This window comes from Capricornis sumatraensis, chromosome 4, assembly GCF_032405125.1.
Source record: "Capricornis sumatraensis isolate serow.1 chromosome 4, serow.2, whole genome shotgun sequence".
Lineage (NCBI taxonomy): Eukaryota > Metazoa > Chordata > Mammalia > Artiodactyla > Bovidae > Capricornis > Capricornis sumatraensis.
The window spans coordinates 157405728-157475639 of NC_091072.1; the positions used below are offsets into that span (position 1 = coordinate 157405728).

Consider the following 69912-nt stretch of genomic DNA (forward strand, 5'->3'; position numbering starts at 1 on the left):
GCCGGGTTCAATCCCTGGCTCGGGAAGATCCCTGGAGAAGGAAACGGCAACCCACTCCAGGATTCTCGCTTGGAGAATCCCATGGATGGAGGAGCCTGGCGGGCTACAGTCCGTGGGGTCGCCCAGAGTCAGACACAACGGAGCGAATCACAGTTGCACTGTCCCTGCTTCTGTTTACTGACACGAGCCTCTGTCCACTGAATGAGGGTATGCAATCAATCAACCAGGAGGTCACCAGGTCTCATTGGCCCCCTCCCCCATGCCACAAAGTGGCTCTCGAGTCTGGTTCCCTGTCCCAATCTGTATCTCCTTGGTCTCAATCCCAACCCCAAAGCTTTTACCCATCTCAGCAGCCTCCAAATGGAACAGGCCACCCTCCCCAAAGTCACTCAGTCGAACAAAGTCACCTAAAGAGCAATGTGGGGGATTTTGCCCTCCTGTTCCCCAACCTCTGTGGCCTCCTCAGGCTTCAGCCTGATACCCAAGGCCCTTCACGACCTGGGGCTGGCATCGTTTCTCCAGGTTCCTCTCAGCGCTTCACCCTTCCTGCTATATCACTCCTTCCATCTTCAGACTTTGCTCTTGATATTCTCTGCCTGGAGCACCCTCATCCTTCAAGGGCACCTCTTCCAGGAAGCCTTCCTTAGTTTGCTCAAAATCTCATAGCTCTTTCCGTAATGTGTTTTCCCTGGAGTTCCGTTGTCTGCCTGCCTTGTCACTCATTCAGGGACATTTACTGAGTGTCCACCAGGTGAGGAGTTGTTGGGAGCACCAGTTGTGTTATCAGACAGGCCCAAATTCAAATCTGGCTTTGCCCCTTGCCAGCTGTGTGACCTCGGGCATGCACTGACCTTCAATGAGTCTGAGTTTCCTCCTCTGCCATGCCCTAGAGCTGGGGCCTGTCCTTGGGCAACTGGAGGATGATGCCACCCTGGCAAAGTCAGTGCTGGGAGTGAGAGGAGAGGCTCAGGCTGGGGTGAGCAGAGAGGCAGTGGCTGCAGCAACCTCCAGGATCAAAGCCTTGAGGAGTCATCACAGGGAACACAGAGCTGGCATGAGCACCCGACTGGGGGCCTGGGAGGCTGAATCGGCTCTTCCAGGAGGGAAAGGGCATCCGACTCCTACGGTTGCCATAACCAATTGCCCCAGACTTGGTGGCTCAAAGCAGTACATACTTCTCCTCTTATACTTCTGGAATCCAGAAATCCAAAATCGGCTTCAGTAGGCTGAAACCAAGGCGTCCGCAGGGCCATGCCCCTTTCAGAGGCTTTGAAGAGAATCTATTTTATTGCCCTTTCCAGCTTCTAGGGCTGCATTCCTTGGCTCATGGCACCTGCATCCATCTTCGAAGCCAGGAAGGTACCATCGCTAAATCTCTGTCTCTCCTTCCATCATCACATTGCCTCCTGCCTTCTATCTGTAAGCTCCTTCTGCATCTCTCTTATAAAGACACTTGTGAGTGTAATAATCCAGGATAATCTCACCATTTGAAAATCCTTAATCACAAGCACAAAGTCTTTTCCATGTTAATATTCATGGATTCCAGGGATTCGGAAGTGGACGTTTTAGGGGGAGCCATTATTCAGCCTACTATCCAAGGCAACTGAGCAAAAGGTTGCGATCACAGGCTCTGAAGCTACTTCTGGGGGCTTGAACTCAGCGCCACTGTGTGCCAGCTGTCTGGCTTTGGGCAAGTTGCTACAGCTCTCTGATGCTCAGTTTCCTCATCTATAAAATGGGAACAGTGCCTGAAAGAAAAGTGAAAGTGTTTGCCACTCAGTCGTGTCCAACTCTTTGTGACTCCGTGGACTGCAGCCCGCCAGGCTTCTCTGTCCATGGGATTCTCCAGGCAAGAATACTGGAGTAGGTTGCCATTCCCTTCTCCAGGGGATCTTCCGAGCCCAGGAATTGAACCTGGGTCTCCCACATTGCAGGCAGATTCTTTACCTTCTGAGCGATCAGGGAAGCCCAGTGCCTAGCTCCAGGCAAGAATTCAGTAGGTGTTTCAGGAACATCTGTTGGGTTGAGGGAACTGCATGTGCCAGGGCCTGGAGGTTAAGAGAGACCCCAGAGGACTTCCCTGGGGGTCCAGTGGCTAAAACTCCATGCCCCCAGTGCAGGGGGGCCCAGGTTCAATCCCTGATCAGGGAACAAGATCCCAGATGCTGCAGCTAAAGATCCTGCATACTGCGACGAAGATCAAAGACCCTGCATGCCGCAACTAAGACCTGATGTAGCCAAATAAATGAATAAATACTTTAAGGAAGAGAGAGAGAAAGACCCCAGAAGGACCCTACTATGGAAAGATGGGAAGATGAGCAGGAAAGTGGACAAGACAGGGCAGGCTAGGGCAGAGGGGTGAGTGTGGAGCCGGACCAGGTCCCAGGGAGGAGTGTGTGAACGTGTGTGCCTGCAGGGCAGTTTTAGGATGGAGCATCGTAAAGCTCTCTTTCATCTCCCACTCTGGGCTCGAACCCAGGGAGAAGGCACCAGCATCCTGAAGCACTGAGACGTCGGGTATGAGCACTGGCCGAGGGGCCAGACCAACCTGGGGTCAACTCCTCAGCCCCTGCAAGCGTCCTCACCTGATCCAGGGAGGCTGGGACGACCCACAGTACAGGCTGAGGCGGGGGAGCTCGGGGCTTGCTTTGCATCACCGCGGTTACCAGTTTTATTTCTGGACCTGGTCACCTGTCTCCAGAGTCTCCTTCCCCTGGGGAGTCAACTGCACAGACTTGTCCTAACAGACCCGGGGAGCCAGAAGCAATCTTGCCCCACCCCACACACACAAAGCAACCCCTGTCCATAGGAAGTGGGAGACTGTGGGGCTGCTGGAGCAAGTGAGGGGCATTTGAGGCTGGATCCTGACTCGTTCCCAGGAAGCCAGAGTAGGGGGTCTTGAAAGGCCTGAGCCCCCAGAGCCTTTCTTACCCACCCAGACACTAAGAGGGTGGCTGTGAGCAAACCCAGACACTAGTGTTCCCACCCTTCTCTCCCCACTGGGCTCAGTCCCTGCCCACTGCTTGGAAGGTCCTGGGCCCCGCATGGTCAGAGCTGTCTGGCCTAGACTCGAGGCAACAGAGGAAGGGCATCGCTGAGCCGGCCGAGGCATCCCCTGGTGGTGATAGAGCCTTCTGGGATGAATTATCAGAACCACCCTACCAGGGCTCATGGCCCCTGCTGCGCGCTCCACAGGCCCGCATCAGCATCATCGATTGATTAGAGCTTCTGACAGCCTCCACAGTCGGGAGGTGGGGTGCAAGGCCGCTGCTGGCCCATCTGATGCGTCCAGGCTTCACCTCCAGCAGCCCAGCTCGGAGATTGCCTCTTTCCATCAGACAAAAGTGGGGTGTTTTTCCAACAGCTGCACTTCCATTGTCCTGCCCTTCCTGGGTGTGGAGGCAGCTACCTGTCTTTCCCAGTTTTTACCTATGTAACATGGGTCACGTACTAATTACAGGTGCTGGAAATTGGAGGGAAAAAAATCATTCTCCCTTTTCCAGCAAGAACCAGCCCTGGGGCTTCCCTGGTGACTCAGTGCATAAGAATCCACCTGCCCACGTGGGAGGCAGTTTCTGTCCCTGGTCTGGGAAGTTCCTACATGCTGCGAGGCAACTAAGCCTGTGCTCCACAGGTCAGAAGCCACAAACTACGGCAGCCTACCTGCTCCAGAGGCCACGCTCCCCAACAGGAGAATGAGAAGCCCGTGGGCCACAGCTGGAGAGCTGCCCCTGCTCCTTGCAACTAGAGAAAAGCCTGCAGTGAAGACCCAGCACAGCCAAAAAAAATAAACAATTTTTTTTTTTTAAGACGAGCCAGCTCTAAATCACCAGCAGAGAAAAATTTGCATTTATTCTTTAAACAAATTGCTCTTAGGCTCTTGAGTCAGACAGAAAGAGAGACAAGTAAAGTGAAAGTCGCTTAGTTGGGTCCAACTCTTTGCAACCCCATGGACTGTCCATGGAATTCTCCAGGCCAGAATACTGGAGTGGGTAGCCTTTCCCTTCTCCAGGGGATCTTCCCAACCCAGGGATCGAGCCCAGCAAGGGATTTGCCATATTCAGAAAGCTCAAGCCTCCTGGGGATGTGTGTGAACCGATTCAATACAAGGAGGTCAGAGCAGTCAGAGAGATGAAGAAACTGCTTGGCAGGGGAGGGAGTGTTCCTGAAGGCTTCTTGGAAGAGGTGGCATTTGAGCAGGAACTCCAGCTCAGGATCAGAGGTGGGGAGTTTGGCACTAGGGGTAGCAGCAGCTGTGATTGAAGCATGGAAAGGACTTGGGGTGACTTTGGGCCAGTGGGAGCTGGTCAGAAAGAAGGCAGATGGACTCTATGAGGACAGAACTGTCTGTCTCTTATTCCAACCCCAGGATGGGGCCTGGCACATAGTCAGAGCTGGACAAATGTTGGAAGAATGAAGGAGTCGTAAGAGCTGAGGGGTCAAGCCCCCCACCTGTGGACAGCGGAAGGCACTATGAGGTTTTTCCAGGTTGTAAGGCAGGGCTCCAACTTCATCCTTTCTCATGTGGATGTCCATTTCTCCCAGCACTGTTGATTGAAAAAGCTGTTCTTCCCATTGAATTATCTTAGCCTGTTTATTGAAATGAATTGACCATAAATGTTAAGTACTGCAGGGTTTTTGAGAGGGGAGGCACATGTTCAGATCCGTGCTATAGGAAGATCAATTTGACGGCAGAGACCGGGATGGGCTGGAAAGAGGAGGGATGGAGACTCTACAGGTGGGCTTGAGGGAGGGAGAGAGGGGGAACTGGGGAGAAAAGCAGTTCCCAGATCAGCTGGGGTGGGTTGGGGGGACTTTGGTGGGGGACCTTGGTGGGGAGCCAGGTACAGAGATCTGCCGGAATGTAGCATACACTAGGGAATTGGGATGGGGGTGAGGGGATGACGGAGGAAAAAGACTGGGCTCCTCAGCCTCTTGAGATCCACAAAGTGCTAAAATTAAACCCTCTCCAGATATAGCCACTGTGAGTGAGTTTTCAGGTAACGAGAGGATTGCAAGTGCAAAACAATGCCAATTACAGCAGCATTACCCCAGATTATAAGGCTTCCAAGAGGCGGCTCATACCTTCAGGCAGGCTGTGCCTGGAAATTTCCAGGGGAGGTTTGGGATCCAAGCATGCAGGCTACCTGAAAACCAGGCCCCACATTGGGTACCGGCTGCTAGACAGGCCCGGCTTCTCCCCATACTGACCTGCCTTCATTTCCCCAAGGAAATAGAGCAGGAAGGGACAGAAGGACCCCTGTATCCCCACAGTCCTGAGCAATATTCTTAAGGAAATTTGTCCCTTCATGGGCACCCCCCGCCCAGCCCTGGGGGCCAGAGTCCCTCCTTGGCTCTTTTCTGCTTCCCCTGCTGCCCACTTCCCTGCACACAGCTGGAGCCAGCCCAGCACTGCCCTTCTGCGCTAAGTGACCTTTAGCCGGGCAGCTGCTCTGAATCCTAGCTTCTGCTTCTGTAAAATGGGGAGACAAGCCCTCTCCCTTTTCGGCATGTTTTCAGGATTAAACGAGATATTGTAGATAAAGAGCCTGAGCAGTAGAAGTCAGGACAACCTCCACGCATGGCGATTTGGCAGTGTCTGTTAAAACAGTTAGTGTCCACGCCCTGGGCCCCAGCAATTTCTTCCCAACATTTCCCGTGGAGAAAGTTTTGCAGATACGTCTGAGGGTGTTTCCTGCAATACCTCCTGTGAGATTGGAAAATCATAAACAACTGGAAAGGTCATTAATCGGGGCCTGATTGAATTAGGATCCATCAGTCCTGCAGACCCCTTCGCTGTAATTAAAGAGGCTGGCAGTTCCTACGTGCTATCACGTAGGACAGATCCCTGCCACGTGGGGCTGCACAAACGAAGCAGGAGCAAACAACACCTACAGCTGATTCCGTTTCAGCTTCTGGGAATCCCACACAAGCGCCATATGTTTTATGTTCGTATGTACGCACCTGTGCGTGTGGATGCCATAAACACACCCTGGAAGAAGAGAATATCACCAAACGACCCAGTGGTTACTTCCAGGGAGGGGACTGGCTTGGAGGTCTGGGAGGTGGCAAGAACAACAAAGAGAATTTCACTTTGCGGGAGTGTTAAGTGTTTCACTGTAGGATATGCCTGTGTCCCCTGCGGAGATACACTCATACAAAATACCCTCCGGCACCAAGTGCGGACAGTCGGGATGGCTAGCCTGACCCACGCTAACCTTGGGCTTCCCAGGTGGCTCAGTGCTAAAAGAATCCCCTACCAAAGCAGGGGCCACCAGAGGTTCAGGTTCGATTCCTGGGTTGGGAAGACCCCCCTGGAGGAGGAAATGGCAACCCATTCTAGTACTCTTGCCTGGAAAAATCCCTTGGACAGAGGAGGAGCTCGGTGGACTACAGTCCATGGGGTCGCAAAAGAGCCAGACAGGGCTGAGCACATAACCAAAAAGGGCTGACCCGTGTGCCATCAAGGCTCAGAGGCCACAATTCTGAATGTAGGTCAAGGCAGGCACCCTGGGAAGGAAGGCGTCTCAGTGCCTCCCGCCAACATCCCCAGCTCTCAGAGTCTGGGTTCTGACTGCGGAAGCCCCTCAGGTGGGCAAATGATATCCCCTGGCGGGTTGGAGAGAGGATGCTGTCAGCCTAGCTGGACCAAGGCCACAGCCCACCCCTCCCTGCTGAGCGGTCTGCCAAGAAAACTAGTGAACGACATAAAAATCCATCCTGGAAATCCCAGAGGCATCCTTGGAACAGAGTGTGGCCTTTAAATTAGAATGTAGGGGGGTGGGGGAAGGCAGATTTGCCTGTAGCTTGATTTCAGGTGAGTGAGGGCTGGTGGCTAAAAGGCAACAGCTGTGCCTGGTTGCAGCCCCCACACCAAGGTCCCGCCCCCCACACCGGGGTCTTGCCCCCCTACACCAGTGTCCTGCCGCTTGCTGTGAAGGAAACCCCAGCCCCACCAAGGCTTCCAGTGTAAACAGCAAGGGTTCCCATGGAAACTCTGCTTTGCAGAATCCTTTGGAAATCATTCCCCAGGAGGGGAAAGCACTTCTCACACCCACTTTGTGTTCCTGGGCTTGGTTTCCAGGAACGCTTGTTTTTAAGTGCTGCGAGGAACAGGAGCCGAAGGAGGACTGGAGGCTGAAAGCTGCCCAAAGCGGCCCAAAGGAGCTGAACGGACCGTTTCAAAGCCACTACCCTGGACAGGCCATGGAGGCTGAGGGTGTGGGCTGTACTGAGAGGTTTCAAACGCCCAGAGGTGCCAAAGAGGGTGACGGGGCTGTGACCTAGAGTTGGCAGGAAACCCTGGGTCGGAGCCGGGCGGGTCAGGCAGAGAGAGGGCCAGTAGCTGAGGCCCTGGCACACGTCTGCCCACCGTCTGTGCGGGGGCTCAGGGTACCATCCGGGCAGCAGGAGGCAGTGCCCGCGGCTGCCATCAGGGGCTGCCAGGGGCTTCTCCTACCGGCTCTAGGCCCCGGGGTCCGCCCTCAGGGTGGCTGCCACCCACCCTTCTGCTCTAAGGCTCCCCTTCAGGTGGGCTCACTGTGGCTCCTCAGCACCTCCCCTCGGGCATCTTCCTTGCTGATTAAGAGCCTCTCTCCCTCTTTGGCCCCTCTCAAGCCCTCTCCAGGGCCCGGCACACACACACACGTCTCCTTTGCCTTGTCCCCATTCCCAGGTCCTCCCTGTGGGGGAACCAAAGAGGGGGTCCCCACCCCCAGGGAGGCCCGCCCCTCATTTTACAGCCCCCCCACCACCACCCCGCTGCACTGCACAGTGGCAGCCGGTTTTTCCTGAAGGCTGAGAGAAGGAAACAAACACCCGCTGAGCCTCCGCAGAGCAGGGAGTTCCCCATCTGTCCTCTCCGAGCAGCGCCCGACGTCCTGATTGTCACTGAAGCCGGGGCTCAGGTGGATGTGGCTGCTCAGAGCTGGAGCTGGGGTTCAAGAGAAGTCGGAGGCCACCCAGCCCCAGGCTACCTCCGAAGGCGGCCCCTCCCTCCTCTTCTCCATGCACTCAGCGTCCACTCAAGCCTGCCCTCCAGGAGCTCAGTTCCAGGCCCCTCTGCCCCTCCTCCCCGCCACGGCCCCCTGCACCCCCCGCCCTGCAGTCATCTGCTGCCCCTTACCCCTGCCCGGCCTGTCTCCGCAGTCCTGGCTCAGTCCTGGGGGCCGGAGGACGGGGGGCTTGGTCCTCCTGGCCCCAAGTAGGGGGTCTCAGAACATTCTCTTCTGAGCGTGCCCCCTTCCCCTCCCTGCCTCTCTCCTTGCTCACTGAGGACCCCAGCGAGCACCCAGCTCGGCCGCCACTGACAACATGTGTGTCCACAAGAAGGGTGACGGGAGACTGCCCTGGTGGTCCAGTGGCTAAGACTCTGATCTCTCAATGCTGGGGCCCTGGGTTTGATCCCTGGTTGGGGAACTAGATCCCACATGCCACAACTAAGGCCCTGTGCAGCCAAATAAATAAATAAAAATTAATATTAAAAAAAGGTGACAGGTCGGTCCCTGAGGGCCTCACGGGCTACCCGGAAGAGCTGGCATTTTGTTCCAGGTGAGGTGGGGACCGTGGAAGGTTTTGAGCCCGAGGAAGTTCAAGGTCCCATGTACCTCTCACCAGGATCCTTCAGCTGCCTCGTGGACAGGGGACTGCGGGACCTGGGCCAGGGCGGGAGGTCGCCGTCCCTCCTGGCTCCCCGCATTATGCCCGAGGCCATGTGGAAAAGGCTGGTTGCCAGCCTGTGGGTCTGGGGGCCAGGGGCTGCGGATGCCTCGGGCCTGGCCAGGCACAAAGCCTCCTGCTCTCACAGGCTTTGGCTTTTCCTGGAGCGGCTCCGCAGCCCCGTGGACAGTGTGTCTGCCTCACCCCGACCCTAGCTCCGGCCTCTGCTTCAGGCCGTGGGAGTCAGGAGACTGGAGGGTAGCTTTGCTCGAGGCAGTTTTCCTCCTTAAACAGTTCATTAAACTGCCTTCTGGGGGGCAGGGGCCTCTGCGTCCCCAACCCCACTCCAGCCCCATAATCCAGTTCAGAGCTCTCATTGCTGTGCTCAGAGGCTGGGAGCCGAGCTAGGAGGCTGTGGACTGTCCTGTGAGCCCGGCAGGGCCCATGAACCCAGTGGGCCCTGTGAGCCCAGGGAGGTTCCATGAGCCCGGGGGGGTCCTGTGAGCCCAGAGGGTCCCATGAGCCCGGCGGGGGGTAGTCCTGTGAGCCCAGCAGGGCCCGTGAACCCAGCAGGCCCTGTGAGCCCAGGGGTGGGTTCCTGTGAGCCCAGAGGGTCCCGTGAGCCTGGGGGTGGGGTTCTTGTGAGCCCAAGGAGGCCCCATGAGTCCGGGGGGGAGGGTCCCATGAGTCTGAGGGGATCCTGTGAACCCAGGGGGGTTCCTGTGAGTCCAGGGGGTCCCATGAGCCTGGCGGAGGGGAGTCCTGTGAGCCCAGCAGGGTCTGTGAACCCAGCAGGCCCTGTGAGCCCAGGGGGTGTTCCATGAGCCTGGGGGGATCCTGTGAACCCAGGGGGGCTCCTGTGAGTCCAGGGGGTCCCATGAGCCTGGCAGAGAGTCCTGTGAGCCCAGCAAGTCCCGTGAACCCAGCGGGCCCTTTGAGCCCGGGGGTGGGTTCCTGTGAGCCCAGGGGGTCCCGTGAGCCTGGGGGGATCCCATGAGCCTGGGGGCGGGGCTCCTGTGAGCCCAGGGAGGCCCCATGAGTCTGGGGGGAGGGTCCCATGAGTCCCGGGGGGGTTCCTGCGAACCCAGGGAGGTCCCATGAGCCCAGGAGGGGGTTCCTGTGAGCCCAGGGGGTTCCTGTGAGTCCATGGGGGTCCTGTGAGCCCAGGGAGGTGCTATGAGCCCAGGGGGAGGGTCCCATGAGCCCAGAGGGGGGTTCCTATGAACCCAAGGGGTGTCCTGTGAGCTCAGGGAGGCACTATGAGCCTGGGGAGAGGGTCCTGTGAGCCCAGAGGGGGTTCTTGTGAGCCCATGGGGTTCCTGTGAGCCCAGATGGGGGGTCCTGTGAGCACGTGGGGTTCCTGTGAGCCCAGATGGGGGGTCCTGTGAGCACATGGGGTTCCTGTGAGCCCAGGGGGTATCCTGTGAGCCCAGGGGGTTCCTGTGAGCCCAGGGGGTGTCCTGTGAGCCTGGGAGGCCCCATGAGCCCAGGGGGAGGGTCCTGTGAGCCCAGAGGGGGTTCTTGTGAGCCCATGGGGCTCCTGTGAGCCCAGATGGGGGGTCCTGTGAGCACATTGGGTTCCTGTGAGCCCAGGGGGTGTCCTATGAGCTCGGGGAGGCACTATGAGCCTGGAGAGAGGGTCCAGTGAGCCCAGAGGGTTCCTGTGAGCCTGGGAGGCCCCATGAGCCCGGGCGGGAGGGTCCCATGAGCCCAGAACGGGGGTCCTGTGAGCCTGGGGTGGGGGCCCCTGCTGCCCTAGCAGAGGGGCTGGGGCTTCTTCTGGACGTCTATCCCTGCAGGGCCTGGGCCGGGGTGAGTACTGGCCTGCTGAGCAGTCGGTGTTGCCCACAACCACCCTCGCAGGCAGGCTGGGGTTTGGGCACCCCTGGGGCAGCCCTGGGTGCGGGGAGGGAGGATGAGCAAGCAGGGGAGGTCAGGAGAGGATTGGGGGAGCAGGGAGGAGGGCGCCGAGCCTGGCAGCCTGGTGCTCCCCAGCCTCAGCCCTGGTCTGCCCGCGAGACGGGGTGCCGCGGGCAGTGCTGAAGGTGAAATGAGGGGTCACAGGAACACACGCTAGGGCAGCAGAAAGGGCTCAGGATCAGACACTGAGGAGCCGCGGGCCTGAGCTTCTGCCGCACAAAGGGACCCCTCTGTGCTCCCCAGGGACAGCTCCAGGAACCAAGCCATGCAGCTAGGCAGCGATGGACAGGGGTGGCCTCGGGCGGCTGGGCAAGCAGGGAAGGGACTGGTCTGCCCCAATCCGCAGGGGGCAGGGCTGGAGCCTAAGGCAGCTGAAGAGGAGGAGGAGGGTGGGGTGGGGACAGGCCAGGCGGAGGGGGGCTCCGGGGAACAGGGCTGCAGGGTGGACGGAGGCACCACTGAGGCCCTGGGGGTGGGGAGCTTTGAGGAGGGGGGCGTTGGGAGGCAGCAGTTGGCACGCTGAGTGTCGGGGGCAGGCTGAAGGGTAAATAACCCTGGGGTCCTCGTGGGGGGAGGCAGAGAGCGTCAGTCTGTCCGGCCCCTGTCTTGCCAGCACCCTCCTCCCTGCCCCCTGATGCCCAGATCTCCTTCCTCACTTGCATGTGCCCTGACCCTCCCAGCCCCAGGCCCCCAGACCGATGACCACATCCTGGGCCTCCAGCTCGGTCTCCCAGCCCAGCCTCCGCATGGTTCCTTCTTGCTCACACCCCGGACCTCCCGCGCTGGCCGCCGGTTCCACCTTGCACAGCTGCTCTGTCTTTGGCCCAACAGGGCAGCGGGTAAGGGGTGGGGGCCTTTTGTACAGTTGCTCTTTTATTCATCTACTCTGCGTGTGCACACAGTACTGGGTCCCCGCTGGAACCTCCTGGTGGCTCAGGCTGGTGCAAGAGAGCCCGAGCGTCCCTAGAGGGTGAGGAGGGCCCCAGGGATGGGAGGTGTCCGAGAGAGCCCTTGGAGATGGAGGGAGTGCCCACCTGCAGAGGGAACAGCTTGGGCAAAAGCCTGGAGACGTGGCGCACTTGAGGGGCATGACTGGGCTGCGGAACAGGCGTGGGGGCCAGCCTCGTAAATGTGGGGGTGAGGTGATGGGGTAGGTACCCTGCAGCCGCACTTCCGATACAGATCAAGTTCCCTGGAGGGAGAGGCTTCCCCAGGGCCTCTGATCCAGGGCAAGACCTGTGGGCAGGCAGAGCTCGTCCTAGAGATTTTCATAGACCAGGTTAAATTCACCATCGCCCTCAAATTTATGCTGTTTCTCCTGGAAAGGAAAAAAGAAAGAAATGAACAGTAGGGAGGGGAAAGATAAATTTGCACTAATTTAGTTTTGGGCAAAGGCAGACAAATAGATGGCTTTCTAAGTAGCTTTGACCGGGAGCCCTATTCTTGTCCCCAGGCCCACCTCACCAGCCTCCTCTCCTGTCCTCCCACCCCACGCCTGCTCTCTGCCTTCCAGCCCCACAGGCCTCTTCTTTCCTGCCTTACGCCTCTCCAGATGGTCATCTCTCCTCTTGGGGTGCTCCCAGGACCCTATCTGTTCCCCGATGACCTCCTCCTCACTCTACAGAGCTCAGCTCAGCACGCCAAGAGCCCCCTCCTCAACTCTGGGCTAGTCCCTCCCCAGAGCCCACTGTTCACAGATGTTTCTGTGTGTCTGTAAGAATCCATGATCCTGTTCCTGCAGACCCGAGGATGCTGCGGAACTGGAACAGCGTCTAGTTGTCCTGGTCAGGACCTCAGGGCCTGTCATACAGTGGTCACTCCCTGGGATGGCCCAGACAACCTTGGGGGTCCCAGGGTGGGGAAGCCTTGCCTCCAGTCACAGCCTAGTTCAGAGATGACCGTAGAAAGACCTTTGAGAATAGGAGATTCAACAGAGTTAGCCTCTGCTAGGGGGCCCAAGCACCTGCCCCCCTCACTTCCTGATGGTTCTTCCAAGGTGCCCAGCCACGGTCCTTGAGACCCTTGTACTTGATGGTGTCCAGAGCTCTGGTATAGATGCTACTTAACTTGGAACTCATTTGAATTCATGGGCAGTTGGTTTTGCAGGAAACTGTCATGCACCCACTTGACAGATGAGCAGACTGAGGTTTAAGAGAGACTCATGATCGAGGGATGTGCCTTAGTCCCCTTCATGATAACAATAAAGCCCTGTCCAGGCTTGCCCCGGCTGCTGCCAGCACAGTCCCCAGCCACCTTCAGCCTGGGGACAGCAAGAAGCCTCACACCCCTGCCTGACTGACGGGCGTAGACACTCCACTGTGCCCAGTGGCAGTTACGCTTGCTCCCTTGCATGGCGCCTACTGGGTCGCAGCACCATCTGTGATCCTCATGGCAAGTCTAGGAGGTGAATGCTCTTAGGGTCCTCAGTTTACAGATGTGGGCACAGAGGTTAGCCCCTTGGCCAGGGTGGCAGAGCTGGAAAGGGGTGGTGCCGGGGTGGGGGGTAAACCCACCAGGCCTCCTAAGTACCAGGTCAGCCGCCTCGGGGGAGGGCTCTGCTTCAGCAGCGGGTGGCTCACGCCCCACCCCCGGCACATGGCGGGCACTTCCCAGAGGAGGGGAAGTGGAAGGACACGTGGAAGGAGAGGAGGAGCCAGGCTCGCTGCCCCGACCCTGCATACCTGGGAGAGCAGGCCCTGGGAGGTGGGCGGGCTGCTGGCTTCACCCTGGATGCAGTCGTAGACCTCGGACTCGCGGCGCTGTAGGTCCTGCAGGAGACCCGTGAGGTCAGGGGACGCCCACGGCGCCCAGTCTCACTCCTCTCGGTCACACAGCCACAACTTTGCACCCACCGTTCCCTCTTGGAGCCATCTCACCCCTCCCCCGTTTGCGCAGTGCCACGCCTCTGGGTGCTCCCTGCCACACCCTCCCACCACCTCAAGCCTCTCGTGGAGCCTGTGCTCAGCCCGGAGGACTCTCCAGGCCTCCAGCTCGCTGGCAAGAGGAAGGGCCCAGACCCACACCAACTGTCCCTGCCTGTCCTTAGGGCCTCGGGCACCTGGCAGCCAGCAGTCCCCCAACGTGACTCCCACGGCCAAGGCTGCAACAGGAGCTCTGCGAACATCCCCCCTCACTCCCTGGACCAAAGCCCCTGGGAGGGTCCCACTCACCCCTCCACCCCTCTAGGTCTCCCTTGACCCCTCCTGCCAGCCTGTGCTCACAGAGGACCTAGGCTCACACCGGAATCACACTCCTCTCCCGCAGAGGGGCTTGATCTGTCTCTAGGTCACCGTGGCCGTGGTTGGGACCCTTGGAGAACAGCCCTGAATGAGCTGTGGTGAGGGGCTCCTCGCTCACCCGGGTGTGTGTCTTAGGGCCCCATTGACTCTTGGTCCAGCTATGAACAGCCTGACCAGAGGCCTCAGGATGGTATTAATAAAAAGAAACGATTTCTTGTTTGAAATCAGGCAAGACTAGGCTCAACTCTCAGCTCTGACATCTGCCAGCCACAGGCAACCGGGAGCCTTCCTGTGCCTCAGTTTCCTCATCTGTAAAATGGGGATAACTGTCCATCTTGCAGGCTCAGTGGATGATTATATGAGATATTGTGCACAAAGGGCCCAGCACAGGGTCTAGTGAGTCACATGTGCTTAATAACGATTGAATGATCATCAAGGGGGGCTTGGTGCCTCCCTGCCCTCTCTGCAGTCACAGCCTAGACCCTTGCTCAGACCCTGATGGGCACCAGGGTGGATGCCACTCCTTGGGGGTTGTTGGAGCAGAGCCACCAACAGCCTAAGCAAGAGGCAGGAACCTTTCCTTCCCACGTGTACATGTCATATGGATGCCGGCTCGTTGCCAAGGAGGTGGTTTCCCTGGCAACAGGCAAGCAGGGGTTGCTGAGGAAGGCTGGAGAGACAGGTGGTACTCTGAGCCAAGAGAAGGGAGGGGAGGTAAAGAGGGGTGGGAGGAGGCTCCAAAGCAGCAGGGCATGAAAACCTGTGTAATAAACCATTTGGCACTTGGGAGACCCTCACTTCAAGGGCATCACACACAGGGATGGCAAGGCTGCCCAGAGACCTCCAAGTCAGAAAGAGGGAGGGTCTTAGAAGAGGGGCTTCTGACCTGCCTGTGGGAGCAGGGAGGCCCCAGGGAGGAGCCCCAGTTTCAGTGAAAGGCATCTTCTGAAACCTGCTCTGGCCTGTTGGGCTCTCATGCCTGCCCAAAGCACCAGCCACCGCCGGCAAGCCTGACACACGGGGTGTGGGTCTCCCCAGTGGCCCTGGGCCCCCAGCCTCCATCCACCCAGTCTTGGATCTCTGAAGATCTGACAGCCGCCCTCCCACCAAGCTGGATGTTCCTGGTCACAGAGAGAAGCAAGAAAAAGGACCTCTCTGCCGATATGCTGGCAGAAGACCAGATCTCGGGCCCCTCAGAGGGTCCCCTTCTCCTTCAGGTCCAGTGCCCATGGGCCGCCCGCCACATATCAGCCCAGAGACGCCCGGAGCTGTCTGAGGTCTCATAGCTCCTCCTGCCCTCTGTGACGTGTGCTCCCACTGGCCTGGGCACGCGGCTAAGTGATTTCCAAGCCAGAGAAGAGCATCCTGACCCGGGGCCCTGCAGGCCTCTGACCCACCCTGGCGGTGGTCAGGCTGTGGGCGGGAGCAGCTGCGGGGCTGGGGAAAGGGTGGCTGCAGGAGCTGCTGCCAATTAGCAGCTGCTGAGAGAAGCCTTCGACAAGCCCTGACCTGCTGGGCGGCATCTGCATGCCGGCTGTGACCTGCATCAGCAGGCTGTGAAATGCAGGCCACCTTGTCAACAGGACTCCTTCTTGGCCTTCCAGGGAGGGGTGATGGGGGCCGCCTCTGTCCGCGGGGAGAGGGCAAGGCCTCTGAACCGGCTGCCGGGCCGGGCTAGGCTGACACTGTGCTGCCACGGCTGGCCTGGACAGCGCTGGGGTGGGCCACGCTGCTGTGTTGTGCTTTGGGCTGAGGCTGGGCCGGGCTGAGCCACCTGTCTGGGATCCAGGCCCCCCGAGTCCTTTGTCTCCTGCCGCCCTCTATGGACAGTGGTGCTGAGCTGAGTGGTCATCAGCCCTGGCAGAGGGGTGAAGTCAGCGCCGAGGCCTTTGTCCGGGTGGGCTGAGGTCTGCAGTCAGCGGCCCTGGGCCAAGACCTAATCTGAGGGTCCTGGACATTGATTCCCCTAGTAATACCCACACCTGTCATCAAGGAAACACAAGAGCTATGTCTCATGGACACCTGAGAGTTGCCTGATGCCCTCTGGGGGCTTCCCTTGTGGCTCAGCTGGTAGAGAATCCTCCTGCAATGCGGGAGGCCTGGGTTCGATTCCTGGGTTGGGAAAAACCCTTGGAAGGGAAAGGCTACCCACTCCTGTATTCTGGCCTGGAGAATTCCATGGACTGTAAAGTCCATGGGGTTGCAAAGAGTCGGACATGACTGAGCGACTTTCACTCACTTCACTCTTGGGGCAGATCTGGGAGCCCTGTTCAGCAAGAAGGGATACTCAGGAGAGACGGAGCACTTCTGCTCTAGGTCAGGATCCTGGCATGTCTGAAGCGAACGGCCCATGGTGCTAACCGGAGTCTGGGAAGGCAGGGCTGGGCTAGGCCTCCAGTGAAGGCCTCACGTGCCAGCTGAGGAGCTGGCAGTGGGGCGTCACTGGAAGTTTCTGGGTGGGAAGCGACGGCATCAGGGGTGTGCTGGAAAGGCCCCTCTTCCTGCCAGGAGGAGCGGGAGGGCTGGAGGCTGAGCGCGAGAATGAGGGCGCTGGGCCAGACGGAAGATGGAGCAGAGCTGAGGGGAGGCATCCAGATGCTCCTGGGACATGTGAAACTACAACGCTGACGCCCCACGTTCACCATGGAGTGCCCATTCTGCCCAGCACGGAGCCCCCAGGGAACCCCAGGCACCCGGGAGCTAAGAGCGGGCCTCCACTCAACTGACTGCTGAGCGCCTGCTATGTGCTGGGCCCTGGGGTCCCAGACAGACCACAGTTAGAAAGCAAACAGTGGCCATAAGGGCCACGGAGAGACCTGGAGAAGGAAAGGAAGGAGGCTGGGTCACGGCGGGGATAGGTGGGGGGGTTGGGGTGGGGGTGAGGAGGTCAGAAAGGCCTCCCTGCAAAGGTGCCCCCTGAGCAGGGAGATGGGAGCGAGGGAGGGGCCCCACAACAGTTCCAGACAGAACCCCAGAGCGGGGGAGGGGGGGCACACACAGCCAACACCAAGGCCCCACCACAGGGTGGAGCAGGGCAAGCCTGGTATGTCTGCAGAAAAGCATGGAGACCAGTGTGCCGGAGCAAGTGAGTGCCCCGGCGGGAGGGCCTGTGGGCAGAGCTCTCAGAGAAGAGTCAGGGCTCCAGTGCCCACTCTGAGTAAGACAGGAATCCACCTCACTAGACGGTCGTGAGTGTGATCCGCAGACCTCCAGCTCCAGGGAGCAAAAGCACTGACCCAGGGCCCGGCTGCTGGGCTCTGAGACCCAGCGTTCGTGTGCACAGAGGCCACACCCCCGTGGGCTGCCCCATCCAGTGGCTGAGCCCGGCAGGGATGCCATCTCTGTCTCTCCCACCCTGGGAGACCCCCGGGCCCCTCTGACCGGGCTCTCAGGGGCCTTGCTGAAGCGTCCGTAGACTGCGCGCAGGTCAGCACGTCCTCTCTGCCTTCCTTCGCCCTTTCCTTTACCCAGAACCAGACCTACATCAGCTCTCCCAGTCATTTCCATTTGCTCTCACAGGTGGTCCCCGAATACCACTATCACACATTTACTCCTGCCCTGGTGTCTGCTTCTCAGAGGCCCGAGGCTCACCAAGGGCTCAGAGCAGAGAGGGATGGGACCTATGTTTGGAGGGGGTGACTCCGCTGCTGCTGATCGGAGCACAGACAGTGGGGCTAGGGTAATAACGGGCCAGCTGATCAGAAACCAAGTGCAGGGCTTCCAGGGTTCCAATTCCCTGGTGGTCCAGTGGTTAAGACTCCATGTTCCCAACACAGGGGCCCGGGTTCAGTCCCTGGTCAGGGCACTAGATGCCACAGCTAAGACCCGACAAAGCCAAATACAAGAAAGAAAGAGAGAGAGAGAAAGGAAGGGAGAAAGAAGGAGAACCCAAATGGAGGGCTCCAGGCAAGAAATGGTGGTGGTTCCCACCAGCGTCAGGCCTGGAGGGGTGGGAAGATTCAGATTCCAGATATGTCTGGAGTTAAGTTGTGCTGATGGACCTGACGGGAGCAGTGGTCCAGGGAGAGAAGGAAAGGACAGCTCCCGAATGTTTAGCCTGAGCAACAGGAAGGGTGGCGCGGTCATCCTCTGCATCAGGAGGACTGCGGGAAGAGGCAGTTCCACGGGTGAGGAACCGGAGACTGGTCTGAGAGAGCTGATGAGGGGTCCAAATAGAGCTGGTTCCAGTGTTCAGAGGAGGTGTCTGGGCTGAACATAGCTGTCAGAGTGTAGATGGTCTCAAAAGGTTGAGGCTGCATGAAATCACCCAGGGAGGGGAGAGAAGCTCAAAGAGAAAGGGCTCCAGGCCTGGATTCCAACGTTTAGAGGTCAGGATTCCTGGTTTCTAAGAAGGAACCAGTGAAGGAGGCTGAGGATGTATGGCCGTGAGTCAGAGAGGCATCACGGGAGGGTGGAATGTTCTGGAAGCAAGTAGAGAAAGTGTGTCCAGGAGGAGGGAGCGCTTGCTGGCCTCAGACACTGCAGCTCACCAAGGAAGAGGAGGACCCAGCGGGCCACTGGATTTAATATCTGGAGGCCAACAGCGACCTTGAGAAGGAAGGCTTTGGTGGGCAGAGAGAACAGGTGGGCAGAAAGCCTGACTAAGTGGATCAGAAAGGAGAGAGAGAGAGAAACTGAAGACAGAATTTTGACAGTCCTGTTAACAGGAGTCGTGGAAAAAGAGCAGGGTCAATGGAGGGGCTGTGGGCTCAAAATGAGAAATTGAAGATAGAAGAAATCGTAACATGTTTGCAAACTGTAAACAGAAAACTACATCAGCCCTGTGTCACAGCTTATGGAACCAAGGCTTAGAAAGTTTAAGTCGCAGAACTCATGAGCAAAAAAGCTAAGCTTTGCAGCCCAGTCTCTCTGGCTAAATCTAAATCCATGCTCCTTAATTGGTCAATTTTCACAGACAAACACACACACACACGAATTGGAGCAGGATAGCCTTTTTTTTTTTTTTGGTCACAATATATCATGAGCATTTTTTCACATGAATAAAAAGTAAAAATTGACATAATTAGAAGGAGAAATATACAATCTATAATCATATGGGCAGATTTTAACTTGATTCACTTAACATCTAATAGACAAAAAGCCCATAAAGAAATGGCATACTTTAACAACACAATCAATAAGCTTGACCTCTCTATCACATAGAACACTCACTCACTCAGCCATGCACAATGCAAGTTCTTTTCAAATGCATTTGAAATGTAAGCTGACCTAAAGCAGATCTCTAAAGACCTCAAAGGATTGAAATCATACAGAAGGTATTCTCTGATCACAATAGAATTAGTAACGAATAAAAAACAATGAAACTAGAAAATAATTAAACATTTGAAAATCAAGCAAAACATTTCTAAATAACTCATGGGGGAGGAAGGAAATCTCAGTGGGAAATTTAAACTGAACAATAACGAAAATATGGCATATCAAAATTTGTGGGATGCAGCTAAAGCCACTTTAAAGGAAAGTTCATAGCTTTAAGTGCATGAATTAGGAAAGAAGGAAGATTGAAAATCAGTGATCAAAGTATCCAAACAAAATAGAGTAGAGGGACTTTCCTGGTGATCCTGTGGCTAAGACTCCACGCTCCCAGTCCTGGGGGTTGAGTTCAATCCCTGGTCAGGGAATAGATCCTACCTGCTGCAACTAAGGGTTCGAGCGCCACAACTAAGGATCCTGCATGTCACAGCTAAGACCCAGTGCAGCCAGATAAATAAATACAACAAAAGAGAGAAAGAAAGTAGAGAGGGGACGTACACACAGGTCTCTCCCTGTCCACCACTCCTGTTCACCATCACTGTCTGAGGCAGTGAAGTAAGACAAGAAAATAAGAAATGCAAGGTCTGAAGGTTAAAAAGAAAGAAATGAAACTTCCATCATTCATAGATGGCATGGCTGGGTCCACAAAAAACACAAAGGAAAGTACAGAGAAAGGATTAGAGTTAATTAGTGAGTTCAGCAAGGTTACTCTTTATATAGTCAACATACAAAAATAAATCATATAAAAAATAGCCAATCATATCTCAACTTACCAGCAATAGACAATTAGAAAATAAAGTGGGAACAACACGCCCGGAGCCCCATTATGAGTGTTAATGAGATGACAGGTGTACCACAGCTCCAGGCATGCAGTGAGTACTCACCAAACGACCCTTGACCTCATCGTCATGCTTGTCCATGTCATTCTTACCCGCCCAGGTCCAACCCTAGCCACTAGGGACAGGTCTCAAGGGCTAGCAGAGTCTGTGGACCCTCTCCCCAGCTCCTTTCCAGCCTTAAAGCCTCTTGAACCACCCAGCAACCTGGCAGGGCCATCAGACCTCTTCCCCACACTCCAGCAAAGTTAGCCTGCGTCTCAAAGAAGTCTAAACACAGGCAAGAAAGATGCTCCATGCAAAAGTGATTCTCTTCCATTAAAAATAACCTTGGAGAAGGATATTTATTCATGTGAAAAGATGTTCATGAGATATTGTAACATGAACAAAAGTAGCGGTACTACTCCAATTTTCTCTAAAAAAATGTGTGTGTGTGAGTGTGTGTATGGGTCTCTCAGTATGTGTTTACAGAAAAGACTGCAAGGTATAGAAGTCAAAGTTAGTAGTATTTATCCTGGAAGAAGATAGGTTTCGGATGATGGTTATTTTCTTCTATTTGATATATATAGAAAGATCGTGTGTGTGTGTGTGTGTGTGTGTGTGTGTGTATGGAGAGAAAGAAATGTTTTTATTTAACAGCTGATATCAGAATTCCTCCTAGGGAAAATACCATGATAAGTTGCCGGGAGAAAAGAGACTACGGGGAAGTCTGGGGCCCCGTGGGAAGCAGTGGCTGCTGGAAATCCCCTGCAGTGGGAGTGGGGGCAAGGCCGTGGGAAAGCTGGCAGTGTGGTGTCCCCTTTGGGGCCATCGGTGCTGCCCTGAAGGAACCCTGTCTTCGCCTCGTCCCCATCTACCTCATCCTTGATAATCAGGGTCATATTCTGAACACCCTCTGTGTGGGGATTTTTGGACATTGAGGAAAGATCCGTGTTTCATGCACGGGTCAGGGTGGTGGGTACAGGAACAGCTGGAGCTCGTACAGGCAGAGTCCCAGAACATGCCCTGGGGGACCCTGCAGGACCCCTGGCATGGCTGTGCACCTCCTAGGTGTGGAGCCAAGACCCGCACCTGGCGGGACTTGAAGGTCCCGTAGAGTTGAGACCGCAGCTGACATTGGGTAGCCTTTATTCTTTGCTTTCTCGACAATGAGCATATGTTCCTCATTCAGCTAAAATAGACGCAACTGAAAAGGAATGTCTGTTGGCATCCCAGCCCCCGGGCAGAGTGGCCACGTGTTGACCAGGTGGGCAGGCCCTGCTGGGCAGCAAACAGCACCCGGCTATGCCTCTGCTTGGCTGTAAGGACATAAAACAATGTGCGTGCATGTGTGCCTGTGTATGTGTGTGTGCGTGGTGTGTGTGTGTGGTGGGGAAGGGGATGGTGAAGAATTGAAACTCCTTGCTCTATTTAGGGTGTGGGACACTGCCCGACCTTTTCCTCTTTTTGTGATTCTTCTTGTTGCTCCAATGTTGTTTGTGCAATAAAAACAGGAAGGAGTTGGTGAGCTGGTCATTGTCATTTGGTCAGACGGAGGAAATTTCTTCACTCCTCACCACTGTGCTCTGGCCGCCCCCTTGTTCCAGAAGTGGAGGGGCGTGCCAAGGAGGGCACCCCAGCGGCACCTCCCATCTACGTGTCTGCCAGGGGCCAGGGCCACAAACCCGTAACCCCGGTTCACCTTCACAGAAATCCCACAGGGCAGGAATATTGGTCTCCAGTTCACAGATGAGGAAGCGGAGGCTCGGACTTCACAGAGAAGTCACGTAGCTGGAACTCTCACTGAGCCAGGGAACCAGACCCCGAGTCAGGCCTCAGGGGGTGGAGGACTCACCGTGTAGACGGAGTCTGATGGAGGCTGCCCCGGGCTGCTGGTGGCACTGGGGCCCGGGCACTTCTTGGCAACGTGCTTCCACAGAGCCCACATCTGTCTCTGGGGGAAAGGAATCAGGGTCGTCAAGCTGGGCGGGGACCAGCAGCTCCCCTTCTCCCCAGACCCCACCAGACCCCACAGAGGAAAGGATGGCAGATACCCATGAGGCCACTTGGAAACTGATCACTCAGCGCCTTCCACCTACCTTCTCCCGAGAAGCATGGCAAATACCCTTAATGCGTGCATGCATGCTAAGTCACTTCGGTCGTGTCTGACTCTTTGCGACCCTGTGGACTGCAGCCTCCCCAGGCTCCTCTGTCCATGGGATTTTCCAGGAAAGAATACTGGAGTGGGTTGCCACGCTCTTCTCCAGGGGATCTTCCAGACCCAGGGATCGAACCTCCATCTCTTATGATTCCTGCATTGGCAGGCGTTCTTTTTTTTTAACCACTTGTGCCAACTGGGACACCCAAACACCTTCAAGACCTACATCAAATCACTCACCTGCCCAAGGATACTGGAAACGATAAAGACTCCGTCGAGGCACCCTGCCCACCACACAGGGCCTGGTTCTGGGGAGGTGGGTGCTGCAGGGCACAGGGCCAGCAGGGATACAGGGTCCCCGGCTACAGGGCCGACTACTGAAGAGGGCTGCTGAGTGAGCACCAGCCACACCAGGTGTCCAGTCCTCCGTCCCTCATGGGCTCTGCCTTCACCCCCAGTCTGGACATCACTTTCTCCAGCAGTCACCCTCCTTTGATAGAATGTTGCACAGATTCAGGGAACTGACGAGGAAGTAAGTGCTTGTCATGTGGGTGTCGCTTAGGTGGCCCTTGGGCAATATCACACACTCGCCAGGCACCTCTAGTGAACCAGGCAGCGTGGACACGGGGGCCCCATCCCTGCCCTCCAGAGCTTAGGACCCAGTGGAGAGGTGGACGATGAACCAGCAGTTTTCCCAAGTGTGGTTCCTGCGCTGACCGACAGAGACAGAGCCTCTGGCTCATGAGAGGAAACAAGTGCCTCGCCCGGCAGAAAGGGCTGTTAGAGACCTGAAGGCTGGGGCTTCCATGGTGGTCCAGGAGTTGAGAATCCACCTGCCAATGCAGGGGACGCGGGAAGAACCCACATGATGCACACGCCGTTGAACCTAGAGCCTGCTCTCGGCAGCTAGAGAAAGCCCAAGCACGGCAACGAAATCCCAGCACAGCCAAAGATTTTTTTTTTAAGTCCTCTTAGATTGGAAGAGAGGAAGGAGAGGAAGAGGCAGCAGCAGGTGCCGGGGCCTGAAGGTCTCAAGAAATGAAAAGATGGTCAGCGTGGTCAGAGACGCAAACCTGCCTGGGATGGATCAGGGCGGCTGTGCTGGGCTGCGAGCAGAGGGTGGATGGTGGAAGAGGTCTGAAGGCTGCAAGCAGGACACACTAGGATCAGAAGGTGGTTTCAGAAAGCTTGTGCTGGGTGCTGCAAGAAACTCTAGTGGTCGAGGATGCGGGGGCGGTGTGGTGGGTGGGGGCCTTCCGGGAGGCGGGGCTCTGGGAGCCGGAGGCCGTCAGAGGCAGAAGGAGGCTGTCCACACGCCCCCCTCTCATCGCAGGCACCGTGCTGCCAACAGTGGAGCAACAACAGCCTCATCTCGGGGCAGGAGCTAATTAAAAACCCTGGCCGCCTGCCAGTCCCCAGCCCATTTACTTGGGATTAGCTCTCGAGAGCTACTTAACTCTCAGGCAGAAGCCAGCGCCATCCCCAGTCTCAGCATAATAATGGCTCAGGACTAGGACGGAGCCTCACTGGGTGCCAGGTGGGGCTCTAAATGCGTGACCTGCCTGCCCTCCTGCGCCCCTCGACAAATCTGCAAGACCAGTCTTCACACGGCATCCCTGTTCCACACAGGAGGCTGTGAAGGCTCAGAGAGGGCTGGCAACTTGCCCGAGGCCACAGAGCCAGAAGCGGCAGGGGCAGGATTTGAACCCAGGTCTGTGTGACTGACCAAGATGCTGCCCTGACAATACCTGGGGTTTTGGCTCTTCTGGGATGTGTAGCTCTCCCAGACAGACAGGGGCAGACATTCAGGCAGCACTTTACAGTTTACAAAGAATTCTAGGAGTTATTCTTGCTAAGTCTCTAAGTAAGTCACATCCAACTCCTTGCAGTCTCATCGACTGCAGCATGCCAGGCTTCCCTGTCCTTCTCTGTCTCCCGGAGTTTGCTCAGATTCATGTCCATTGGGTCAGTGATGGTGTCTAGGCATCTCTCATTGTTACTTAATTCTCATAATTGCCTGAGGAAGTGGGCATGGAGTTCCTGCTTTCCAGAGGGGGAAACTGAGGTTTGTCCAGCTTGTCGGTGACTGCTTGGATCAAACCCAGGTGCCCTGTTCTCAAATCAAGTGCCCCTCCTCTGTACCACCTGCTTCACTGCCAAAGCCGGTGGGTGTGGGCTCATGGGCAGGGGCTCTCCCGGACTTCTTGGTGACAAGACCCAGGTAGGCCTGGCCTCGTGGTGCTCCACTGAGGCTGGGGGTGGGGGAGGGCGGCGAGGCCACTAGGAAGGTAAGAGACATTGTGGGGTCACGAGAAGGAGTCCAAGTCTGCCAGGGGCAGGGACGGACTTCTCAGAGCTTGCTTGTCTGTCCAAAGACAGGAGTGGAGGTGAGAAAGAATCCAGGTCCTGGAGACAGTGCCTTGTGTTATGGAGGAAGTGACGCTCCCTGGAGCCAGCCTTGCCCCATTCGGGTGCCCCGTCCCGGTGCCCCATCCCAGACCGTCAGCATGTACCCTCCTGACTGTGATTTTCAAATGAGTAAACCGTTCAGCTGCTCAGGAAATCTGTAAAGCCTCCGTTTCCCGCTCTGTAAGGTGGGAGCAATACTGTCACCTTGCCCACCTCTCAGCCTGGCCACCGCGGACTCATCTTTCAGGTCTCAGCGCTCACTCACTCCATCATCCCTTTCACGAACACTGTGAGTCAGGCTCCCCCAGACACCAAGTCTGGGGCTTCTTTCTGGGGCTTCCACTCTGGTAGGGGGAGAGGCGGTGACACAGAAACAAGGCTGTGTGGGGCAGAGTGAGAAGAAGCAAGCAGAAAACAGGGAGACGCGTATTCTGGGCGAGGGGTGATGGAGGCCTGGGCTGGGGGTTGCGGGACGGGCCCAGGGATCAGCCGTGGGGGCGGCGGGGAGACAGGCACAGCACCAGGGCTTCCGGTCTGAACATCTGGGGCGTGGTGCTACTTGCTGGGATGATGCTAGCTGCTGGGGACTAAGGAGCGCTGTTCCCGACAAGGTGGGTGCGGATGCCCGTGGGCACTTGCAGGGAGAAGACGTGATCTGGAGCGCGGGGAGGGCTCAGGGCAGCCACACTAGGTGGGGCTGTAATCCCTAGGGCGTAGCAGTCATGGAAGAGTATAGACAGATGAGGGGAGCTCTGAGGAAGGGGCCTGGGACGTGCCGACATACAGAGGCCACAGAAATGAGGGTGACCTAGCACACGACTCCCCTGGGGAGTCCAGAACCAAGGATGGAGTACGCCATGGAGGAGAGAGACCTGCTGTGTCTGAAGCCCCGCAACGATGAGGACTGGCCAACATCGGAGGCTGCCTGCTCCGGGAAGCCCACCTCGCCCTCACGCTGAGTGCGAGCCCTTGAACCCGCTTTCAGGACAGGACTTATCTACCTCTTCTGAGTCGGTAGCTCCCAGCTTTGATGCGTTTATCAGATGTGCTCCTGGGGTCCTCTGTCCCTTTTCCTCCTCGGCCTCCGAGGCGGGGCGGCTGGCCTGTATCTGGTGGGGGACCCTGCTGCGTGCTTTGTTCCTGTACTCAGCTCAGGGTTCAAACTGTGCGGGCCATCCAGTTCTGGGGCAGCGTCTACAGGGTCCACATCCGGATTTAGACGCAGCTCCAGGGAACTCTGGGGAATTCTTCGGCGGCACAAACCCCGCGGCAGCTCCCGGCCCTCCGAGTCCTCTCCCCTTCAAGGCTGGGCTCTCACCCCAGCACCCCAAGTGCACGGACGACAGCAGGAGGTGCCCTGCACTGTGCTCCCACGGGGCCAGGCACCCACTGGCATCTGGCCAATGAGGTCTCGCCCACCTTCTCAGATGGAGGAGGGGGTCTGTCCTTAACCCCATTTCTGGAGGAGAAAACTGAGGCTCAGAGAGGGTGGAAACTTGACAAGAGGGCAGGGGGTGCCTCTGTCTTGCTTTCCACAAGGTCTGGCACTCAGGCCAGAGCCTGGCACACGCTAGACACTCAGCAGCTATTCCTGGGAAGGAGGGGAGGGAAGGCGGAGGGCGCGGGGGAGGAGGTAGTGACCTTCTTAGTGACCTTCTACTCTGCACCATGGCCTCCCTGGCTTCGCTGGACACTGAGATCCAATCATTAAAATCCTTTTTTTTTTTTTTTTCTGCAGAGCAAAGGCTGAAGTAGGTCAAGTTCTTGCCCGGACACAGCTCGGGCCTCATCCTGCCCGTGGAAGACACCTGCGTGCTCACACAGCTGTGCCTGGGCTGGGGGTCCACAGGCGGGGGTGAGTCCCTTGGCACTCTTGCCTCAGATTACTGTGTCCAGCACCCAGGCTGCCCGCCGGGGGCTGCTCCTGAGGACAGATTCAGAGCCTTCCCACCTGTCCCTGTCCTGGGAAGAGCCACAGCGGGGAAGAACCTCACTGTTCAGAGCTGTAGAGCGGGAAGAAGTGACGGAGGGCAACTGACCAGAGCACGGAGGGGAGGATGCCCAGCACCCAGCGGCCCTGAGGAAACGTTCCTTCCTTCCTTCGGGGTTGCCGGGGACCCAGAGAATATGGGTTTCCCAGTGGTGCTAGTGGAAAAGGAAGCTGCCTGCCAACACACGAGACATAAGAGATGCAGGTTTGATCCCTGGGTCGAATCTGGTCAGAAAGATCCCCTGGAGGAAGGCATGGCAACCCACTCCAGTGTTCTTGCCTGGAGAATCCCCATGGACAGAGCAGCCTGGTGGGCCACAGTCCATAGGGTCGCACAGAGTTGAACATGAGATGGAAACGCCTTACCACGCACACACAGAAAATATGAGATAAGGTTTTGGAAACTTAGAGAGCTAGAAATGGTACAAATGCAGGCCTGCAGCTTCCATCAGACACTCGAAGGAACCTGAGCCCCGGAAAAGACTCAAGAGTCCTGACCTCCCGCAACAAGATCAAAAAGGATCTGGCGGCCGTGGGGGTGGAGGTGGGGCGAGGCAGGGGTCCCGGGGGCAAATGGCCCCAAGAAGCACCTATTCCAAGCACCCTGCTTGGGAGGGGCTGTCCCTAAGCCACGGTGAGTGGGGTGGGGGCGGGGTTGCCGTGGGTCCTCATCCCCTACCTTCTTCCAGAGAAGCAGGGCCGTGGCCAGGATGCTCAGGACGGCCAGGATGCCGACGAAGCAGAAGAGCAGGAGCTTCTGGGGGCTCTGGGGGGGCTCCTGGTACCCTGTGTCTGGGTGAGGGCAGGGAAGCAGAGGTCAGCTGTCTGGAGAGGCACACCCCACCTCCAGCCCTCCCTACAACTCTCCCCGACTAGGACCCCCGGACCCCACCTATGCTGAGGTCCTCCACCGCCCCACACTCGCCTTGGCCGAGCCCCTTAATGTGTTTGCTGCCTTGGTTTTTGGCAAGGGCAAGGACCACATCCTTTGTTCCTTAGGTGCCCCTGCCTCAAGGCCTGGCTCCACCAAAAGGCGCTTCCGGGGCCTGGGCGAGCCACGTCCCCTCCTGGGGTCTCCTCCTTTCCACCCGTGATGTCGTGCTCACACGGGCAGGAGCAGTGAGGTGAAGCAGGGCTTGGGCAGAGTCTGTGCCAGGCCTGGCAGGTGCTGCCCTGCGCCAGGGGTGGGCGAGGGCACAGTCCAGCCGTTTCCCTTGAGCCACCCGTCCCTTCGTCCACCTCTTTCTCCCTCCATCCCTCCATCCATATGGTGGGCCAAAAAACGGCAGAGCGCCAACCACATGGCAGGAGTGGCTGGAGTTCACCCAGAACATCCTGCCACCAGGCTCCAGCCCTTGCATTCAGGATCCCTCTCATCCCAAGAAAAGCCTCTGACAGGCAGGGTGTTGCCATGAAGAGCAAGTCCAAGGCCACATCCTGGCAAACCGCAGGACGGGGGTGCCAAGCCCAGGTCCATGGCCTTCTGAAACCCTGGCACGACCAGTGGGAATGGCAGAGTTGGGTCAGAGGGTCATGACTTCGGTGATGGGCTCTTCTTATTAACTTCTGGGAGTCATTACTCACTCCTCTGAGAATGTGATGAAAACTAGGAATCTGACCCCAGAAAGATGTCCACGAGCCACGTGCATGCTCACAGGTCTCCACAAACACACACGGGCCCCGGGCTCCGTTCCGCACTCACATGACCCATGGTGCGAAAGGGACCCCGAGGACAAGGGCCTGCCAGAGGTGGCCAGAGCCGATCCATACCCCAGACTCTGCCCTTTCCACATGAAGGTGGGCATCTCGGCACACCTGTGTGGCCAGGGGCTTCCGGAGGTGGCTCAGCTCTGTTGTGCCAAAGCTGAGCGGGGAGGGAAATATTCCCCGTTTTTGGTCCTGTGCCCCCAAGGCCTGCCAGACCCTGTGCCCAGAGAAGAGCTGCAGAGGAAGCTCACCTCTGACCAGGATGAATGTGCCCTTGCCTGTCATCCTGGTGTCCGACCAGTACACGGAGCAGTAGTAGGTACCAGTGGCAGACGCGTTACGCGGCTTGAGGGTGATGGGACAGACAGTGGTGTGGGTCTGGTTCTCACTGCCTGTACCAGGTTGGCAGCTGATCTTCTCCATGGAGCTGGTCTGGCCCTGGAGGTCCACGTAGAAGTAGCTGACTATGAAGTACTTGAACTGGGGGGTGTAGGGGTAGGTGATGCTGCAGCTGAAGGAGACGGCCCTGTTGGCCAGAGAGACCAGGATGGGGAGGCCGGTGTGGGTCACAGACAGCTCTTCTGCCGGGGAAGGAAAGGGACAGAGTGATAGCGTCAGTGCCCCCATGTCCCCACGAGGACCAGGGCTCACGCTCGCCACGTACTCCATGGATGAATGGATGCAGGTGGCATGCCGAGTGCTTTTCACACATGACTCTACACTTCCCAACACACCCAAAGCCGAGTGCGTGAGGGCTCCGTTTAGCAGGAAGAGTCTGGGCTCAGGGGGTCCAGCTGCTAACTCTCAGTTTCTCAGCAGGTGTGGAGGGAAGCTGCAACTCCTCCCCAGGGGCTGGAAGACGCCAGACTCCACACTACCAACTACCCTCCTTCCCAAAGGTCAAGAAGCCACATTGAATTAAAAGCACAGGCCTGAGATGACCCAAAGCTGGAGAAGGAGGAGAAGCAAAGAGGAAGGAGGCAAGAAACCAAGTGAAGAAATGCTTCCTGGCAGGAAGAAGCCCTTCCGGGCATAGGCACGCTCTCTCCAGCCTGGAGGAGGCATCAGTGAGGAGAGACAAAACTTTCCCTGAATCTGAGCTTAGAGAAGAGCTTGTAGAGTGTTTATAAAATATAGCAAGTGAAAGCGAAAATCGCTCAGTCGTATCCAGCTCTTTGCGACCCCATGGACTATACAGTCCATGAAATTCTCTAGGCCAGAATACTGGAGTGGGTAGCAAACTGCACCCCTAAAAGCAGTTCTCGGACAATGCAGAGGAGTTCCATGGGCTGCCGCATGGCCGTGACCATGACTGAGGCAGTTCTGGGGGAGCTGTCTTCTCCCTTCCCCCACCTAGCACCCCTTTCATCAGAAAAGTAAAGTGAAAGTGAAGCCGCTCAGTCGTGTCCAACTCTTTGCGACACCAGGGACTGTAGCCCACCAGGGTCCTCTGTCCGTGGGATTTTCCAGGCAAGAGGACTGGAGTGGGTTGCCATTTCCTTCTCCAGGGCCTTTCATCAGAGGCACCTAGGAAAACAGTCTGAAAGCTCCCCCGAGGCAGGAGTCTGCCTGGCTGGGGTTCCCACCCTCCTGCAGGCTCTGAGGTGCCCGTCAGATTCTGGGCTGGGTCAGTGGCCACCTCCCCTACCCCAGGCTTCAGCTGCCCAAGCCCCCCAGCTTCAGTGCGCCCTGTCCCCCGCCCGCCCCGCATCTTCCTTCTCTCGCAGCCGACCAGCAGACAGTTCTAAATTGAGGTCGGCGGCAAGCCACCGAGAACATGCTGGCCGGGTTGTTAATCGGGAGAAGATCATTCATTGGAGCCACTTGGAGCGAGCAGCAGGATTTATTTGGTTGCGGAAGTGAGGCGTGGGCCCCCCATCCGCCTGGTTTCTTCTGGGGGCTCCAGCTCAGCCCTGGGCCGGGTCCCCAGGGGAGTGAGGTCAGGTTCCCTGGGGGACCCCAGGACAGGGACAACGGCCCTCCACACCGGATAATTCCTCCAAGCTCGGGCCACACTGATATTTGGAGCTCCAGGGAAGAAGCTACACACCCTCTCCTCTGAAGGACTCAGGCTAGTCCCAGGGGATCGACTGGCACATCTGGATGTCACAGTGGGTTGGCTTTGTCACACGTGATGCTCATGGAGACCCCGCTGAGCTGGCCCCAGGGATTCCCCCTCCAGAGAGGGGGAGGGGAGAGGACGTGGGGAGAGGACGTCACACTGCACTTTATATCTCTGGGCTGCTGGTGGTGACTGTTTAACTATAACAATAGTTTAATTTTGTCATAAAACAAGGAGCCTGAGTCAGGGCTGAGTTTTAAGTCACAGCAGGGACAGGTGTTGGGTGCAGAGGCTGAAGGAAGGGGTGGTCAGTGATCCCCCAGGGTCCCAGCTGGGCCGGGAAGGACAGGAGGTGAGATGAACGGTGCTCACCGCCCCCAGCGAGCCCACCCCGTGTGCTTCCTGCACACACAGGCCACTGCCCAGCTCTGCCCAGACCACCATCCCCGCACCCGGCCAATGCCTCCCTAGTCCCCAGATCTCAGCTCAGGAACCACTTGCAACGTTGACGCATCTCCTCCCGTTTGGGTCTCACAATGAAGCTTCAAGGCAGCCTGGCAAGCACAGTGATGGCCTGGTGTTTCCTCATGGGGGTCTGGAGGTTGGAACCCGACCAAAAGTGAAGTGGAAGTGATAATAGCTCAGTGGTGTCCGACTCTTTGCTGCGCTGTGGACTGTAGTCCTCCAGGCTTCTCTGTCCATGGGATTCTCCAGGCAAGAATACTCGAGTGGGTAGCCAATCCCTTCCCTTCTCCTGGGTGGGATCTCCCCGACCCAGGGCTCAAACCCAGGTCTCTCCCATTGCAGGCAGATTCTTTACCATCTGTACCACCAGGGAAGCCCGGAACCCAACCAAAACCACCAGGAAAGTGGCCGCACCGAGGCCTCTCCCCCTCCCCCAGCACCTCCTCCGGTCCCGTATCCAAGAGGCCATGCCAGGCCCGGGGAGGCTGGCCACGCTGTCATCAAGTCGGGGCCACCTTCCTGTTTGTCCCAGCAGGAAGACATCCATCCAGGTGTCTTAAAAATGATCCCCATTTGAAGGATGCCTCTAGAAAATGATGAAATCTGCTAGTGCAATTAAGCCTGACTTTACAATTCTGGGGAAATCTATAAAAATAGATGACCATTGTTCTGTATTCTTCTGGGATTCGTTATTTTAAGGTGAGAGGGATGGGATTGTGGAAGGGGATGGCTTTGGCTCAGGTCTGCTGCAGAAAGAACCTCAGATCTGGGGTGGATCTGTCTCCAAAAATGTGGAAGGATGAGGCCGTCTCTGTGGACCAGTGAGGGCGGCCAGTCAGGAGATGGTGGGCCAAGAACAGGGAGGAGGAGAGCCTGCTGTTGGAGGAAGGCAACAGGGTTCTGACCCGACGATGGCGCTAACTGCCTCCAGTGTCCCTTCTTTTTACTTGGGTGTCAGCACCCCGAAGCCTGGACCATAGCAACCCAGCTCCCCTCACTTCTCCTGGACCTGTGCCTCCAAGCAGCCCCTCTAGGGTCCAGGCTGCTCCAGCTGGCAGCCACCTGAAGCATTCCACAGTTCAGGCTCAGAGCCACAGTCAGGTTCAGAGTGATTTCCGAGTCCACGACGGCTTTTCAGCTACCATCTGTTTACACCTCCAACAAACATTTAGGAGTACCTAAGGAGATGGCAACCCACTCCAGGCCTCTTGCCTGGAAAATCCCACAGTCGGAGGAGCCTGGCAGGCTATACAATCCATGGGGTCGCAAAGAGTCGGACGCGACTGAGCGACTTCAGTTTCTTTCTTCCTTTCACTTAGGGACTTCCCTAGTGGTCCAGTGGCTAAGACTGTGCTTCCCCAATGCAGTGGGCCCTGGGGTCAATCCCTGGTCAGGAAACTAGAGCCCACGTGCCACAGTTAGGCGTTCGCATGCCGCAGCTAAAGATCCCGCCTGTGTCATGAATCTCGAAGATCCCACGCGCCGCAGCTGAGACTCAGAGCAGCCAAATAGATGAATTAATATTAAAAATTAAAAAGAGTGCCTTAAGGCCTGGAGGAGCTCCCTGCCCTCGCAACGTTCCCAGTCTAACAGGGCAGCAGACGGAGCCAGGGGAGGGAACCACTAATTGAGACTGGGGAGGACAGGAAGGGGTAGTGATATCCCCCAGAGTGTGGGAACAGAAACACACACATACAGTGAGGCCAGAACTGCCCCGAGGACAGAGGGGAAAGAAAGGTGTAGAAAATGTCCTCTGGCTGGGTGTGACCCAGGCCCCACGTCAACTAAACATCATGGCAGTCCTATGAGGCAACTAACCCAACCCTAATTTGCAGACGAAAAGAAAACAGAGGGTCTTAGAAGTCCAAAGCCCCATAGTTCCTAAGCGGTAGCATTGGGATTTGAACCCAGGTTTGTGTGACCGTGCTAAGGAAGAAAAGCCAGCTGCCAGGTTAGGAGGGGAGGTCAGACCCAGCCAAGTGTGACGGATGCTGGGCTGTGAGTGCTATCAGATGATAGAGTGGGGGGGTTGCTGGCAGGAGGCCTACATTTTCACAGCTGGAGGCTAACAAGGGGCTGCAAGGCTGCAAGGTTACATGGAAATCACGGGCCAGAAAGCACGGGTGAAATGGGGCTTGAACAGAGCTGCCCAGGGCACCCAGCCTGCCCTGTGGGGCCCTGCTTCTCACCCTAGATGCCGTGCGCGAGGCAGGGGGGTGGTCCTGGGGACCCTCACTGAGCTTGAGGCGTGACACTGAGTGCCGCAGGGATGGCATACTGGCTGCTGTCTGTTCTGTCTCAAGCCTGGTGTCAGCTGCTTCCCGCTTTGCCTTTAACTCAGCAAAGGGAGTGTGTCTCCCAGCAAAGTGGGCCGGGGCCGCATGAGCCAGCCTGGGGTTCCCTTAGATTCACAGGCGGACAAGAGGGGCAAAGGGCCCAGAGAGGAGGATGGGGGTGGACCTTGGATTCCTGAGGCCGTGGCAGGAGGGAGAGCTGCGAGAGCCCAACTGGGGGCCCCTGAGTGGCCACAGAAGTGCCCACGGGCGTCCATTGCACACCCCTGCAAGTGCCCAGAGACAGGGCCCCATGTCTGCAGCACCCGACGGGCAGGGCTTCTCTGCTTCTTCCTGCTCCTCCAGGCTGCTGCCTCCAGCTGGCAGACCCTGGAGCAGAGGTGGGGGAGGTTGGAGAGGGGGATTGAGGAGAGAGAGCGAGCCAGCAGGGCCCTCACCCCTTACGCTCACCCCAGATGGCACCAGGGATGAGTTCAGTGGGAACCGGCTCTGAATCTTGGCTGGGACTCGAAGAACTAGGACTCATTTGCGGCTGTAAATGACCGCAGCGCTCCGACTCGCTCAGAACGGCTGGCGCAGCTCCAGGACCATCTCCGCACACCAAGAGGTCTGGGCTGCAGGAGCATCCCAGCGTAGATTTTGGATTATTCTGTGCATCCCCAGTGCAGCCTAGGCTGGGACAGGCACCAGGAGGGAAGTGCTTTAAGGAATCTGGCGTTTTCTGCAGGGGGGACAGCTTGGTGGCAGAAGGGAAGAGGGGCTGGAGGCGACTGCTCTTTCCAGAGCAGACCTGAAATGTGGGAGCAGGAGGCGCAGGGAGAATTTGCAGGTCGGGTCCAGGGGGAGTTTTTCTGGAGGGAGAGTTGTGAGCCTGTGTCAGTGTGGATGGTGCAGGGCCGGAGGAGGGGCACCCCTGCTGGGTGAGGTCCACGGTGAGTGGGAGCCGGCTGGGAGCAGGGTCAGCGAGGGAGGGACTGGAAACAGTTGCAGTGGGGTGTCTGGGAGGGCCCTGATCCCCAGAGCCACCACCCCAGTCCAGCTCTGCTGGAGAGCTTGGCTGCTTATGACAAATCCCGGAGTCCTCCTCTCCCCAGCCCCACACAACCGCATGGACAGAAGCTTGCTCTGGGGAGCACAAGCTACCCCCACGAAGCCCACCCACTCCTGCTTTGCGGGAGACGGTGTTTTCAGGGATGGTACCTCCACCATCGGATTTCCCCGGTGGCTCAGTGGTAAAGAACGCACCTGTCCATGCAGGAGATGTGGGTTCAATCCCTGGGTCAGGAAGATCCCCTGGAGAAGGGAATAGCAACTCACTTCAGTATTCTTGGGAAATCCCATGGAGAGAGGAGCCTGGGCTACAGTCCCTCGGGTCACAAATTGTCGCACAGGACTTGGCGGCTCAACAACAACCACCACCTCCTCCTCCCTCACTTATTGGCAGCTCCAAGGACTGCTAGAAAGCCAGGGGCCTGGCCAGAAATGAGGGGGCAGGAGGTGTTTGGGAGAAGACCAGTCTCTGGAGGCAGCCAGCCTCGGTTCAGATCCTGGCTCTGCCATTGGAAGCTGTGCAAGCTTGGGACGTCCCCTGCTGGTTGGGTGGCTAAGATTCCATGCTCCCCTTGCAAGGGGACTGAGTTCGACCCCTGGTCAGGGAACTAGAACCTGCACATCACAACTAAAAGATTCCACACACCCCACCAAAGATCAAAGATCTTATGCGCCGCAACTAAGATCCAGCGCAGCCAAATAAATAAATATATTTTTAAAAAGCTGTGCAAACTTAGGCAAGTGCCTTTACCTCTCTGAACCTCAGTGTCTTCCCTGAAACAAGGGGAGAAGAACAAGGCCAAGCTCACAGGGTTGTCATGTGATAAAATGGGTCCAAGAACACAGCATGCCTGCCATAGAGCCGGGCTGCCTCTCCCCAGTGACAGCAGGCAGGGAAGCCAGACCAGTCCTAAGTCCTCGCTGGGAACCTGGAAGAGCAAATGCCAGCCTGACTCTTCTGCCCATGTAAGTGACAGGCCCTCAGCACGGAGCACCGCAGCACGGGGTGGTCTCCAGGCATGATGGGATCCCCTAAGAGGCCCTGCGCCTCCTGCCCCAAGCCTCTCTGACACCTCAGGCCCTGTGCTGGGCTGGACATGGGGGTAGACACCTTGGGGCGTGGATCCTGGGCTTGGCTGTAGAGGCTGTCCCGTGGGCTGAGCAGTGTGTGCCCAAGAGCCCTCCCCGCCAGGAGCCTCCTGCTGCTCTTCCCCCATCCTGCCCGTGTGTCTGCTGCCCTGGTTGGGAAAGACTTTATCTACCACCCGCTGGTGCCTGATTCCTTCCTTTTCTGGTTCTTCTTTTGAATCTGTGGGCGCTTGAACTGTGGGTTTGAGAGCTGGTTGGCAGTCGGCGCCTCACTCCCACCTCTGGCCCAGGGACTCCAAGCTGAGTCCTCTGGGGGTGTGTGGGGGGTGCAGATTTGCCATCAAGGAACTTGACTGGGGGTGAGAGGGGTGCCCACCCCATCAGACCTCCCGCTCCCAGCACATCCTCCTCTGACAGCTCCAGCATCCAGCCTTCTCTCCTCCCCTGCCCGGCCAGCCTGGCACTGCCCCCAAGGGAGCCACCTGCCATCTTGCTCCTGCCCTGCCTGACCCTGTCTGAATGCCCACCCTCCCCAACCAACCATAGGAGGCCCAGGAATAAGTCTGAAATCAATTTACAGGGTCAAGACACACAATTAAAAAAAAAGAAATAGAACAGAGAGCATCTCATTTGTAGTAAGGTCGCTGTTTATGACCTTCTGGCTTGTTACATTGGTACAACTGGGTTCAGACAGGGTCACACTATAACCATGTATCCCTTAACTTGGGGCCACTGTTAAGGAATTTTTTTTTTTTAAGTTCCCTAGCCTGGAGGATCCAGCCTATTCCTCCAGGCGCTGTGCAGCCCAACTCAGCTATCCTCGGTTCTCACTTGTTCGCTCCCCAACATATGCCAAGCTTGCCAGGCTCTTGAGCCTTTGCCCACACTGTTCCCGCTGCCCAGCACATCCTCCTGTGCCCTTCTCCTCCACAGACTGTGCAGCCAGCCTCTAGGTGGACAGGACTCACTCAGCCCCTCCCTGAGCTGCTCCTGTGCGCACACACTCTGTTTATACAGCACAGACCCTCAGGCTTCGCAGTCAAGCCTGTGTTAAGAACCAACCTCCACTAGGCCTGTTCCCTTTCACAGATGAAACAACTGAGGCTCAGAGAGTGGAGAGGTTTGTCCAATCAGCAAAGGGCTTAATAGTGGTGGAAAGGGTTAGTCACTCAGTCATGTCCAACTCTTTGCAAACCCCTGGACTATATAGCCCTCCAGGCTCCTCTGTCCATGGGATTCTCCAGGCAGAATACTGGAGTGGGTAGCCATTTCCTTCTCCAGGGGATCTTCCTCCCAACCCAGGGATCGAACCCAGGTCACCTGCATGGCAGGCAGACTCTTTACTGTCTGCGCCACCAGAGGAGCCTGGTGGTGAACGTGGGATTTTAGGCTGAGTCTCTTTGAGTCAATAACCCTACTCTCTCTATTTTTGTCTTTCTTTTTAACTGGTCGCACTGCAACATGTGAGATCTTAGTTCCCCAACCAAGGAAGGAACCTGTCCCCCACTGCAGTGAAAGAAAGCTCAGAGTCTTAGCCACTGGGCCGCCAGGGAATTCCCTAACCCCCCAACTCTGTCTCTCTCATTTTGACTTAGTGAATCTATTTATTTACTTTTGGCTGTGCTGGGTCTTCGCTGCTGCTCGGGCTTTGCCCTGGTTGCAGTGCGTAGGGGCTGCTCTTCTTTGCAGCCTGCGGGCTGCTCAGGGCAGTGGCTTCTCCTGTGGCCGAGCACGGGCTCCAGGGCACCTGCGTGTCTGTGGCACACGGGCTCAGTAGCGCAGCCCCTGGGCTCCAGGGCACAGGTTCAATAGTTGTGGCGCTCAGGCTCAGCTGCTCCTTGGCTTGTGGGATCTGCCTGGACCAGGGATCAGACCCACGTCTCCTGCACCGGCTGTGCTCAGTCGCTCAGTCATGTCCGACTCTTTGTGACCCCATGGTCTGTAGCCCACCAGGCTCCTCTGTCCATGGGATTCTCCAGGCAAGACTACAGGAGTGGGTTGCCGTGCCCTTCTCCAGGCCAATTCTTCACCACTGAGCTACCAGCAAAGCCCTAACCCCTTAACCACTACTTGAGGCAAGCATTTTAAAACCTCAGAGCAAGCAAAACAGAAAACACTTTTCGCATAAAAGAACTGCCCCCTTTTAAAGGGAGATAAAAATTCAGAGGCCCTTCCCCTAAATTTGGGTCATCTAACAGGCAGACCATTCTAATGAAAAACAGTCCCAGGTGTTCATTGGAAGGACGGATGCTAAAGCTGAAACTCCAGAACTTTGGCCACCTCATGCGAAGAGTTGACTCATTGGAAAAGACCCTGATGCTGGGAGGGATTGGGAGCAGGAGGAAGAAGGGACGACAGAGGATGAGATGGCTGGATGGCATCACGGACTCGATGGACGTGAATCTGAGTGAACTCCTGGAGTTGGTGATGGAATGGGAGGCCTGGCATGCTGCGATTCATGGGGTCGCAAAGAGTCAGACACGACTGAGCGACTGCAGGAGACCCAGCTTCAGTCCCTGGGTCAGGAAGATCCCCCTGGAGAAGGAAATGGAAACCAGCGGGCCCCATGAGCCCTGCATAGCTGGTCCTGTGGCAAGGCCAGCCAGAGCCAGCTTCCCCCCCACCAACTGCAGTAGTGACATCCCCTCCCCCCCAGGATCTGACACGCTCCCCAGCACCACCCGTGCCCCAGCTGCCCTGGCCCACTCTCTGCGCCTCTCCCCCACCAACCCTGAGCCAAGCCCTGGCCCCAGCTTCCCCCTCTGCCCGGAACGCCATCCTTTCTAGGGCACCGAGCCAAGGCTCTGTAGCCCAGAGGTGGTGATCAAAGGTAGCCATTCCAACTTAGGTCGATTTTAAATGAAAACACTTTGATTCTCCGGCTACAGAAGAAAGCCGTTCCCACGGTCTTTATTTTAGGCAGGAGTTCTGCCCTCCAATTTAGTTCTGGCATCTCTCAGAGCCGGGCCTCTTTTTCAAGGCCCTTCTGAAGGGCTGCAGGTGTGGGACTGCTGGTTTTATCATGGGGCTCTGGCCATTCGCCCGAGCACGAATCCCAGGACGCCACCGAAAAATGGGCAAGTCCTTCGGGGCACGCGCATCAAACACCGCAGTGCGTGGACCGAGCGGCTGATTAGGAGGAAGCTCGGACCCGGAGCTGGAAGGCAGTCTTTGAACAGAGCATGTGTATCCTGGAGCTTTTTAGCGCTCATGCCCCCGGAACACTGCCATCAGACTGGCTGTCACATCTTTCAACACCTCCGAATGACAAAGACGCTCACGGATGTGGCTTGCCTGGAGGTAGGGGGAGGGCGCTTCCACGTCTGCTTCATCTTGTTCTCAGGCCTCCAGACTCTGGCCCCTGGGTGCACAGCGGCCACGTGGGGACACAAACCAAGGGCAGACCGTCAAGTGTTTAGTCCAGAAATGTCTAAGCTTCACTGGTGTTAATTGGTATATTTACAGCAGTCACTCCCCTTCTGGCTTGTTTTGAAAGGCAAGTTGCTCAAACTTGGGGACTCATTTGAGAGTGTGGACTGGGGGAACGTGGGACTGTTTCTCACTTTACAACCCGTTCTGTCTTCAGAGAGGGCTGTCAGGATGGGGTGAAGGTGTGGCAGAGCCAACGGGTGGAGTAGGTGCTGCCCCTTGTCTCTGAAAGGAGAGAAATGGAGCGAGCGGAGAGACCCCACCAGGACACCCCCTTCAGCAAGGCGTCTGTGGCCCCTCGAGGTCCCACTGCCGCTGGGAAAGGGGGCTGCCTGACAAAACTGAAAGGGGTGAGATAAAGGGAAGTCTCAGGGGCGACCGAAACCCAGTGGACGGCCAGCCCAGCGGCAGGCAGGGCTTCCTGGAGAGGGAACCCTGGGAGCGGCAGTTTTTTTTTTAAATTAGAACTCTTCAGGGCACCCCCTTCCATTATGAAAGCGTGCAACACGCTCCCTGTGCACACTCTGGAAGCCACAGAGAGGGATCAAGGAGGCCGGGAGCTTGTGTGCAGTCCTGCCCCACTGGAATCACAGCTGTGAGCGTTTTGATCTTTCTTTCCCACCTCTTTACTGAGCTGAACTTTGAAGGAAGAGCAGGAGCCAGGTTTAAACGGGAGAGTCAGAGCGAGGGGGTTTGAGCACAAGGAAGCTTCTACAAGCCTTGAGCCAGGGCAGGGAGTTGGGGGGCTCCAGAGCCCTGGTGGAGTTGAAAGAAATGGTTCCGGTGGGGGCCAGGAGGAGACTGGGGGTTGAATGTTGACCTAGAAACCTGGGGAACCTCTGCGGGCTTCGAAATTGGGAAGTGACCTGATCACACTTCCTGTTAGAGAGAGGACAGAGAGAAATACTAGTGAGCTCCAGACAGGCTTCCTCAGCAGCCTGAAACCCTCGCATCCGTGGTTTTGTTCTGTGGGGTTCACTACCCGCCCCCAACCAGCTCCAGCCTCCTTTTAATATAAAAACGCTTCTGGCTGATAACTCACTAACTTCTTCGCGGGGATACCTGTGCCGATCACCTTTACCCCGACTTCTTTTAAATCTCCACCTCCCCAAAGCTCCTACCGGCTCGGGCACAAAATCACTCGGCGCGCTCCTTCCTCCTCTCCCGCCCCTTCCGCCTCCGCCAGTGTGCCAGCGGGTCCTCCCCTGCCGCCCCTCCCATCCCATCCCATCCCCTCCCATCCCGTCCCTCACCTCCCATCCCGTCCCTCACCTCCCACCCATCCCCGCCCCTCCCCTCCCACCCATCCCCGCCCCTCCCCTCCCACCCATCCCCGCCCCTCCCCTCCCACCCATCCCCGCCCCTCCCACCCTATCTCAGCCCCGCCCTCCACCCCACCCTTCCCAACCCCCAACCCCTGGTGCTTTCCACGCTGGAGGTCAGTCAAGACCCTGAGACTAAGCTGTGGCTCCTTTCCAGCCTTGACCCTGACCCTGCAGACCCCTCCTCTCCAGCCTTCCCCTGCCCTCTTCCTTACACAGCCCACCCCCAGAAGTTGAATCCCTGTTCCTGGGTCGCCCCTCCCCTCCCCTGCCGCAGGTGAGCTCAGTCCTGTCCCACACTTCTGAGCTCCTGCACATTCAGAACCAGGGGTGAACACCGTGGGGAGCAAGGCGGAGTCTGTCAGGGCAGGAAGAGTGGACCCGAAGGGACACCGCAGAGAGAGCACCAGAGTTCGACCTTGAACAACAGGGTGGAGTCACCAGGTGGGCAAATGCGAGGACACCTTTCAGGCCAAGGGACCAGCAGGACCAAAAGCTCAGGGGCAGGCAGTCGTCAGCAGGGCAGATCGAGGTGCTCTGCAGTGAACCAGCTGCTGGCAGCGAGCCTGAGCTGTGCTCCAAGGGACCAGGGGCTGTCTCCTAGGCCCCCAGCTCCTTAGGATAGCTGAGAAGGGGAGGCTCTGATTTAAAGGGTGTGCCTGTTTTAAATCTCTGGGAGAGGGTGAGGGACAGGGAGGCCTGGCGTGCTGCAGTCCACGGGGTCACAAAGAGTCGGACACTGAGCGACTGAACAACCAATGTTTTAAATCTGGTGTGTGTGGCCAGGTATGAACTTGCCTTCAGACATGCGTCCTTGGACCCTATGACCAACGCTGGAGTGAGTGCCTCCCCTGACTGTCCGAGGACGGGCTGCCTGATGGGAGGGCACGCCTGCCATTGGGCTTGGGCTGCACCCACTTGGTGCCTCCCTCCTGCCCACTGCCCTACAACCTCCCCATCAGCAGCAAGCAGGGACGAACCCAGAGCCTCCAAGGGGCCCCCCCCGGCTCTGCTGTATCTCAGCCGCAGCCCACACAGTCCTGGGACGGGGTTGGCGGGGTGGGTGAGAGCAGATACCTGCCAGGCCCCCAACCTCCTCCAGATAGCCTGTCCCCATGGTCGAGGCCCATAGACCTTCCCTGAGCAGTCCCAGGTGCCAGCCCTGGGGTCATTGGTGTCCCAGATGTGCCTTCCTATTGCCCCGGGCAAGAGGCCTGCATAGGAGGGAAGCTGGGGCTCAGAGCGGGCAGGGAAGCTGGAGGGGGTCAGATCCTGTCTCGGGGTTCTCGGGCACCTGCTCCCTCGGTCACAAGTCAGGAAGGGTTTGTCATTCCTCTCCTGGTGGCATCACATCTCCAAGCTGCTCAGCGTTCCGAAGGGGGTTGTCTGGGAGCTGAATTCTTCCTGTTACTATGAGTATTTCCTGGGCATCCTCTGGGCACCAGGCTCCGTGCTGGGAGCCAAGGATTTGATGCCAAGTAAGTCCACAGGTGTCCTGCCCTCGTGAAGCTCGCAGTTCACACAGGGAGGAGGGGAGGGCAGACAGAAGCAGTCTTAATGGGAACATACCCGCTGGAGGCACTGAACACACGTGTGCCTGGAGACCACACATGAGCGTTCCGAGGTGGGAACACCTGCAACGTCAGTCATAACTAAATAGATCGCAGTATGTTCATTCAGTGGGACGCTCCACAGCAGGGGTTGACAAACGTGTTCTGTAAAGGGCCAGGGAGTAAGTATTTTCTGCTTTGTGAGCCATATGGTCTCTATCGCAGCTACTCTACTCTGCTGTTGTGGGGGCAAAAGCAGCCATAAATGAGCCATGAATGGATAGGCATGGCTGTGTCCCAATAAAACTTTATTTATGGACATGGGAATGGGAATACAGTCATCACTCACTCTCCATGGAGGACTGGTTCCCATTTCAGACACCAAAATCCACAGATGCTCAAGAGACAGGGTATCTTGAGAGTGATGGGGGTACAGGGGGCTTGTTGTTTTTCAGTTGCTCAGTCGTGTCTGACTCTTTTGCAACTTCGTGGACTGTAGGCCACCAGGCTCCTCTGTCCATGGAATTTTCCAGCCAAGAATACTGGAGTGAGTTGCCATTTCCTTCTCCAAGGGATATTCCTGACCAGGGATTGAACCCGAATCTCCTGCATTGGCAGGTGGGTTCTTTACCACTGAGCCACCTGGGAAGCCTATACAGGGGCTTTGGGGCACTGGAATGTTCTCTTTCTTGACCTGGATGGTAGACACATGGGACTATATTTATTTAATATGTATCATACTTTTCTGTGTCTGTATTATATTTTATGCAGCTCTCCTGGGGCTCAGTGGTAAAGATCTGCCTACATGTAATATAGGAGACTCGAATTTGATCCCTGGGTCAGAAAGATCCTGTGGAGTAGGAAATGGCAACCCATTCCAGTATTGCCTGGGAAATCCCATGGACAGAGGAGCCTGGCAAGCTATAGTCCATGGGGTCACAAAGAGTAGGACAGGACTTAGCGGCTAAACAATAACCACAAAAGTTATATTTCATAATATAATGACATAGGATTCATAAAATGGCATAAGATTCCCATATACAGCTGACCCTTGAACGACGCGGTGGTTAGAGGCACTGAACCGCGCACAGTTGAAAATCCAAGTGTAACTTCACAGGCGGCCCTCCATACCCAAGGTTCCACATCCTCAGAGTCAACCAACAGTGTAGCTGTTGTATTTACTACTGTAGTATTTACTCCTGAAAAACACCTGTGTATAAATGTTCCTGAGCAGTTCAAATGCATGCTGTCCAAAGGTTAGCAGCACTTTAAATCGTCTGTAGATCACTTATAGTACCTAATACTAATGTTTTCTTTCTTGACCTGGATGGTAGGCACGCCAGACTTGGCTTTATAATATTTATGGTACTTCTCTGCGTATGTATTCTATTTCGCAATTTTAAAAGAGAAAGCACTGACAATGCCCCATCAGAACGGCATCTGCACTCCTACCTGACAGGCGTTTATGACCCACCCAGACCCACATCCCAGCGGGAATCGTATCCTGCAGCTCTACTAAGAGACCCTCCTCCCCAGCGAGTCTGAACCTCTCTCCATCCCCGCCCCCGGGCTCTGCCTTCTGGCCTCCCAGCCTTCATTCCTGCTGTGCCTGCCACCCACCCACCCGCCCCCTCCAGCACCCGCTCTGCCCCACCTCCAACAGGGAGGTCTTCTCCTCCGCCTGCCTCGGAAGCTCTTTATTGGGATTAGACGAAGATCAAAAGCAGAAGCCAGTCCTGACAGAGGCCTGGAGCTGCGGGGAGGGAGGCAGCAGGCTCCCGAACATCTTTTGGACAACAAAGGAAGCGGTGACACCTGAGTCCAGAGCTAACGGGGGAGGGGAGGCGAGCCTGCATCAGGACTCTGGCCCTGGGGTCGTGTTTCTGCGGGTGAGTCTCATGGTTTCCGCCAGGCTGGGAGTAGGGGCTGCGGCTTATTCACCCCCAGTTCCCCCCAGTGCCTGGAACTAGTCCTCTTTAATGAATAGTTGAGAAATAAATACAGCCAGGGAGAGACTGGAGACTGTTTGTTGAGGACACCAAGGCTCAGAAAGGTTAAGGAACTTGCCTGAGGTCACACAGCAGTCAACAGAAGAAGGCAGGATTTGAACAAGCTCTGTCTGGCTTCAAAGCCCTTGGAAGTGACTTAAAGCCTGGTGGAAGCAGGGCTAGAGCAGGCGTGTAGCTGCTCTCAGGAAAGCTGAGCCTCAGACTCAGATGATTCTCCTCTAAGAGGTGCCCTTCAGACCAGAGGTAGCCGCTAGACCCTTTGAGAAAAGTAGAATTTGCAGAGAGATCAGAGGAGAGCAGGGGAGGAAGGTTGGGAGCAAGAATGGTCCTGAGATGCCATCCCAGGGTGTTGCTAGACCTCTGGAAAGGTCAGAGTGACCCCAAGGAGGCTGGGGGCTCCCCAAGATGTAGAGCCAGCCAACTGAATCTTGCATCTTGATTGGCTCTGCTAGGCAGGCAGGTGCCTGACATTCTCTGAGCTCTCATCACGTGCACCTTCAGGCATTACTATTGCAGCCGCTTGACAGGTGAGGCCATCGAGCAACATCAAGGGCCTGCCCAAGGGGACTTCCCTGGTACTCCAGTGGCTAAAGGGCTTCCCAGGTGGCTCAGTAGTAGAGAATTTGCCCGCCAATGCAGGAGACAATGGAGAAGGCGATGGCACCCCACTCCAGTGCTCTTGCCTGGAAAATCCCATGGACAGAGGAGCCTGGTAGGCTGCAGTCTACGGGGTCGCGAAGAGTCAGACACGACTGAGTGACTTCACTTTCACTTCTCCCTTTCATGCACTGGAGAAGGAAATGGCAACCCACTCCAGTGTTCTCGCCTGGAGAATCCCAGGGATGGCGGAGCCTGGTGGCCTGCCGTCTCTGGGGTCGCACAGAGTCGGACACGACTAAAGCAGCTTAGCAGCAGCGGCAGCAGCAGGAGACCCGGGTTCGATCCCTGGTCCAGGAAGATCCCCTGGAGAAGGAAATGGCAACCCACTCCAGTATTCTGGCCTGGAGAATCACATGGACAGAGGAACCTGGTGGGCTACAGCCCATGGGGTCGCAAAAAGAGTAGGACATGACTTAGTGACTAAACAACAACAACCACCAGGGTCTAAGACTCCTCACTCCCAATGCAGAGAGCCTGGGTTCGATCCTTGGTCAGGGAGCTAGACCCCACGTGCCACAACTAAGAGTTCTCATGTCACAGCTGAAGATCTCGCGTGACACAACAAAGACCCCTTGCAGCCAAATAAACAAGTAAAGAAATATAAATATCAAAAAAAAGAAAGAAAGAAAGAGCCTGCCCAGGGGCCCAGGTCCAAAGCAGAGCTCAGATCCAGACTCCCTGGCCTGCACACAACCCTACATCAGGTGGTCCAGGGAAACAGTTCATCGAGCCCAAGCTTCAACGACGACGCTCTCCAAGGTCCCCCAGGGACACTGCTGAGGCTGCAGGCTGAGTCTTGGTGCTGGTGGTTGATGGAGCTGGCTGCACCAGGCAGGTGCGTGAGGTCAGGGGCGGTTTGGGGGATGTGAGAGAAACTGGATTCCCTCCATCAAACTCTCAAAGCTCAGAGACCAGAGGGTGGGGAGGGGCGTGGCACAGCTTAGAGACAGAACCCAGGACCCGCAGGGGAAGGACCAGGAGGACTGGGTGCTGTCTGCTGCTCTGAGAGGAGACCACAAGGTGTTTCCACCTCTTGCGAAAGAGCAGAGTTTCTCTTGTGTACAATGTTTCCTGCAATCCTGGGGGGGCGGGGGCAGGGAATATGTTGTTTGTTTGTGGTCAAGACAGTTACAAACGGCACTTTTCACAGCAGCACCCCCAAAAGTCTCTTCTACTCAGTTATTGGGGTGTGCGGGGGTCCCTTTTGGGGAAGAGGGACCACACAAAGAGAAATGATGGGAACTGGGGGGAAAACGAAAACGAACGAGTTTCAACACGTTGTCACCAAGAAGCTGCATTTCCTCAGCCTTCTTTGCATTGGGGGCGGTGGTTGGTGACGGGGTGGGGGGTGTGAGGTGCACAGGAGATGACCTCACAGGGGCTGGGCTGTCAGGCCTGCGGTAGGGGTGGGTACACCCAGTTGAGTCTTGCCTTCCCAAAGGGGTAGATTTTTTGTGAAGGATGTTCTCTACAAAGAAAGGCAAGAGGATCCCTGGAGCCCACTTCCAAGGGTCAGTTCAGAGCTGAACCTGGCCTCTACTCACCCTCCAGGCTGTAGGCCAGCTATGCTGGGCCTCAATTTCTCGGTGCTTACATGGTGCCAGTGGGAACAGCGCCCCAAGGGTGCCTTGAAGGGGCCTGAGTACAAGTGTAAAGCCCAGCTTATGTGCGCAGAGAGGCTAATTTATGATAATAAGAGTAGATGTCGAACCTCCCTGCTGGTTCAGTGGCTAAGACTCTGCTCTCCCAATGCAGGGGGCCCGGGTTAATTCCCTGGTCAGGGAACTAGATCCCACATGCCACAACTAAGAATTCACATGTTGCAACTAGAGATCTCGCAGGTCGCAACTAACACCCAGCGCAGCCAAATAAATACATTTTTAAAAAATATATGGACAAATATAGCTGTTATTGCTTATGGTATGAATGAAAGGGAGAGGATGGAGCAGAAGGGTGGGAGCAGCTCCTAGAAGGCTCATAAAAATCAAGGTGAATGAAAAGGGAAGCATCCAGCCTGCACCCAGCCTGCCCAGCAGGATGGGCAGAGGCTGGGGCTACAGGAGGGTGGGCACTGCCCAGGTGAGACAGCCTCAGAGACCCCAGAGCCAGGGTGGGCAGCCCTGGTGGGGGACACTCCTGGGAGTTCCCTGGTCTGGATGAACTGGCCCCTAGGCCACCCATCCTAGGACCAGGCTTGGATCCATCCCCCCAGCTTCCCAGGCACCTTGCCCTATGACCAGCGGTGGCCTCCCTCCCTCTGCCCCACCCCTCCCAACGGGGAACTGCAACACCAATGGGCAGGTTCAAGGCGTGGGTTCCGCAATCAGATACCTTGCGGGTGAGCTGCCCCTCCCCAGAGATCCCACACCCCACCGGATGGCCCCCCTTCCCGGCCCACAGCAACGCCCACCCACCTCGCTGAGGGGCCAGGGGGTCAGGAGGAGCCGAGAGGGAGGCTGTTCCAGCAGCGAGAGGGGGGACGCGGCCCCGCCTCTTCAAAAGCCACCTCGGCAAGGCATTAGCTAAACATCTCCTGGTCCCCGAAGGCTTCCCCTGTGAAGTCTGCAATGTTCAAACGCAACCAGCAAATCCCCCGAGACGGGTCCGGGGAATTAGCCGCGCGCGGCGGATGAAAGCGGCTGTGATGTGCGCGAGGCAGAGAGCTCGGGAGGAGGGGAGGACCGCGTACCTGCGCCTGCCAGCGGCAGGGTCCAGGGGAGCAGGATCAAGCCCAGCAGCCCGGGGGCCGGGAGGGGGCCCGGCCGGGCCCTAGGCCGAGGAGGCCAGCTCTCCATCGGGGCCTCCTTCCTCTTTAGGTCGCGGGCGGGGACAGCCTGCTGGTAGCCACGGTTGCCCTTGGCGTCCTTAACAGGCTCCTCCCCGGCCGGCCTTCTGCTTCCTCCAGGTCTCAGTTGACCGCCTTGTCCTCTCAATGACCCCGGACTTTCCTGGTGGGAACAGTTTCAGGCCAGGGCGCCTCCAGGCGAGGATCTGGGGCTCCCAGTCGTCCAAGATGTGCAGATGTGACTTGGAGCGCCAAGAACTGATGCTTTTGAACTGTGGTGCTGGAGAAGACTCCTAACCTTCCTTTGGAATGCGAGGAGATCCAACCAGTCCATCCTTAAGGAAATCAACCCTGAATAGTCATTGGAAGGACTGATGCTGAAGCTCCACCTGATGCGAAGAGATAATGCATTGGAAAAGACCCTGATGCTGGGAAACATTGAGGGCAAGAGGAGAAGGGGGTGACAGAGGATGAGATGGTCGGATGATATCACTGACTCAATGGACATGGATTTGAGCAGACTCTGGGAGACAGCGAAGGACAGGGAAGCCTGGCATGCTGCAGTTCATGGGGTCGCAAAGAGCTGGACACGACTCAGTGACTGAACAACAGCAACAAGGACATGCCAAACAGAGAGGGGCTAGGCCTCCCGTTCCCGCCCCACCCTCACCCCTGAGGCGGTGGCTTCTCCCCTTCCCAGCCCCTTTTCTGCTGGATAAACTAGCCCAAAGGAGGGCAGGTCTAGCTGCTTAGGCCTGAAACTCTAAAAAAACAACGGACCAACCCCATTCACACAAACTGCCCCTCGGAAATAGCCCAGGAGCCCCTTGGATCAAGGTACTCCTCAAAGAGGATGGTTTGGGATGTGGGGGTGGAAGGGGCTAGGGGGATGAGGGAGGGGCAGGCATTTGGGGGTGGGGGTGGGCAAGAGCCCCAAGTTTCCAGCCTTTCGCAGAGACCAAAAAGCCTGCTGTCCTTCCTTAGCCCAGCAACAGCCACCGTGGGGGTCCCCCTGAGAGGCCCAGCAGACACCTCCCCTCCGACCCACCTCAGATGTCTTACCTGCTGCCGCTCCCCTAAACTCGAGCTGCCCCTCCGCCACCAGGAGGCCCAGGAATCGCTTCCCCATCAGGAGTGAACCTCAGTCCCTGTCCTCCCCTCCACAGGCCCCCAACACAGGTCAGTGACTACCTGCCTCTTGGGTCCCTCTCCCCAGCAGACTGGGAGCCGGTGCAGGCCTGGCATTCTGGAGCCCCGCACCGGGCAGAGCCGGACGGCATGGGGGACAGCTGCATGCCTGCCTGTCCAGTGAGGCAGAGGGAAGGGGTCTGGGGTGGAGGTGAGCAGCCAGCCGGCCCGCAGAGGAAGGCGGGGGGCACTGAAGGTGGTGTTTCAGCACAAGCTGAACACGCTCCCTTTTCCCCCCATCATTGTTGGTGGTCCTCTGTCGTTGATTATGTCAGACTCTTTTGCAACCCCACAGGCTGCAGCCCACCGGGCTCCTCCATCTGTGGGATTCTCCAGGCAAGAATACTGGAGTGAGTGGCCATGCCCCACTCCAGGGGATCTTCCCGGCCCCAGGGATCAAACTCGAGTATCCTGCAAATCACCTGCATTACAGGCGGATTCCTTACCAAGGGATCCCCTAGGGCCACCGAGGAAGCCCCTAGTACCCCATCAACCCTCAAGATCAAGGCTTTTATCCCAATCTGACGAACTCTGCCCCCAAGAGGCAAAGCATTATGCCCATGATAGGGGCAGCCCAGCTGGGTGAAGCCAGAGCCTCTCTTCCCACCCCTAACTGGCGTTCAGGGATGGCAACACTGGGTCCAGCTTCTGCCCTTGGTCTAAATGCTTTCCCCTCAGCCACTGAGCACACGAACAGTGAAAACCAGAAAGCTGTTTCCTACCAACTCCAGGAGCACCGGGAGGACGGCAGGCAGCAGGGCCCGCCCGCCAGGTGAGGAAGACAGATGAACCGCAGACACTTCTGCGGGCTGGGGGGTGGCAGGACCCCAGTGGTACTGACTGTGGATCCATCACCGTGATACATGATCGCAGATGTCGCGGTGAGACACAGATAATCGGCTTCACGCTGTCTCCGAGCTCCTGGGGGGAGCAGGTTGTCTAAGCACCTCGATGCCATGGTGATAGACGTCATGTTAATGCCTCCACGCATGGAGGGAGCGTTATAAAGGCATCGGTCTGCGCCTCCAGGAGTCTCTTTATGACTTGGCATCTGGAGGCAGCCGAGTGCCAGGCTGCCTCGGAGCAGGGACCCCTGCCTGTCCCCTCTGGGGCCGCTCTGCCCCCCTCACCCCTGCGACCACCAACACGGAGCCTGCGGTCCCCTAACGGTGCTGCCCGCGCCCTGGGTCTGCACGCCCTGGGGTCCTAGGAACTTTGCCACCTCTGGGTCCAAGTCTAGCCTGCAGCCTCTTGCCTTCCTGGGGGCCTCCCACTTGTCTTTTTTTTTACCTCTGACTCCCCTGAGCCTCACACAGGGCCGGCACCTGGTCTGTGCTCAATAAATCCTGGTGCACAAATGAAGGATGAATGAGCCCAAGTGCCTCCCTCCAAGGCTGGCCGTGGAGGTGGGTGCCTCTGGGCATCAGACTGGACTCCGCGGTGGAGCAGGAGGAGGCGGGCACCCTCCCCAGGCAGACGTGACGTGAAAGGAAGTGGCCAGAAGTCCAGGGTCATTGTTGAGTTTCCTAGATAGTCTGAGGCCACCCAGCCCCTGGGGATAGGCAGGCGCAGACCTTGGGTGGGGAGCCAGGGGCCCAGGCCCTGCCATCTGGGCCTCAGCGATGGTGATGAAAGAGAAGTCGCGGCACATTCAGGAACCACAGTTTCCCCGAGACTCCACCTCCTCTCCCTGAAGCGGCTGCCGGGCGGTGAACTTGCTGGACTTGGGGCCAGGGTTCTCCTCTCCCCTGCCTTTGGGGGGAGCTGCGATCAGTGGGTGAAAGGCAGAGCAGACCATGTAAGGCTCCGCTGGCATCTCCGGGGCGCAGCCTTTGGGCCAGGCCTCCACAGCTGAGTCTGCAGGCGAGGGCCCCGGGGCCCACTCACTCCAGCTCCTGCTGTCGCCCAGTCATCCGTCCATCCCTCTATTCATCCGTCATCTCTTCGCATTTTGCTGTGCACCTGTTCCTCCCCAGGCATTGGCCTCAACAGGAGGATGCAAAAGTGAAAGACCCGTTTCGAGGAGCGCACGTCTCGGGTGGGAGAGCAGCCGTCCGCACAATTACACAATCGCGTGGCAGTTCAGAGCAGTTACTCAACCAACGCCAGACACACGTATGAGACAGTTTTAATCTACACATCTATTTAATGCTCACTGGAATTCCATGAGGTAGGTTTTATAATCAGGCTTCCCAGGTGGTGTTAGTGGTAAAGAACCCACCTGCCAACACAGGGGACTTGAGATGCAGGCTTAATCCCTGAGTTGGGAAGATCCCCTGGAGGAGGGAATAGCAATCCACTCCAGTATTCTTGCCTGGAGAATCCCATGGACAGAGGAGCCTGGCTGGCTACAGTCTGTGGGGTTGCAAAAGTCAGACATGACTGAGCAACTAACATTCAAACACAGATTTTATAGTCACTCCCATATTACAGATAAGGACAATGAGGCACAAGAAAGTTAAAATTTGCCCAAGGTCACACAGCTAAGAAATGCTTCCAGGAGAAGTGACTCAGGATGACTCCAGCCTCTGCTCCAGCCTGCCTCAATAGCACAGTGTGTACAGAGCAAAGAGGGAGGCAGGGGTGACCAGGAGGACTTCATGGAGGAGGTGGCAGCTGTGAAGGAGGACATGGGGGAGCACACAAGTCCCCTGCAGTCCTAAAGTGCCTTGTTCACACAGACTAAAGCTTTCCCAATGAGATCACTGTCGCTGGCCTCCATACACTTATTAAATACCTACTGTGTGCCAGGCAGTGGGGGTACACAAAAGTCATAGTTTTGTCCTCAAAGTGTTCCCCATTTAGGGAGGAACACAGAACCCCCAGACAGTATTTCCAGCTGCCCCAAGTGAGCGAGCGAGGTGAGGCTCCAGAGCCACATCTGGCCCTGATGCTCAGGATCTGCTGTCTCCTCTCCAGGCTGCACCGTGGGCCGCGGGGGCACAGGAAGCGGAAGGGGACCACGCTCCTCCTCTCCCACCCGCAGGAAGTCATTTCCTCCCTGTAGACCCCAGCACCAGGAGGAGCCTGCTAGGGCCCCCTGAGAAGCAGCCTGGGAGTCGGGATGGAGAGTGTCACTCTCCTCTGGGCTCCGTGACCCCCCTGCCCAGGGCACCAGGGGCAGATGGATCGGTTCCTTGTTCTCTTCCATCCTCTGCCTCGGGTACCCTGCACACTGGAGAGAGACAGAGAGTGGTGTGCGGGGTGGCCCCCTCCCCTCCTAGCAACACCTGGGTTTGCCTTGGGGCCCCTTTCTGCACCATGTAGCAGCCAGCAGGTGGGTGGTGCTGACTCCTTGCTCTGAGAGTGGCCCTGACCACCCAGCTCAGGGGAGAGAGCGGGCTGCAACTCAGCTGAACGAGACCCATCCAATCGTGAACTAGGCTGGTCCACAGTGGACCAGCCTCCTTTCTCAGGGGGATGAGCTTACTGTTACTGGATGTGTGCAAACCATCCGCCCTGCACGCTGCTGAAATACACCTGCCTGGCCTGGAAGGCTGACCTGGCCCATCTCCAAAGTCCCTTCTCAGCCCAAATTTGGCCTGTTTATGAAGTATTTGCTTCATGCCAGCCACGATTCTAAAGGCTCTTTATGTATTGAATACTTCAGTCCCCACAGAAACTTCGTGTGTGTAGGTGTTATTATTGCCCTTATTTTACAGACAAGGAAACTGCAGTTCAGAGGCTGCAAGTCACTTCCCTAAGGCCACACAGCTAGGAAGCAGTGGAACAAGGACTCGCATTCCTTGGCTTTGCTTTTAATCACTATGAAAAGGGAAGTGAAGGTATTAGCCCCTCAGTCGTGTCCGACTCTTTTTGACCCTATGGACTGTAGCCTGCCAGGCTCCTCTGTCCATGGAGTTCTCCAGGCAAGAATACTGGAGTGGGTAGCCATTCCCTACTCCGGGGGAATCTTGCTGACCCAGGGATCTAACCTGGGTCTCTTGCTTCGCAGGCAGATTCTTTATCATCTGAGCTACGAGGGAAGCTCTTTAACCACTATGCTGTCCTGCAATTCATTTGATTCTCCAGAGGGAGCTAGCATTACAACCTTCATTTAGTGATGCAGCAAAACAGAGTAAGTGGCCTGCCTGGGGTCACAGAGGGGACAGAGTCCAGGGTTTTCCTGTTGGATGTATACCCAGAGTTAGATAAGACTTTCCTTGCTAACACCGTTGGGAGAGGCAGCAAGGAGCTAGTGCCCCCTCCCGTGCCCCTGCCAGACTGAAAGTAATCCTGAGGATCTGAGGAACAAAGGTGGCATCGTTTCTCAACCTTTGTTGCGTGTTCACCATGTTCCATGGCCTTGTTAGGTTTAGACTCTTGGTACAACTGTGTCCCTGGGAGAGACAAGCACCCACCAGGAGGCTGATCACTGGAGGTCCTCAGGTGGCGGGCAGGGTGTGTGCAGAGCTTGAAGGTCTTATCCTAAGGCTTCCACCCCCTTCTCCTCCAGCCTGGAGGACAGCCCCTGGGTTGTCCTGTGCTCATGGCGCCACCTGGTGGCACATGTGGCCCTCTCTCACCTGGGATGCCTGCCTCTCCAAGTTGCTTCTTCCCTCTCCAGGGGTCTTGGGGTGCCCAGAGGCTGCCGGTCAGCACGGGGCAGACCAGAGCTTGAGAGGCCACATGATAAAGTGGCGCGGGGAGGGGGGAGGACAGGGCAGGCAGGACCAGGAATGTGCTGGGGGCCCGTGGGAACAGAAGGCAGGGCGTGAGGCCTTAGGACCCCAACCTGCCTGCCTCTCTGATGCTTTTCTGCAGCACCCACGAGAACCTCCTTCAGAGCCCACCCTGCTCCATCCTGACAGCTGCTTTGGCTGAGAACACCTTAGAAACTCCTCTTGGGGCAGCTTCACAGGAGCCAGCTCTCGGGCTCCAGGCAAACCAGTCCCTGGCTTTGCAGTGACAACCAGGGACCTTCCAGGCAGGACTCCCCATAGAGAGCTCAGCCAATTAGGAAGCAATTAGCCTCCCCTGAGGCTGAGTCATGCACTGTCACCCCTCGACGCTCAAGGTTCTTTAAGACTGAGGACCTCCGTCCCCTGTGGGCAGGGCGTGTGGTGGGGAGGGGAAGGCGGTGAGGGGGTGGCAGCCACTAATTGCAAAGATTTCTGGCTCCACCCTGGAGATCCAGCTCCATGAGGCTTTGGGAGACCAGAGGACCTGTGTGGTAACAGATGCTGGTTCTCACACTTGAGAAATTGCCCATCGCGCTTCCCAAGGCGGATTCCCAAGGGTCTGTGGGCAGTGATGGGCGGCTCTCAAGGGAGCCAGCTCTGAAAGGAGGCTCTGGCCAGGAGGAGCCCTTCAAAGAGACTGGGTCGTCCCTCCTCCCTTCCCTTTCCCTCCTCGTCCCTCTTAGAAGGCCGGTTGGTGAAGCTCAAGCAACAACCCCCCTTCATTTGCATCCCAGGCCAGTGGGGGAAGTTGCCTCACCTACAATATGGGGGTGAAATACCCACCTTGCACAGATGTGATGAAGAATAGTCATAGTAACAGAGGTGAGAGCACTTTGCAAAGAATGAGGTGTTGGTTGAAAGTAGCTGCTTTGACTTAAACCTTTGAGCCTCTTTCAAGGAGGTCTCTTTACAGGGGCTGGGCCAGGGGCTTGGGTGGAGAGGGTGGGTTGTTGGGGGAGGTTCTGCAGAGAACAACAAGGGTCTGCACCGGGAGAGAGGCAGGTGCAGCCCCCAAGGGTGTGCAGTTATGGATGGGGAAGTCTGTGTGGGGGGCAGATCTGGGAGGGCAGCAGGGTGACATACATGAAAGGGAGGAGGGCCTTCCAGGTGCCCATGGCCCCGGTAGGTTCCACAAGCAGGGTGCTGGGGCCTGGGCAGCGGCGGGGGATTCTCCCGGGGTCTCTCTCACCACTGACCTCTCCGGAAAGCTCTGCTTTCCATTCTCCTATCTGTCCATTGAATTGCATCTCGGCCTGCTCCCTCAAACCCTCATGCCTGGGACCTGGGTGAAGGCCAAAAGGCCTTCAATCCACAGATGGCAAAGATCCAAGGCTGGCACCTCTAATTCCTGAGGAAATCCTTCGGATGAGCCACAAGGAACTTTGGTTCACTCATTCATTTATTCTATGAACGTCTCCAGAGCCTTGCTCTGGGTCAGGAGCTGTCCTGGGCACCTTCCCTCTAGGACAGAGCTTCATGCCCACATATCTTAAGTCACAACCCAGTAGGAACCCTGTATGAGAGGGACGCAAGCCCAGATCAGGCTGAGCCCACCATGGAAACCATGGCCACAGCATTCTGAGTCTTGGTAAGGAGCTCCCAGGAGTAGGAGAGAGATGGTGGGCAGGAGGGGCTGAGATGTCAGCTCCAGGCTATGGAGCTGAGACAGGATGGGGAGCCCATGGGAACCGGACTAAGACAGCCCCCCCTCTTCCCCGATCCTCTGATGAAGCCACCTTCTCTCCAGGGTCAACAGGCAGATGAATAAAACCATTTATGTTTCTATTAAAAAATTACTGGTGTTGCAACCGGTATTGATTTCTACTGTATTCATTTCACAGGTCCAGATTTTCAGCCACACTCCGAGTTAAGCAGCTTGCTGGCTGTTCCTGGAAGCCTGGCATCATTTGTGACATGGTTTCTGAGTGGAAAGACTTTCTCTGGAAGACAGCTCATTTGGAAGTAAAGAGACTTCCTGCGTTCCCTGGAGTGAAAATCCCGTTCTGTACAAAATGCCTGCCACACTGTGGCTTTTAGGACCAGAAATCTGCAGGGGGTGCGCTGATTGACAAGCACCACAGCCTGCCCTGAGTCCAGATAGGAGAAGGAAGGGAGAAAGTCGGCTGAGTCCAGACCTTCAGATGTTGTGATCTATCAGGTCCCACAGAAGAGCAGCAGGCTGAGGGCCTGAGGGCCTGAGGATTTCACGCGCCCAGAAATCTCCTCCCCGGGAAACGCCCCCCCCACCCCCACAGAGCCTGGAGGAGCGTTTTCAGGCTCCTTGCATCCGGCCTGGGTGAAAGTGCTCCTAAGCAGCGGCCTAGCCTGGCGGGGAGCCCGGGCCTGAGTCACTGAGTCTCCGCGCCCAGCTGGCCATTCCTTTTCCTCTCTCCGCTCCCTAAATCTATCTGCCGACCTTTGTTGTCACCACCTTCTGGAAGATGAGCTGTGCACGGGCCGTGGGCATCCCTGAGCCGCCCGTGAGGCCGGGGCTGGGCTCCAGGCTGGATGCAGCTGACCTCAGGGTGCGCAGCAAACCCAGGGCCTGAAGCAGGCAAAGGGCCCTCTGACACCACTCTGCGCCCACCCCCTGCCCCAGCGTTGACCTGCCTGCCTGTGTCTGGCCAGTGTCTGGGGTAGGGGGAAGGGTGTGGGAAGGGTGTCCCCAGGCGGGAATGGAACTTATCTTTGCCAGATGCTGGGCTTGCATCCATCCTCTTAGCCACCGTCCCAGGCAGGTATCGCCATCTTGCAGGTGAGGAAACAGGTTCAGAGAAGGGAAGTCACTTTTCTAAGGCCATGCAGCTGGCAAGGGCAGAGCTGGGGTTTGAATCCGGTTCTGCCCACCCGCACAGGCTGCCTCTTAACAACCTCTGGGGTGTCTGCACTCCCTGGCTAGGTGGTGAGCTCTCTGTGGCCGCACCTCCTCTGGGGTCCTCACTTGCCCTACCTGCAGCAGCCGTCCCTTCCAGGGGCAGGACACCTCTGTCTCTGCAGGTGCTCAGAACAAGCACAAGTATCCTTGAATGAATGAATGGGAAACTGGGAGAGGAGTCCTGTATGAGGCCCTTTTACGAATGCAGAGGTAAAAGGGGCCCCCAGGGAGTTCTGATTACATTTTGTTGTTGTTTAGTCGCTCTGTGTGTCTGACTCTTTGCAACGCTATGGACTGTAGCCCGCCAGGCTCCTCCGGCCAATGGCTTCCCCAAGCAAGGATACTGGAGTGGGCTGCCATTTCCTCCTCCAGGGGATCTTCCTGACCCAGGGATCGAACCTGTGTCACCTGCATTGGCAGGTAAGTTCTTTACCACTGAGCCACCAGGGAAGCCTTAATCAAATTAACAGTAGACGCATATGACTTTGGCTACCAACTTGTAGAAAGTGGATGTCAGAATCTGAAAATGTGGAATTTGGCCCTTCATAGGAAAGAATTGTCTAACATGTAGAATTATAAAGTACTAGGAAGTTGGCCTCAGAACCGAGTTCCCCCTTCAACTCAGTTCCTCAGGTGTTTAAACTGTGCTCCCGGGGACAAGGCCTTGGGCTTGGTGCTGAGATCATGGGAAAATAAGACCCCTCCCAGATGACTCCCTTCCCCTTGTGGGAATCCCAGATGCCTGCATCACAGGCTCCCTGGCACATGCTGCCGAAGCAGAGGGGGAGGGGAGGGGACTAACAGATGGTCCTGGGGTCCAGGCAGCCGAAGCAACAGCTGTGCTTGATGTCAGAGCAGGGGTGGGGGCAGGAGGCCTTGGGTGTTTGGGGAACTTGATGGGGGAGGAGGAAGTGAGGGGGATGGGCTCAGGGGCTTCCTGGGGTCTGCAGGTGACCTGGGGCTCCCGCTACCTCTCCCTAGAGCCCTTGTGGCTTTGCCCCTCCTCTTCCTGCCTCCCCCGGCCACCCCCCCCCGCCCCGGCTTGTGTTCCACCCATAACAGGAGGCTCTCAACCCCTGCCCTGGATGAACAGTCCTTCCTTAGGAGTTTCCACCTCCAGGAACTTCTTCCATTTCCTTTCCACAGGTGAGGATGGGGCTGTGGTTCCCTCCCGCCAGGACAAGACATCCCTGGTCCTGCTCATTCCCCCGCCCAGCTTCCAGCTCCTCCAGTTGCACCTCCCTGGTGTCCAGCTGGGTTCTGTGCAGGGCTGAGGTTAGTGGGAGGGTGGCCCTGCCTGCATCCTGGACAGGTGCTGCCCAAGAGTCCCTCAGCTCCTTTTGGGCCCCCTGTTGCCCCCGAGCGGCTGGTCCACCCTCTGCTGGGCCTCCTCTACGTCCTTGGAAGCCGCCCCCACGTGGGTCCTCTTTTGAAGTGACTCGTGATGGTGACTATTGTCTGCCTCAGTTCAGTTCAATTCAGTTCAGTTGCTCAGTCGTGTCCAACTCTTTGCGACCCCATGGACTGCAGCACGTAAGGCCTCCCTGTCCATCACCAACTCCCGGAGTTTACTCAAATTCATGTGCATCGCATCAGTGATGCCATCCAACCATCTCATCCTCTGTCGTCCCCTTCTCCTCCTGCCCTCAATCTTTCTCAGCATCAGGGTCTTTACCAATGAGTCAGCTCTTCACATCAGATGGCCAAAGTACTGGAGTTTCAGCTTCAGCATCAGTCCTTCCAATGAATATTCAGGACTGATTTCCTTTAGGATGAACTGGTTGGATCTCGTCTGTGTCACATGTGGCAAAAGCCTGGCTTTTCCTGACGAGGCCTATCCGCGGGGCTCGTAGGGGAGGCACTGGTTCAGAAGCCCCCCTTCTCTGTCCCCTCTGACACTCTGATTCCCAACCCCTCACCTCATTAGCTGAGGTTGCCCACAGGTCATTTTGATTTTGAAAAAGGCTTTCTCAGGCTCTGTGATCCACTCTCTGTGGGGAAGTTCAGAGTGCAGGCAAAGATAAATCGCCCATTTAGTGTGGCCCATGGGGGGAATGGCAACCATCTTTGTGGGATATGAACCAGGAAAGAGAGGGATGGGGCAAGAACTGGCTTCTATGAGGATTCTGGAGGCCTTCGGGCGCATCACACAGGTGATCTCATACCCCCCAGGAGTGACACGCTGCCCCTAGTGATATAGAAAGAGCCGAGCTGGGAAGCCCAGGTAGCCAGGATCTGGAGAGAGGCAGCGGCAGGACCAAGCCCACCACTTTTCTGTAAATTGCCTGCTTTCAGAGGAAGCTGGGGGCTGAGGCTTACAGTTTTTACCAGATTTTCTTTGGAAAAAAAAAAATCTCCACAATTGCAAAACCAATATGAGGTGTGACAGTGAATAGTAACTTCCCTTTCTAGTGAGAACAGAACTCACAAGTTAAAAATCCTAAAAGGCTGACAAAGCCATAGACATCCAGCAACTCAGGAACATAACCGGAAATTCTGTATTAACCGCCCGACCGCCTCTATACGCTGCTCCCTGTGATTTTGTACGCTCATCACCTCTTTGTCCGACGAGGATTTTGGAATGCCACGCTCGAGACAGAGAATGCATGGCATCCGGTCCCGTCAGTTCATGGCAAATGGATGGGGAAACAATGGAAACAGTGACAGACTTTATTTTCTTGGGCTCCAAAATCACTGCAGATGGTAACTGCACCCATGAAATTTAAAGATACTTACTGCTTGGAAGAAAAGCTATGGCCAACCTAGACGGCATATTAAAAACCAGAGACATCACTTTGCCAACAAAAGTCCGTCTAGTCGAAGCTATAATTTTTCCAGTAGTCATGTATGGATGTGAGTTGGACTATAAAGAAAGCTGAGCATCGAATAATTGATGCTTTTGAACTGTGGTGTTGGAGAAGACTCTTGAGAGCCCCTTGGACTGCAAGGAGATGCAACCGGTCCATCCTAAAGGAAATCAGTCCTGAATATTCATTGGAAGGACTGATGCTGAAACTGAAGCTCCATACTTTGGCCACCTGATGCGAAGAAGTGACTCATTGGAAAAGACTCTGATGCTGGGAAAGATTGAAGGCGGGAGGAGAAGGGGACGACAGAAAATGAGATGGTTGGATGGCCTCACTGACTCAATGGACATGAGTTTGAGTAAACTCCGGGAGTTGGTGATGGACAGGGAGGCCTGGCGTGCTGCAATCCATGGGGTCACAAAGAGTTGGGCATGACTGAGCGGCTGAATTGAACTGATGCAGAGAAATGTAATTTTTGATCAATTCCTTTGCAGATGAGCAGGAAGAATTCAGGGCATGTTGTTTCCTTCCACAGAGACCAACCTGCTTCTTGGATGGACAACCCTCAATACCTAGTGTAGCCTCGATGGCCTCTCTGCAGGGACATATTTTGAGTTTTGTGTTATGTTTATGTATTTTTATTTGTTTTTTTTTGGCAGCACAGCATGTGGGATCTCAGTTCCCTGACCAGGGATCGAACCCGCGCCGCTCGAACCCGCGCCGCCTGCTGTGGAAGTGCGAAGTCTTAACCACTGGGCCACCAGGGAAGTCCCTGCGTTATGTTTACTGATGTCAAGAAAGTAAGAAAGTGAAAGTGTTAGCTCTCAGTCGTGTCTGACTCTTCGCAACCCCATGGACTTTTGCCTGCCAGGCTCCTGTGTCCATGGGATTCTCCAGGTAAGAATACTGGAGTGGGTAGCAGCCATTCATTTCTCCAGGGAATCTTCCTGACCCAAGGATCAAACCTGGGTCTCCCACATTGCAGGCAGATTCTTCACCATCTGAGCCACCAGGGAAGCCCGTCACTGTCAGCTTTTCATGCCAAATCGTTAAGAAATTCAAATACTATTTCATCGTTTTCACTGGATGTCCTCTTTTTCCTTCATCGGTGGGATAATTCCTGGAAGTCATCCAGACCCTCAGCAGCCCAAGAACCAGCCTCCACGTGGAGGTAACTGGGAGCCACATAAGCTATGGCCAGTCCAACACCACCCGCCTGGGAGAGAGGCGGGGAGGCCGGCAGAGCGGCAAGAGGCTCAACTAACTGAGGTTAAAATGTCTGCAGAAACCTATGATCACGTAAACGCAATGCAGTGACAGAGTGCGGTTCAGCGGCTGAAACAAAGACTGGATTGTTACTGAGGGGCACCGACTGAGCAGGTACATCCCTGCGGGTGAAGCCAAGGCACTCCTTGGCTGTTCCCGAGGAAGCGGCCCAGAGAGGATGCAGCAGCCGAGCCCCTGACGAGGTCTGCAAGGCCCGGCTCCGCCACGTCCTGCCTGCAGGAACCTGGGCCAGTCACCAGTGTCCTCTGAGCCTCAGCCTTCCCCTCCTCCAGGCCAGTGAGAAGGGCAGCCACAAGGAGAGCGAGTGCCATGACAGAGAGAGGCCGTGGATGAACGTGGGGCTGCTGTCTTCTGTCCAGGGACCCTGCCATTTAGGGGTCTGCAGGGGGCCCCGGCTTCCCAGGTGGCGCTAGTGATAAAGAACTCTCCTGCCAATGCAGGAGACATAAGGGACTCGGGTTCGATCCCTGGGTTGGGAAGATCCCCTGGAGGAGGGCATGGCAACCCGCTCCAGTATTCTTGCCTGGAGAATCCTATGGACGGAGGAGTCTGGCGGGCTACGGTCCATGGAGTCGCAAAGAGTCAGACACGACTGAATCGACTTAGCACAGCACAACACAGCAACAGGGGGCCCTGGAGGCCGGTTCTGGGAGCTCAGCTGTCTCCCAGGCATGGAGAAAGGGGTGATGACTCTGATCAGGATTCAGAACCAGGCCCAACTGGGCTGCGCTTTATCTGTGGGGATTGGAGAGAGCTCGCCCTGGCCCTGGTCTACCCTCACCCTAGCACTCCACCAGCCCACATGGACACTCCGCGGGCAGGCTGCAGAAGATAGCTTAGTTTTCCCCCTTTTCGTTTCAGGCTTGATGGGCTTCCCTGGTGGCTCAGACGGTGGTAAAGCAAAATCCACCTGCAATGCAGGAGACCCAGGTTCGATCCCTGGGTTGGGAAGATTCCCTGGAGAAGGGAATGGATACCTGTTCCAGTATTCTTGCCTGGGGAACTCTATGGACAGAAGAGCCTGGCGGGCTACAGTCCATGGGGTCAGAAAGAGTCAGACACAACTGAGAGACAAAGGCTTTCACTTTCACTTTCAGGCTTGATGGATGACGGAAGGCTCCTCCTCCAACTGTCAAAAACTCCAGCCCACACTTTGCCTGCAACTCGATCGTGCAGGCCCCGGCTCCCCTTCATCCTGGCATCAAACGTCTGTTTGATCAGTTTTTCATCCCTTTTCTGAAAGCCTGGTGATTTGGGGCTGTCTTGAATCTTGCAGGACTATCTGCATTGCACCCTGGCAAGATACTGACGAAGCCCCTGAAGCTGAGGTTGGATGGCTGGCCTGCTCCCTGGGAGCCCCTTCATGCCCTCAAGGGCCCCCCACTCGCACAGCCCCCACAACCCCTGGCTCTCTGCCATTTAACAGAGCCCCCGTGAGGGACAGACAGTAAGCTGAATGCTTGTGGGAGAGGCCACCCTGGGTAGGGATGCTCTATCCACCCGTGCCCCAGGTCAGACAGGAGGGACAGGGTGGGGAGGGGGTGGTGTAGTACAGACTAAGGTGGCATCTCTGTGCTGGCCCCTCTGCTCAGCCCTCCTGATGGTAAGGAAAAAGTCAGTGCTGGCTAAGCGTTCTGCATCTCACATCTTTAGTAATAAGCTTTCGGATTTGACAGCGGATTCAGTTTTACAAAATCACTTTCTCAACCATTTTTTCCCCCTTGTGCACAGAACCCTGTGAGGTAGCAGCTCCCCAAGTTTTCAGAGACGGGAGCTGGGGATTGGAGAAGCTGTGCCACATTCATAAGTTACTGTCAAGGATGCTCACAGGTCAGAAAGGCCAGGGGCACCCATCTGGGAACCTGTGCAGGTGTCAGGGGAGGGAGCCAGGGAGATGAGGGTGGGCCTTGGACCAGGGCTCAGGGTGGAAGCTGTGCCATCCCAAGGGTGAGAAGGCCAAAAAGAGCAGGGCAGAAACAAGGACCTGTGAGAGTGAAATCAGAGCTCAGAAAGTATAACAATCGAAGATCTGTAAAGAGGGCTTCCCTGGTGGTCCAGTGGTGAAAAATCCACCCTGCAATGAGGGGAGGGCGGTTCGATTCCTGGTCGGGGACGATCCCACCTGCCTTGAAGCAACTAAGCCCTTGTACCACAACTACCCAGCCCACAAGCTGCAACTAGAGAAAGCCCGTGTGCAGCAACAAAGACCTACCACCGACACAAAAATAAATAAATCTTCAAAAAAAATCTGTAAAGAGAAAGGCTGTCACCCCTACTCTCCCCCACCCAGTCCCTCTCCCACAAAGGTGTCTACGCCTTTATCCTACCTGCAACCTCCTCACTCTTCTGACCTGCAGACCTGTAAAGCAACAGAGCCACATGCCCCCAGGAAGCTGGACTTGCTGGTTTGTACTGCAGTGGGGCCACCTTCACCCTTTCTGCTCGAATGCATCTTGCTTCGGGCTGGCGGGCAGGCCAGGGACGGGCAGGTCCAGCCAGCACCTGGCTAGTCAACTGTGGGAAAGGAGGACCAGGCAAGGCTGCAGCAGAGCAAGGGTCTGCTCTGCCCAGGGTGGGGGTTGGGTGACGGGGTCGGGGTGGGGTACTGGCTCTGGGGAAGGAAGCAGAGGGCAGGGAGCTGAAATAAGTCAGCTAGGGGTGGGGACAGCCCTGCCTAGCTAGAAGACCTGGTGGGGGACCGAAGTCCCCACAGGAAAATCAAGGCTCTTCCTGGGGAGAGAGAGGCGGAGGATGCTAGACCGGCAAAAACTGGCAACAAAAGGATATGACCACGACCAACAAAAAAGGATATGTTTTTGTCAAGCTCTTTTCTAATCCATGCTCCCCTCCCTCCCGCCACAGACACCACTGTGGGAATTGCTGGGAGAATGAAAGAAGGAAAAGCATGGAGTTTATTCGGAATGGGGACCTTGTGAGTTTCCTGTTGCTAAGTAGCAACTCTAGGGATACCTCCCCCAACCCCGCCTGCCAGGCAGTGGAGCTGGGGAGATGGAGGGACATCCCAGCCTGAGATCTGAGGGTGATGGTCAAGGACCACAAAGGCCACAGGGCCATCAGCGAGCACCAGGCTCCAGCTTGCCTCTGCCCTCCCTGAGAAACTCTTATTGAACACATTGGGTTGAACTGCATTCCCCCAAAATATACGTTCAAGGACTAACCCCCTGTGAATGAGACTTTGTTTGGAAATAGGGTCTTTGGAGATATAATTAGATCCTTTCATCTTGAGACGAAATCATCTTGGGTTTAAGGTCGGCCCTAAATCCACTGGCTGGTGTCCTTATAAGAAGGGGATGGGACACACAGAGATGCAGGAAGGAAGGCTGTCTGGAGGTGGAGGCAGAGCCTGGGGTGATGTAGTTAAAAGCCTTGGGATGCTGGGGGCCCCCAGACGTCGAGAGAGGAAGAATTTCCCCCCAGAGCCTCCAGCAGGAGCATGACCCTCCTGGATACTCACCGCGTCTCAGCAAGGTGCTTGTTGATTACCAGTTCCTCTCCCTCTCTGATAAAAAGCTCAAACATGATGAGATTGGGTTTCTGTTTTGTTGTTCTATCTCTCCGTCGTGTCCGACTCTTTGCGACCCCATGGGCTGCAGCACACCAGGCTCCTCTGTCCCCCACTATCTCCTGAGTTTGCTCAAACTCATGTCCATTGAGTCAGTGATGCCATCCAACCACCTTGCCTCTGTCGTCCCCTTCTCCTCCTGCCTTAAATCTTTCCCAGCATCAGGATCTTTTCCAATGAGTCGGCTCTTCACATGAGGTGGCCAAGGTATTGGATCAGCCCTAAATGTGGACGTATCACAACTTTCTCCTTCTTTTTTTTCCCCTTCCTTCTACACTTTTTCCTTTTAGTTAAATTTATTTTAAGTTGGAGGATAACTGCTTTTCAATGTGTGTTGTGTTTTCTGCCATACATCAACATAGATCAGCCACAGGTATACATATGTCCCCTCCCTCTTGAACCTCCCTGTCACCGCCCAGCTTGTTCCACCCCCTAGGCTGTCACAGAGCACCGGGTTTGCCCTCCCTGCATCATGCAGCGAATCCCACTGGCTATCTGTTTTACATATGCTAATGTGTATATTTCAGTACACGACTCTTGCAATCCCCACCATCTCCTTCCCCCGCTGTGTCCGAAAGTCTGTTCTCTGTGTCTGCATCTCCATTGCTGCCCTGAAAACAGGTTCATCAGTACCATCTGTCTAGATTCCTTCCCTTTTATTTGGAAACAATGAGTTGGTTTTTTTTTTTTTTTTTTACTTTTAAAAAGATTTATTTTTAAACTTATTTTAAAATTTATGTACAGTTAAATCCACTCTTTTGGCTAAATAAGTCTCTGGGTTTTGACAAGTGTATAGAGTTGTATAACCACTTCCACAGTCATTATAAGGAACATTCCATATAACAAAAAAAAAAAAGGTTCGCGGATGGTGCAGTGGTAAAGAACCCAACTGCCAGTGCGGGAGACTCAGGAGACATGGGTTCAATCTCTGGGTCGGGAAGGTCCCCTGAAGAAGGAAATGGCAAACCACTCCAGTATTCTTGCCTGGAGAATCCCATGGACAGAGGAGCCTGGCAGGCTATATAGTCCATGGGGTCTCAAGGAGTCCCCAGATGCTTGAAGTAAAAACTGATAGATCTCCAAAGAGAAATATACAAGTTGACAGTTATAGTTGAAATTTTCAATACTCTTCTTTTAATAACTGGTAGAACAAGTGGACAAAAATCAGTAAGTACTTAGAAGACTTGGAATAACATTATCAACCATCTTGACGTAACTGACATTTATAACATATTTTGCCCAATGATAGCAAAATACACATCCTTCTCAAGTTCATACAGAACATTTACCAAGATAGACAATATTCTGGGCCATTAAACAAGTCTCAGTGCATTTAAAAGGATTCAAGTCACACAAAGTATGCTCTCTTATCACAACGAAATTAAGTTAGAAATTGATAATAGGGAGATCTCTGAAAATGCCCAGGTATTTGGAAACTAACACACTTCTAAATAACACATGGTCAAAAAAGAAGTCAAAACAGAAACTCGAAAGTATTCTGAACGGACTGAAAAAATAAAATACAGCATGTCAAGCTTTGTGGGATTATTAGCTTTAACTATCTTGTGGATGCTCTTTATCAAGTTGAAGAAATCCTCCTCTAGTCCCATTCTACTGAGAGTTTGGGGTTATTTTAAAATCATGAGTGGATGTTGGATTATGTCAAATGCTTTTTCTGCATTATTTGGTTATGTTCGTAAAATTTTTCTTCACAGGCCTGTTGGTATGGTGGGTTACATTAATTGATTTTTTAATAGTGAGACAGCCTTGCATACACAGAATGCATTCCACTGATTGTGGTATATAATTCTTTTTAATGTTTGTCATAACTTTGATTGGTTAACGTTTTGACGAGGATCTCTCTGTGTTTGTGAAGTACGTTGGTCTGTAGTTTTCTTCATGCTGTCTTGGTTTTTATATTAGGACAGTGCATGCATGCATGCCAAGTCACTTCACTCAAGTCCAATTCTCTGTGGCCCCATGGACCATAGCCCTCCGGGCTCCTCTGTCCATGGGGTTCTCCAGGCAAGAATAGTGGAGCGGGCTGTCAGGCCCTCCTCCAGGGGCTCCTCCCCACCCAGGGATCAAACCTGCATCTCTTATGCCTCCAGCATTGGCAGGCGGGTTCCTTACCGCTAGCACCACCTGGGAAGCTCGTATCGGGGCAATACTGGCCTCATAAAATGATTTGAGAAGTATTCTCTTCTCTATTTCAGGAAGCAATTGCATCATAATATTGGTGTTGATTTTTCATTAACTGCTTGGTAGAATTTTTTGTTGAACCCACCTGGACCTAGAGGTATTTTTAATGAGAGATTTAGAACTATGAAGTCGATTTCTTTAATGGTTATAGGACTTCAGATTCTGTATTTCACCTTGGTTGAGTTTTGGTAGTCTGGTTTTCAAGAATTTGGTCTGTTTCATTTAAATGATGGATTTATGAGTGTAAAGTTGCTCATAATATTCCTTTATTGTCCTCTTAATGGCTGTCGGATCTGTGGTGATATCCTATGTCATTCCTGATAGTGGTGATTTGTGTATTCTCCCTTCTTACGTCCTCAGTTTTTCCAGAGGCTATTTTTTTTTCCCCTCAAAGAACCAGTTTTAGTTTCATTGATTTTTCTTCCCTCTCTTTTCAATTCCACTGATTCCTACTCTTTATCATTTCCTTCCTGCTGCTTGCTTTGGGTTTCTTTTGTTCATCTTTTTTCTAGTTTCTTGAGGTAGGAATTTAGGTCATGGATTTGAGACATTCCTTTTTTCGAATGTAAGCACTTCATGCTGTATATTTCCCTCTCAGTTCCACTTTACCTGCATCCCACAAACTTTCATCATGCTTTCATTTTCAGTTCTGTGTAGAGGGTTATCTTTTAAAACATTTATTATTTATTTATTTGGCTGTGCTAGGTCTTAATTGTGGCATGTGGGATTTAGTTCCTCTATGGAAAAAGCAAGAGAGTTCCAAAAAAACATCTATTTCTGCTTTATTGACTATGCCAAAGCCTTTGACTGTGTGGATCACAATAAACTGTGGAAAATTCTGAAAGAGATGGGCGTACCAGACCACCTGACCTGCCTCTTGAGAAATCTGTATGCAGGCCAGGAAGCAACAGTTAGAACTGGACATGGAACAACAGACTGGTTCCAAATAGGAAAAGGAGTACGTCAAGGCTGTATATTGTCACCCTGCTTATTTAACTTCTACGCAGAGTACATCATGAGAAACGCTGGGCTGGAAGAAACACAAGCTGGAATCAAGATTGCCGGGAGAAATATTAATAACCTCAGATATGCAGATGACACCACCCTTATGGCAGAAAGTGAAGAGCAACTAAAAAGCCTCTTGATGAAAGTAAAAGAGGAGAGTGAAAAGTTGGCTTAAAGCTCAACATTCAGAAAACGAAGATCATGGCATCCGGTCCCATCACTCCATGGGAAATAGATGGAGAAACAGTGGAAACAGTGTCAGACTTTATTTTTTGGGGCTTCAAAATCATTGCAGATGGTGACTGCAGCCATGAAATTTAAAGACTCTTACTCCTTGGAAGAAAAGTTATGACCAACCTAGATAGCATATTCAAAAGCAGAGACATTACTTTGCCGACTAAGGTCCGTCTAGTCAAGGCTCTGGTTTTTCCAGTAGTCATGTATGGATGTGACATTTGGACTGTGAAGAAGGCTGAGCGCAGAAGAATTGATGCGTTTGAACTGTGGTGTCGGAGAAGACTCTTGAGAGTCCCTTGGACTGCAAGGAGATCCAACCAGTCCATTCTGAAGGAGATCAACCCTGGGATTTCTTTGGAAGGAATGATGCTAAAGCTGAAGCTCCAGTACTTTGGCCACCTCATGTGAAGAGTTGACTCATTGGAGAAGACTCTGATGCTGGGAGGGTTTGGGGGCAGGAGGAGAAGGGGACAACAGAGGATGAGATGGCTGCATGGCATCATGGACTCGATGGATGCAAGTCTGAGTGAACTCCAGGAGTTGGTGATGGACAGGGAGGCCTGGCGTGCTGCGATTCATGGGGTCGCAAAGAGTTGGACACGACTGAGTGACTGAACTGAACTGAACTGAGCTGAACCAGGGATCAGACCTGGGCCCTCTGCATTGGGAGCCCAGAGTTTTTAGCCACTGGACCAGGGAGGTCCCCTAGAGGGTTATTTTTTTTTATGTGGCACTAAGATGTTTGGTGACTTCAGCCATAATATTAAAAGACGCTTACTCCTTGGAAGAAAAGTTATGACCAACCTAGATAGCATATTCAAAAGCAGAGACATTACTTTTCCAAGAAAGGTCCATCTAGTCAAGGCTATGGTTTTTCCTGTGGTCGTGTATGGATGCGAGAGTTGGACTGTGAAGAAAGCTGAGCGCCAAAGAAATGATGCTTTTGAACTGTGGTGTTGGAGAAGACTCTTGAGAGTCCCTTGGACTGCAAGGAGATCCAACCAATCCATTCTGAAGGAGATCAGCCCTGGGTGTTCTTTGGAAGGACTGATGCTAAAGCTGAAACTCCAGTACTTTGGCACCTCATGTGAAGAGTTGACTCATTGGAAAAGACTCTGATGCTGGGAGGGATCGGGGGCACGAGGAGAAGGGGGCGACCGAGGATGAGATGGCTGGATGGCATCACCTACTCGATGGACGTGAGTTTGAGTGAACTCCGGGAGATGGTGATGGACAGGGAGGCCTGGCATGCTGCAATTAATGAGGTCGCAAAGAGTCGGACATGACTGAGCGACTGAACTGAACTGAACTGAAGATGTTTGGAGGAGACAAAGACAGCTATCTACCAAAAGGCATGCTCCTCCCCTAGACAGCACAGACGGGTTGCCAGGAAGTGGCTGCCCAACCAGGGACTATGTTCCCAAGTTGTCCTTGTCTCTAGTAAGACAATATGAACAGTTCTGCCCAGTGGAGTGTGAGAAGTACTGTATATTACTGCTAAGCCAATGCAGTTGAGAAATAAACATTCTTTCTTCACCCTCTTCCTTTCCAAAACAGAGGCAGGTAATGATGAGGAAGCCTTAGAGGGTAGTGGAGCCAAAGATAGAAAGGGCATGGTCCCTGAGTCACTGTGTGGAGGAAAGCCTCCCGCCAATCATGAACACTCACACTGGTTTGTTACACGGATGAGACGTGTCTTTTTGTGTTAAATTTACCATTAATAGTGTGGGCATTCCAGGTGGCTCAGTGGTAAAGAATCCATCTACTAATGCAGGAGACACTGGAGATGTGCACTGGATCCCTGGGTCAGGAAGATCCCCTGGAGGAGGAAATGGCAACCCAGTCCAGTACTCTTACCTGGAAAATCCCAGGGACAGAGGCGTCTGGCAGGCTACAGTCCATGGGGTCAAAGCGTTGGACACGACTGAGCACACACACAACTCATTAATAGTTTGGGATTTATTTGTGAACAACAACTAACATTTCCCTGCTGTTAATCTCAACGGAACTTGAAAGACACCTTCTAGCAACCCATTGAGGACATGGCATCCATAAATGTACGTGAAGTTATTGATTTCATCCAGGATCAATTCTTGGGTATGGAAGGTCTTCAGTTTATTGCCTTGCTGTATCTGCTATACAGAGAACACACACAAAAAAAGTGGAACATTTTGGACATGAGACCTGAAATCCCAGTTCAAAAGCATTTGGGAGCAATTCAGAGAACCACATAGCCCCAGAGCCATCATCTCTGACAGTGCTGGCCCAGACCTCTGCTTTCCCCCCACTAATGTCTGCTGAAGACAAGTGTCTGGAGAAATGAGATCCCTGCTGTCTCACCAGCCAGTTTCTGCCTCCCCATGAGAGTCACACAGATGCCTGAGGAAGAGCTGGTGCTCTTAGACACTGACCCTGGTCTCCTGTCTCTGTTTCATTTTTGTAAATCAGAGAGGACATGGTTCCGAACAAAACATGGTCCCAAACTACCTGTCGACATGTTTCCAGTGAAAATAAACAACTGCTCTAATCTCAGATCTCTTTGGTATCATTTGCTCTATCTGTCTTACTGGCCTCCTCTTTTTTTTTTTTTTTCAAAGCAAAACATACTTATATTCAAAATAGAGACACTTCCCCGGCAGTCTAGTGGTTAGGAATCCCTGTGTTTCCTCTGCAAAGAGCACGGGCTCTAATCCCAGGGAACTAAGATCCTGAATGCTGCAGGAGGTGGCCAGAAAACAGATTAAAAAAACATTAAGTTAGAAAAATAAAATAGAAAGTGAGTGGTTACGTTTTTTAAAGCTAAATGTCTTTCCCACCAGGCCAAATGAGGGTTCCTCCCCACCTCTTTCTTCCTCTGCACGTCCTCTCATATTAAAGCTAGTGCATTTGAGCTCTATTAACTCCTATCCTGGTTTATAAGCTCTGATTTAGAAAACCAAATTACCCACCCGTAGCACTCAAGAAGGCACCTGTCTGTCAGATAGCTGGCATTTGATTCTTCCGGCCGCCCCCGCACCCGTTTATTCATTCCTGGCAGGGAGAGAGCCGGAGCAGAGGGGCAATTTCATCAGCCCCTGGAATTCACAGGGCTGAGAGCCTCTTCTCCCCAGACCGCGCTGCTGCCATAAATAGACATCACGTGGCTTCCTTTTATGATAAGGTCA

General features: G+C 55.3%; 1 protein-coding gene across 1 annotated transcript; it reads right to left on the bottom strand.

Annotated features, from left to right (window-relative positions):
• Positions 1 to 11485: 11485 nt before the first annotated feature.
• Positions 11486 to 46913, bottom strand: NFAM1 (NFAT activating protein with ITAM motif 1). Its single transcript, XM_068971779.1, has 6 exons — positions 46787 to 46913; positions 28419 to 28748; positions 27140 to 27252; positions 21759 to 21857; positions 13260 to 13346; positions 11486 to 11896 (listed from the first exon to the last, which is right to left on the bottom strand). Exons 1-6 carry the CDS (start codon positions 46890 to 46892, stop codon positions 11837 to 11839), a joined length of 795 nt encoding a protein of 264 aa, XP_068827880.1. The 5' UTR covers positions 46893 to 46913; the 3' UTR covers positions 11486 to 11836.
• Between the last annotated feature and the right edge of the window lie 22999 nt (positions 46914 to 69912).

Excerpts from the sequence above, each read along its gene's own strand:
- NFAM1 (XM_068971779.1), bottom strand. The coding sequence starts at position 46,892 with ATGGAGAGCTGGCCTCCTCGGCCTAGGGCCCGGCCGGGCCCCCTCCCG. Across the intron at positions 21,858-27,139 it reads CCCTGCTTCTCTGGAAGAAG|AGACAGATGTGGGCTCTGTG; the intron begins GTAGGGGATGAG and ends CCTTTCCCCCAG. Across the intron at positions 11,897-13,259 it reads CCCAGGGCCTGCTCTCCCAG|GAGAAACAGCATAAATTTGA; the intron begins GTATGCAGGGTC and ends TTTCCTTTCCAG.